Source organism: Monodelphis domestica, chromosome 1 (genome assembly GCF_027887165.1).
Source record: "Monodelphis domestica isolate mMonDom1 chromosome 1, mMonDom1.pri, whole genome shotgun sequence".
Taxonomy (NCBI): Eukaryota; Metazoa; Chordata; class Mammalia; order Didelphimorphia; family Didelphidae; genus Monodelphis; species Monodelphis domestica.
Window position 1 is genome coordinate 503771111 of NC_077227.1, and position 72089 is coordinate 503843199.

General features: G+C 39.7%; 1 protein-coding gene, 1 long non-coding RNA gene and 1 pseudogene across 4 annotated transcripts; all 3 read left to right on the plus strand.

Annotated features, from left to right (window-relative positions):
• Positions 1–9893: 9893 nt before the first annotated feature.
• On the plus strand, positions 9894–41450 carry UBE2V1 (ubiquitin conjugating enzyme E2 V1). 2 transcript variants are annotated; one of them, NM_001205091.1, is made up of 4 exons: positions 9984–10034; positions 29918–30066; positions 34736–34861; positions 37321–37902. In NM_001205091.1, exons 1-4 carry the CDS (start codon positions 10013–10015, stop codon positions 37465–37467), a joined length of 444 nt encoding a protein of 147 aa, NP_001192020.1. In that variant the 5' UTR covers positions 9984–10012; the 3' UTR covers positions 37468–37902. The 2 variants fall into 2 exon arrangements, with proteins under 2 accessions (XP_007475355.1, NP_001192020.1); XM_007475293.2 differs by lacking the exon at positions 34736–34861 and having other exon boundaries at positions 9894–10034; positions 37321–41450.
• On the plus strand, positions 10054–21211 carry LOC130456488 (RNA-binding region-containing protein 3-like; annotated as a pseudogene).
• A 6174-nt stretch (positions 41451–47624) lies between the features above and the next one.
• On the plus strand, positions 47625–67432 carry LOC103097174 (uncharacterized). Of its 2 annotated transcripts, XR_008915439.1 has the most exons (3): positions 47625–48078; positions 49702–49854; positions 61225–67432. It is a non-coding gene; the product is annotated as an uncharacterized LOC103097174 (long non-coding RNA). The 2 variants fall into 2 exon arrangements; XR_008915438.1 differs by lacking the exon at positions 61225–67432 and having other exon boundaries at positions 49702–54716.
• Positions 67433–72089: the final 4657 nt, after the last annotated feature.

A 72089-nucleotide genomic window follows, 5' to 3' on the forward strand; every position in this document is an offset into this window, starting at 1 on the left:
CTGAGTTCAAATCTGGCCTCCAACACTTACTGGCTCTGTGACTTGACCCTGTTTGCCTCTGTTTCCTAATGTATAAAATGAGCTAGAAAAAGAAAATGGCAAATCACTCCAGCATCTTTACCAAGAAAACCCCAAATAGGGTCTTGAAGAGTCAGACATGACTGAACCACAACAGACGCATGGTGCTGGAGATGTAAATAAAAAGAAAGTATCTGCCTAGTTAATGGGGAGACAATCTGTTCACAGGTGGCATGTAAGAGATGTAAATATGGGAATTATAGGACTCATGATGCAGCATGTTAACCGCTTTCTGACTAGGGTACTGGCTGAGGTGGGAATTGTTTTGCTCGATTATGCATGTATATAACAAATAGTTCCCCTGTTGGGCCATCCACCCCAAGGGAAGTCAGTGGAAGGGAGAGAAAACAGCCTTGTTCATAGAAATAAATAATTTTAAAAGCAAATATGAGAGAGAAACAAAGTAAATGCAAAGGGGCAGGACCACAACTGGGCACTCAGGAAAATTTCCTTGAAGGACGTGGATGATTGAGCTGAATCCTTAAGGAAGAGAAGAGTTTCAAGAAGGATAAGCACACCCGTCCTGGGAGTAGGCAGGACTACAATTTGTGACCACAACATTCCCACTGACCCCTTAGAGAACGCCTGACTTCCCTACTGGATGGAAAGCCCTGTTTATCTGTTTGGCCACAAGGTCAGCATCGTGTTCCCTTCCATTCCCCCAAGTTATCCCACTCTATTTTTGGCAGTTGCCTGGGGCCGGGCTTTTCTCCTTTGCTGGACAGCACAGCTATCAGCATTTCTATAAATGCAAAGTCTGCAGTTTTCATAAGCCTGCTAACTTCCCCTTGCTGCTGATCAGTTTGGTCTTCGCCTTGGAAACCGCTTCATTCACCCCTGCCCCAGCTTCTACTGGCCCTCTCTCCAAATTCTTGGAGCCTGCCCATTTTTCTATAAGATTTCGGGGCTGATGGTATCACTTGTCCCTGGCTGAGCCCTACTGAAATCCTCATTCCCAAGCCAGCCTTCAGCTGTAGCAAAAAGAATACTAGATTTGGAGTCAGAGGACCCAAGTTTAAACCTCCATCTGCTACTTGCTATTGTGTTAAATTCAGTATTTCTTGAGTATGCTGGAGATACCAAGCCAAAAAGGAAGAAGCATCTCAGGGGACAGAATCAAATACACGTAAGCTGCTATGTGCCACGTTGTGCCCCAGGAACCTCCTCATTGGGAAATCTCATTATCCAGCAAGACTGAATTAGCCTTGGTACTCTTGTCACCAAAATAACTTGCTGTGTTGTTTCTTTCTGTGTGTGTTGTGCTCATTTTTCAGCCTTTTTCCTTTTCATTTCAAACAAACTGTTAACGTTGAACCCTAACTGTGGTAAAGAGAACACTATTCGAAGCTGCCTTCAGAGCTGGCACTGGGGATCTATACTTTCACTTCTTCTAAGGTGGTATGCTGTAAGGAGAGGGAATTTAAAGAGAGAATTTCAGCCATGAGCTCCAAAATTTCCATTTTAGGAGGGGGCTCCAGAACCACCATCTCCATTTCCCACTGGCTATCCTGCTTTTGGACTTTGACATACCTGCCCCTTCCCCCCCCCCCCCCAAACTGGGTAGCTTTGCCCACACCCCTGACTTTTCAGCTTCCTTTTATTTTCTCATTAGATTGTAAACTCCTTGGGGGCAGGGATTTATATCTCCAGTGCCTGGCACATAGTAGGTGCTTAATAAATGTTTATTTGACTGATTGTACTAAATGCTGGTGCTATAAATATAAAAAAAGACTAGTCATGCCTTCAAGGAGCTATTAGAGTATCGTTCACAGATAAGCAAGTACAGAACCTCTCATAAAGTAAGTTGTTGGGGAACACTAATAGTAAGAACAAGGAAACATCTCTTGAGGGTTTAGCACAAATGATGAAGAGAGTGAGGGCTTCCAAGAGGCAGAGGTGAAGGAGGAGAGAGCACTCTAGGCATGGATGAAGCCTGGAAAAAGGCATGGAGGTGACTGATGGAATGTTGTGTCCAAGGAACAATAGGAGGCCCCATTTGGCCGGAATGTAAAGTGAATGAAGGGAAGCAATTTGTAATCAACCTAGAAAGATAGTCTGGAGATAGACTGTATAAGACTTTCATTTAAATGCCAAACACAGGAGTTTGTATTTTATCCTAGAAGCAGTTAAGAAATCACCAAAATTCCCTAAATGGGGAAGTGGCATAATTAGTTCTTCAGGAAGATCATTTGGGTATCTTTGTAGAAGAAAAATTGACATAAATAAATAAATAAATAAATAAATAAATAAATAAATAAAATGGGGGGAGGGCAGAGCCAGGATGGGAGCTTAGTAGCAGCAAAAGCCAAAATCACTCTGATTATCCTTAGAAGAGAGAGAGGTGATGAGGAGTGTCTGTTCTAGGAAAGTTGTGGCGAGGGGTGATGGTGAGAAAGATACTGATGAGATAGAATTGAAGATCTATTTATTGAGCTCTTACAATATGCTAAGCATTGTCATGGGAATATGACTAGAAAGAACCATAGGCCTTGCTCTCAAGGACCTCACACAATAATTGGAGGAGGCAACACACAGTGTTAGAGTTGCAGGGCAGATGGAAAAGGGTTGGAAATCCTAAAAGTGATGTGGAAGGAAAGCCAAGATGGTGGAGAAAGCACACAGACCCATCTGATCTCTACCAAATTGCCCTCTAAAAATCTATGATAGGGGGAAGCTGAGTAGCTCAGTGGATTGAGAACCAGACCTAGAGACGGGAGGTCCTAGGTTCAAATCTGGTCTCAGACACTTCCCAGCTCTGTGACCCTGGGCAAAAGTTACTTAATCCCACTTACCTAGCCCTTACCGATCTTCTGCCTTTGAACCAATACACAAGATGGAAGGTAAGGGTTTAAAAAATAAATAAGTAAAATAAAAACCTATGATAAAATGCCTCAAAATAAATTCAGGTCAGGGCATAGTCCACAAAATGACAAGATGAAATAATTTTTCAGCCCAAAACAACTTGGAAGGCCAGCATGAAAGACCTATTGCGCCAGGGTGGAAGCAGAGCACAAAGTGGCATGCCAAAGCAGTCCCCACCACTGCAAAAGGCCTTGAAAGCAGCTGAGTCAACAGCAAAGGCTTCTAGATCTCTTAGCCACAGAAGGTAAAAGGGCTACAGCTGCTCAGAAGGAGACTACAGAGGTCCCTTTGCTGGTTCTGAGTGTGAGACTTGTTGCATTGGCCATACACAGATCCAGATCACAGTCCTGAGTCACGATCTCAGGCTGCAAGAGGAGCACTATCATACACACCAATGCTTATGGTCACAGGGGAGCAGTAGACCCTGGTCACAGTTCCAACAGGGAAAAGAGTATTTATGGTTACTTACAGACCAGAGTATAGCCTGAGGGAGTATAAAACACCCCATCTCCTTATATCATACCACCTTAGAAGAAGTGAAAGCAGATAGATCCCCATTGCCAGCTCTGAAGGCAGCTGCACAAAGAACCTGAAACTGAGAACAATGTTCTCTTTACCACAGTTACAGAGTTCAACTTTAACAGTTTATTTTAAATTAAAAGAAAAGGACTGAAAAATGAGCACAACAACAACAAAAAAGAAATAACAGTTATTTTGGTGACATGAAAGACCAAAACACAATCTCAGAAAAAGACAGCGAAGTCAATACTGCTGTATCCAAAGCCTCCAAGAAAAACAGGAATCTCTCTCAAGCCTAAAAAGAATTAGTGGAGAAGCTCAAAAAGGATTTTAAGAAACAAATAAGAGATATAAAGGAAAAATTGGGAAAAGAAATGAGTGATATAGGAAAATCATGAAAAAAAGAGTCAACTTGGTAAAAGAGGCACCAAAAAATACTAAAGGAATGAATATCTTAAAAAACAGAACAGGCCGATTTGTAAAAGAGGCACAAAAATCCAATGAAGAGAACGTCTTTAAAAAAAACAATTGGCTATATGGGAAAAGAGGTACAAAAATTTACTGAGGAAAATAACATTTTAAAAAGTAGAAATGATTAAATGGAAAAGGAGAAACAAAAACTCATTAAAATTATTTTTTAAAAATTAGAATTGGGGAAGTGAAAACTAATGATTCCATGAGACAACAAGAAACAATCAAAGTCAAAAGAAAAAGAAAATAGAAGAAAATGTGAAATATCTCACTGGAAAAACAATAGACCTGGAAAATAAATCTAGGAGAGATAATCTAAGAATTATTGGATTACCTGAAAGTCATAATCAAAAACAAGATCTTAGATATCATCTTTCAAGAAATTGTCAAGGAAAATTGTCAGTATTCTAGAACCAGAGGATAAAATAGAAAAGAAAGAATCCACCAATCACCTCCTGGAAGAGATCCCAAAAGGAGATCTAGTGGCTTCTACATTAAAGGATTAGAGAGTCTGTAATTTGATGTACCAGTGGGCAAGGAGCTAGGACTTCCACCAAGAATCACTTACCCAGCAAAACTGAGCATAATCCTTTAGGGGAAAAAATGGGTATTCGATGAAACAGAGAACTTTCAAATATTCCTGAAATTTGACTCTCAAATATAAAACTCAAGAGAAACATAACAGGAAGAAGAAATAAAAAACTAATCAATAAGGTTAAACTGTTTACATACCCACATAGGAAAGATGATTCCTGTAACTCAAAAAAACTTACTTTATCATTAGTGGGGAAGTTAGAAAACTCATACATAATACAGAGGGAAGGGTGTGAGTTGAATGTGATGAAATAATATCTAAAAAAAAATAAAATTAGGGCATGAGAAAAAGGAATGCATTGGGAGGAAGGGGAAGGGGGAAACTGAATTGGGTAAATTATCTCACATAAAAGAGCTTTTACAATGGAGGGGAAGATGGGAGCAATGGGGAAGGGAACACTTGAACCTTATTCTCATCCGAATTGGCTCAATGAGGGAAGAAAATACACATTCAATTGGGTATAAAAAGCTATCTTACCCTACAAGAGAATAAGAGGGGAAGGAGATAAGAGAAGGTGGGGTAGGGTTAATAGAAAAGAGGACAAATTGGAGTATGTGGTGGTCAGAAACTAAACATGAGAAAATAGGATGGAGGATAATGCACAATAATCATAATGGTGCAAAATTTTTTTACAAGTCTCTCTAATGAAAGCCTCATTTCTCAACTACAGAGAAATGAGTTGTATATAAGAATGCAAGTTATTTCCCCAATTGAGAAATGGCCAAAGGAGATGAACAAGCAGTTCTAAGACAAAATAATTAAAGCTCTCTTTAGTAATGCAAAAAATGCTCTAAATCACTATTAATTAGAGAAGTACAAATTAAAACAACTCTGAGGTATCACCTCACGCCTATCAGATTGGCTATTATAACAGAAAAGGAAAATGACAAAACAAATACCCTGTTGGGGAGTTGTGAACTAATTCAACCATTTTGGAATTTAGACTTATAACCAAAGGGCTATAATATTACATACCCTTTGACCCAACAATATCATTATTAGATTTGCTTCCCAAAGAGATAAAAAACAAAAAGGGGAAGGACCTATATATACAAAAATATTTTAAGCAGCTCTTTTTGTGGGGGCAAAGAATTGGACAGTGAGGGGATATCCATCAATTAGGGGATGGCTGAGTAAGTTATAGTATATGAATAGAATGGAATACTATTGTGCTATTAAGAAATGATAAGCAGGAGGAACTCAGAAAAACTTGGAAAGACTTACAGAGTGAAGTAAGCAGAATCAGGAGAACATGGTACAACAGTGACAGGAATACTATAGGATAAACAACTGTGAATAACTTAGCTGTTCTCAGCAACACAATGATCCAAAACAAACCCAAAAGACTTCGGATAAAAAATTCCATCTGCTTCTAGAGAAAGAACTGATGGAGTCTGAATCTAGACCAAAGCAAACTTTTCATTTCTTGCTTGTTTTTTTTTTGTTTATGTCCTTCCACAAAAGAATTAATATGGAAAATTATTTTATATTATAGAAATTTAATACCAGCTTGTACCCTTTTTTTGGCACCCCCAGACAACAACAGTATCTCTCTGAAGTGATGGGTGGAGTGTGCCCAACCATGCAGGGAGAGGCTGTGTGGGTGCTTGTGGCCATTCTAAGGACCATGTGGAGACTCCTGGCATCCAGAAGATCTGCCTCTTATCCAGACTGAGGTTGGAGTCTGCCAAGTCAGAGAGGTTCCGGAAAGGGAGGTCACAAGGATCAGGGGAAGGATGTAGATCTCTTCTGCCTTAGAACATCAGACAGAGTAGGTTCTAGGGAAGCACTGGCCTGTCCATGGGCTGGCTGTACAGTTGACTTGAGGCTGGCCAGGGAAGCACTGGTGAGCCTGAAGTCTGGCTATGAAGCGGACATATTCAGCTCAGGGAACAGCCGGCTACATATGACTGGTACCTTTTTCTCTAGCCTACTTTTTATTATTTAATAAACAATTGGAAATTGCAATACAGTCTCCAGAGAATTGTAATCTTAACAATATGATTGAATGTGTAAAATCTTTATGAGACTGTTTATCATCTCAGTGGGGAGAGTGAGGGAGAGAATTTTAAATATATATATATTTTTTCCACTTGGAAGATTTTAATTAATTAATTTAAAATATTTTTTCCATGGTTACAAGACTTATGTTCTTTCCTTCTCCTCTTCCCCTTCTCGTAGCCAATACACAATTCCACTGGGTTTTACATGTGTCATTGATCAAGCCCTATTTCCATATTATTAATATTTGCACTAGAGTGATCATTTAGAGTCTACATCCCCAATCATATCCCCATTGACCCATGTGATCAAGCAGCTGTTTTTCTTACAGTTCTTTCTCTGGATGTGGATAGCTTTCTTTCTCACAGGTCCCTCAGAATTGTCCTGGATTATTGCATTGCTGCTAGTAGAGAAGTCCATTATATTTGATTGTACCATAGTGTACCAATCTGTGTATAATGCTCTCCTGGTTCTGCTCCTTTCACTCTGTATCAACTCCTGGAGGTCGTTCCAGTCCACATGGAATTCCTCCAGTTCATTATTCCTTTGAGCACAATAGTATTCCATCACCAACAGATACCACAATTTGTTCAGCCATTTCCCCAATTGGAGAGCATCCTGAGGGAGAGAATTGAGACAAAATTCTTTTTAAAGTGTTGAGAACTATTTTTACTTGTAATTGGGGAAAAAACAAAATAAAACATTTTTAAAATTAAAAAAAAGTGCTATGGTTTGTCCTTCATTTTCAAAGAAGACGAATGGCATCCCAGGGTAATGTCTTAATTTGTGCATGAATTGGATTTTGTCAGTCTCCTTCTCTCTTCCAAAGTCATCAAAATCCAGCCTAGGATGCAATGGGATGACCTTGGCTTCTTCAAATGTCTAACCAAACTGTAAATGCTCTACAATACCTGCTTCAGCTGCCTTCATGGCCTTTGGAAAAAATTATCAAATTGTTCTCATCCACTCCTTCCACCAGAAAGTCTTCATGTGCTTAGGGTAGACACCCCTCTAACTCATTAACCAGCTTGAGGCTTCTTAGGTACCCTCAACCGGTTTAGCCTGTTTGCCAAGATGGTTTTACTGGGGTTTTACCAATGCACATGCTACAGCTTCTTGGAGCCACAAATGTGAGTTGGATGAAGTAGACACCAAAGGTGGATGAGCAACCCTGAAAAGGGCTCAGCAAGCCCTGACTCCAGAGGTGCTAGTCCTCCCTGAATATCCCATAAATCCCATTCTACATCCTCCCTACCTCCCATTTCCAATACCTAAAGATATAATGATAGAGCATTTGGCAAGACCTAGAAATCCTTAAGATACATAAGTAGGTCCTATAACAGTTGGGAGCTCTAATGCATATAAAGACTGGCCAAGTGGTCAGGATTAGTGATCTGATGAGAGGTTAATGCAGCTACTCTGACATTCTGTGTTCTATACACTGAAGTTTTAATTTGGGGGGTATCTCCAAGGAGTAACCTTGCTACCTGCTTAGCAGGCTTCAGTGTGAACTTCATTTTTCCAAAATCAAACTTTGTACTTCTGTGCTTCAAGGTAGATAACAAAACAATCAGCCATGACTTTCTGTAGGGAAGTGGCACAAACATCCATAACTCATATGTGTGTGTGTGTGTAATATATATATATACATATATATGAAATATACAGTGGTACAAGCATCCTTCCTTAACTCACACACACATACATATCTATCTATCACACACGCATATATTTATATGGGGGGGTAGTATATGAAATAAGTAGAATTTTAGCCTTACCACTCAAAAGGAAAACCACTTTGCTTTCCTCCTTACTGGAAACCTAGAGGAGCATTGATTCCATGAATTTGTGTATACCTGTACAGATCCATGTGGACGTTCATGGCCTCACTTGTTATATTATGCTGAGTTAGGTCATAGAATGGTAGGATTTCAAGCTGGAAAGGGTAATACAGATCATTTAGTTCAACTCTATCATTTTGCAGATAAGGAAACTGAGGCCCAAAGTGGCCCATTCCACAAAACTTTTCCAGGTAAATTCAAGGTAGATTGCCATGATCCATTGATATCTATGGCTCCCATAGGCTAGTCCCTTGGAATATGTAAGGTTTGTGTATATGTTTTTTAATAATTTAATAATTTTGTAAATTAAATGCCTGAGTTTCTGTAATTGTAAGATGAAGGATATTTCTGATAATAAACCAGTTCTGCTCTTCTAGTCCCTGCCTCTGCAGAAGTTTCTTCTCTCTCTGTTGATTTTGTCTTTCCCTTTTTCTTTCTTCTTTCTGATTAAGTTCCCCCCCAAAAATAGAGCTGAAATGTCTCTTTCAAATACCATATTTATTAAATACAATTTTTATGCTTCCATTTCTTGATTTCTAAAACAAGTGATTTCAGACTAGAATCCTAGAATGTCAGCTAGAAGAGAACTCAGAAGACAGGGTTGGGAGGAACTTTGGAGATGTAGCCTAGTCCAACTTCTCATTTTGTAGGGATTAGGAAACAGGCCCCTCAGGGAGAAGTGACTTTGCTGAAGGTTTTACTGTGAGTTAAGGCCAGATAAATGTTTGTGGGATGGATGAATTAGGAAGGCATGAAATCTACATATCTCTATGCCCTGTTATACACGATATAACCAATAGAAGCTTAATCCATATGCAGATAAGGACCATATGGTCCTTTTCTTTTCATCTTCATGGCCTTTAAATCCTGTAGCTACATGGGAGGCAGAGAATGTGGGTTCCTGCTCTGAAAGTGGGTTCAGCCTTGCATGCTGGCTACCTGTGTGACCTTGGGTGAGTCCCTTAACCTGTCTTGGCCTTGGTTTCCTCAACTCATCCTGTAAGATGAAGAGTTTGGCCTAGGTGTTCCTTAAAATCCCTACAAGCTCCAACATTTTGAGGTAATTGTTGAGTCACGTAGAGTGCAATGGATTTGGACCCAGGAAACCTGGGTTCTAGTAGGGACTCTACCACTGCCTTGCTCGGCAAATAAATTAACCTCCCTAATCAAAAGAGGTCATAATAACACCCACAAGATTAGAGTAAGGATCAAAAGAGATAACGTATGTAAGGCATTTTGTAAAGAAGAAAAGTCCTATAGAAGTGTCAGCTAATCACCCACAAGCCCTCCTGGAGAGAGATCTTCCTTCTCTCAACTTAACTGGACCCGACCAAGCCTGTTTTCCCTCCATCATTATTACCAAGTACCTCAATAACTCACTTCTCAGAACAGGATCCTGGACATTTATTTCCGTTCTACTTTGAATTTTGAGCTTGGCGCGCCCTCCCGCATACTTTTCTTTTTTTTGTTTCCCCGCTCCTTGGTGAAGGGCTGCGTCAGTCAGCCGTGCTGGCGTCAGATTTGACGTCATGGCGCGCCGAGTCCGCGGGGCGGAGAAAGGGAACCCCGCTCGGGGAGGGGGGTAGGGGAAGAGGGAGGGGCGGACGGAGAAGAAGGGGCGGACTCCGAGCGGCAGCGACGCAAGATGGCGGCGACCACGGGCTCGGGTGAGTCTGGGCGCCGGGGCCCGAGCCAGCAGTGGGAGATGTGGGGTTCGGTCCGGCTAGGCTCTGTGCCGTGATGAACCCGACGGCCTCCTGGAGCCGCGGCTTGGGGGAGGCCTGGGCCAGGATCTGGAGCCCGAGTGGCCGAAGGGCCGGAGGCTGAGGCGGCACCCGGGCGCCGGGGCCTCGGCTTTGGTTCCTCGGGCCCCTCAGCCCAGCGAGGTTGGGGGGCCTCCCGCGCTCTGGGTCGGCCGAACCCGAGGCTGCACTCGGCCCCGGCGCGGTGGGTGTGTCGGTCCCAGCTGTGGCAGCGGCGCCTGTGGCGGGGGCCGGAAGCGAGGGGCTGGGGCGCGGGGAGGCCGCGGCGAAGGAGGACGGAAGAGGGGCCAGGGATCTGCACGATGCTGGGGGACGCAGAGCTGGGGTCGGTGTGTTGGGGAAAACTGTCCAGGGATCTACCAAGGAGAAGAAATGTGGAAGGGGGCGGAGACCATGCTGGGGTCGGTAGGTTGGGGGATAGGGGTTGTATTGGGGTCTATGTAGGGGCAGGAGCTGTATAAAGGTCTGTGTTGGGGGGGTCGGAGGTGTCTGTGTTTGGAGGGGAACCCTGAAGTGTTGTGGGATGGGGAAACCTTACTTAAATCTATGTTGGGGGGGGCATGCAGGGGCCTGTGTTTGGAGGGAAACCTGGGAGAGGTGTGCGTTTTAGGACGTAACCGAGGTCTCTGTTTGGGTGGGGGAGACTGGCCATAGGGTTCGTGTGTTGGGGCCGGGAGGAACCTTGGATGGGGTAAGGGGTCTGTGTTTTGGCAGGGGGAGGAACCAAGGCAGGATCTATTAGGGGTGGAGAGAGTGATGCCAAGGTAGGCTTGGGGAGTGTTTGGTTTCCCAGAAATGGGCTGGGAGCGTGCTAGCACTCCCGCTAGGAGCCTTCTGGGAGTTCGATATATTAGCACCAGATTTGGAAGAGATGTGGGGTTGCTGGAAATTGCTGAGGAAGTAAGAAAAGAATTCAATTCAAAAGACATTTATCAAGTACTGATTTGCAAGGCATTATATTCCAATGCAAGGCATATATACTAATATACAAAATACTATGATGAGACATTAAAAGTTCCTCAAGAGACTTTAATTGGGGGGTGGGGTGGTAAGAGTGGAATATATATGTATATATATGTGTGTGTGTGTGTGTGTTTATACACATAGATATATAAAAGTAATTTGAGGCAGAAGAGACTCGAGGTAATTAGAAAAGACTTCCAATAGGTAGCACTTGAGTTGAACCTTAGACGAAAATAAGGATTCCAAAAGGTGAGATGGAAGATGGAAGTGAGGAAGCAAGAGCAGTTAGTGTCTATAAGTCTATATATCAGATGCCAGCCTTCCCTTTCCAAGTATTATTTGTGCCCCTAAAATATATTCCTGTTATCATTCATGCTTCAGTGAATGTGGAAGATTTGATAATAGATCACATTTCCAAGTGTGCTTTATATTTTACAAAGCACTTTCCTTCCAAAGCCCTTGGGAAGTGAATCATAATAATAATAATAATAGCTGAATAACAATAAAACACTTTGAATGTCTCCAACATTCAGATGAGGTAGATAGGGCAGATATCATCTTCATCTTAAGAGATGAGAAAAATGAACCTCAGAACTGTGAAGTGTCCTGTGTGGGAAACATTGTTGGGAAGTCTGGAATATGAACTTATTTCTTTTCCAGTATCCAACCACATTAGACACAACTGAATTACCAGAGCTACAGTTGATTGATTTTAATGTTCAATACAGTAGAATTTGGCTTCTGAAAGCCTATTTTATCAGAGTGGAGAAGATGCTGTGCTGTGGTATTTTATTTTCATTTATTTTTGTGCTTGTTGCAACTTTAATAATGCTGTATTAATATGCAAACTTCTGCAACCGACACCGAGAGAAAGGATGTGTCAGGCCAAGCCACTGTGGGAAACTTCAAACTAGAATAACATCCCTGCCAGGTTACCCTGAATTGTAGAGTATTCTTGTGAACCCGGTAGTTATTGGTGTCATAGTATTACAAGTTTGCCCTGTTGGTAATTTCTTATGTCTGTCTTCTTGTATTTATTTTAACAATTGTTTAACTTAACTTTTTGAGGTGCTTTAACAAATGATGATACACCAAAATGAAACACTTTGTGACTGTTAGATGTAATAGAATAATCTTAGAGAATACTGTGAGGAATGTAACTTGAAAGCTGATTTTGATTAATTGTATTCGCACTAACATAAATATTGTTTCCAGTCTTTTATCAGTGAAAAGCAGGTCAGGCAATTTGGAATTTGGACCCATAGGTTGTTTAGTAATACATGTAAACATCATTAATGTGAAGTCCATGCTTCGAAATCTGCCCTTCCCACATCTCCCTGAAAAAATGTAGACTTCTTTTTATGGTTTATGATTCTGGCAATGGCTCCCACCTTCCTAACCTCCTTCAATTCTTAAATGCATGATCTTAGGAGAGACTAGGGATTGGACTTTTAAAGTGAATGTTAGATCCCTTTAGGAAGTCATCAGCCACTTGACTTCTTCTGGGCTATGATGATATTAGATGATATTAGTGATAGTGATGATATTAGAATAGTTCAATATGAATCATAGTGGTGCAGTGGAATGGGCCCTCCTGGACTTGGAATCAGAAATCCTAGCTAGATTTAGATCTCAGCTGTACCATTTAAAAGCTTAGGGACTCAGTTTCCTCATGTGTAATATATGGAGCTATGCTGGATCATATCATATGCTGGATCAAGTCACTTCCAGTTCTGACATCGTGTGATTATAGCTCTTCAGCTCTACTAGCTGCTTGCCTCCCCAGGCTGCCACCTTAAACATAAGTACTTAATAGATGTTTGTAGAATTAGACAACTCTGCAAGTTAGGTAGTGCATATATGATTGCTCCCAATGAGATGTAAAGTTGGACATTTCTTCCCCCCCCCCCCAATTGTGTAACAGCTTGCAAGTACTTATTAAAACTGAGTGCTGTTTACTGTAGATAGGTTTGGAATAGAAAAGGACTACAGGGCTACTAATAGATTTGAATTATACAGTGTGTTATAGATTACACACTATGCATACCTGTTGACACCATTTGCATTTTTTGTAAGCCATTAGCATAACATCTAGCTAGCCAGGATTTCTGGAAATTTAAGTTGCTTTAAAGTGATTGATTAATTGAACTATGAACTACTTAGCCAAATAATTTTTCATATCTAAAACTGAAGAATAATGCTTTATCATATTTTATCCAACTCTTAATCGTGTTCCCTAACAGGAAGGGAGTTTTCAAAGTGTTTTCATGGCCATTTTTGTTTTTTCCTTTGCTATAACCCTTCAGGTAGATTGGGGGAAGAGACGCTGTCTCTCTCTTCTTTACAGATGAGAAAACTAAGGCATATATAAACGAAGTGACTTGTCCACAGACCTTCTGATGCCTCTTCCAGGTTCTTTTCCACTAAACTGTGCTGTCTTTGGAAGGAAAAAGGGTAGAGATTGTAGTTATTAGGGCATGCCACCAGGCTTGGTGGCCCTTAAGTTAAATGTGGGTGACACACCAGTTTACTCCCTTACCTTGGGGACTGGAGGTTAATCCATAATGAGAATGTAGTAACAACACCCTCTGGAGATCAGTAGCATTATATTGAAGAATCATAATCAAAGAGCCAGAGTCCCTATAATAAAGTTAATTGACATTTTTGTGAATCTGTTATATGCAATAGGAAATAAAATGAACAAGGCCAGCCTTGGGAGGAGGAGGGGAATGTAGTCTTTTCCTCACCTATATTAATAACTCCTATTTCTATAGAACTCTAAGGTTTATAAAGTACTTTGTTCATGTGGCCCTATTTGAATTAAAATGGAAGAATTGGACTTATCATTGTCATTTATCTAGCACTTTAAGGTTTACAAAGCATTTTGTAATATCCATTTGATCCTCACAATCCTGAGAGATGGATACTATTACTAATCCCATTTTATAGACAAACTGAGAAGAATAGAGATTAAGTGACTTGCCTAGGGTCACTCATCTAAAATGTATCTGAGTCCAGTTTTGAATTTAGGTCTTCCTTTCTTCAGATCCAATGGTGTATCTGCTGTGCCCACTGCTGCCTTCCATTCATTTTACCACCTGCTGACTGTTGATCTAAGAGCACTAATTTGGAAGTAGGGGGATCCGGTTTTAAACCCAGGCTTCACTATTTGCAACCTCTAAAATGAGCGTCTAATGTTTTGTGTGTGTGTGTGTGTGTGTGTGTGTGTGTGTGTGTGTGTGTGTGTGTGTGTGTGTGTGTGTGTGTGTGTGTGTGTGTGTGTGTGTGTGTGTGTGTATACCAGGTATGCTTAGTACATTATAAGAGAATCAAATTGCCCTCAATCTCTTGTTTATCTTGGTTCCTCCTTCCACAGAGAAGTCCTAGTCCAGTGTCACACAGAACCTCAGAAACTTTATTCTGCTAACTCATAAATTTTGCCCTACAAAAAATCTGTTTGATATATTACTCTCTCATGTGTGGGAAAATAGTTTTAAGAACCAATGACATTTAATGACACTAAGAGGCTATATACTCTTCTTTTAAAAAAATTAAACCTTTACTTCCTATTTTAGAATTAATGCCAAGTATTATTAGTTCCAAAGCAGAATAGCCCATTAGCATTAAGTGGCTTGCCCAGTATCACACAGCTAGGGAGTGTCTGAGACCATATTTGAACCCCAGACCTGTATCTGGGCCAGGTTTTCTGTTCACTGAACTACCTAGTTGTCCCTGAATAAGCAGTCTTTATGAATCATGACTTCTTTGTTTCACTTATTAGGGATTCATAAGATCATGAACTCGTGCCCCCTCCCCCCGCAATTATTTTTATATAATATACTTGTTTTCTTTTGTGATCCTATGTTTTATTTTATCCATTTAAAAATATTCTGACAAGGTGATGATACAAAAAAGATTAATAACTCCTGACATAGTATTAGCATTCCCAATGAATACCATTTGATCTATCACATAACATTTTTTGTTGGGATCAGGGACTACTCTGGGCCCTTGCCATGCTGAATCAAGTATAATATGTAACTGAGATATAGAAGTTCAGGATTTCTAGATCCATTGACATTTACATAGCCTTTCCTGAATGGCCAGTTTGAAGTAATTTTTCTTAGAAATATGTGTTTCTTAGGGGGAATTTTAAATAAGTGATGGTAAAAGCAGTCTGAAGAGTTTCCCCTGCCCTCACTTTTGGCATACTCTGGTGTCTGTCTCCTGTTGAGTAGTCATCCCTTAATGATTCTCTTTTTAAAGGCACTGGTATTTGTGTTACGCCAAGGCAATTTTATACATTGCTACCTTTCTTACTGACCAACTAGATTAAATATTATTCCGTGGTATTACTATTAAAAAAACATTAAATTCTCATGATACTTCCTTGTGGCTGTAATATTTTCTCTCTATTGATTGGTAAGATTACATTTAAATATGCATTTTTTAAAGTGAATGAATCTTTCAAAAAATCAACACATCTAGAATTTAATTTACAGCATGAGTCAACAAAGAGCAAGAACCAGCACTTTCCAAGACAGAAAAATGCCTTTTGCTACTTTAACAGTCCAAAACAGAACTTCCTAATGTGTATATTATTAGGTGTAGATGCATATAACAGTTTTTAAAAACAGCTTCACATAGCGGTTTTGATACATAGCTGTAATTAATATTTTTCTTGGTGTGTTGTTTTTAGTTTCAAAAGGGGAAAAGTCCTTATTGTGCTTAACCACTCGGGCCTCATGAACTTTTAGTAATAAAGCATTCTTCAGTGAGTTTATACTTAGCCTTTGAAACCAAAATGGATTTTCGTTAAGCTCTTTTTTATCTCTACAAATCCTGAAGGTCTCATGGATTTATATAACTGACTATTATATGGTGGTTTTGGTTTAAGATGATTTTTTAAAGAGGTTAAATAGTGGTGTTTCTTTGGGGTCATTACCTCTTTGTAGAAATCAGATTTATAAATAAATAAAAGGTTTCAGATTTTTCAGTGAACCAAATGAAATATGAGGAAATAATATGTCTTAGTAAAAAAAAAATTTGTCACTTTTATAGCTAAGGGGGAAAGGGAATGAATGAGTTTTTATTTATATAGCTCTATATCTTTTGATGCTCACAACTATCTTGAAAGATCAGTGCAGACAGAAGTTTAAGTGACTTACCCAAGGTTACACAGTTAGTATGTGCCTTTAGGCAGATTTTGAACCAAAGTCCTCCTGATTCCAGGTATAGCATTATCCACTGCACTACATTATTCACAAATGCTACTACATTTCTATTTTTCTATTAGGTTGTGGGTGCCTGCCAGAACTTATTCTCCATATCATAACCTTAGAGAACCAGTGAACCTCATCATAATGAGGTAGCAGATAAGCCTTTATTTGTGCCCCTTTTTTTTTGGTTAGCAAGAAATGGGCTTTTTAAAAATTCAGGACTTTAATATAGTTATTACTGTAAATAACATTTTCATGAAGTTTTATCTTGTAGAAAAGCCTCTTTCAATTTTCTTTGGAAGAAGCAAAAGATTCTACTTCTAGAATTTGTTTTTAAAACTTCTCCAGAAAGTAGTTCAACCAAATTGAATTATATTAGAAATTCTTTTTATTTACTAAAATGCCATGCTTTGGTTGTTTGGAGATAAGAAATGTCAAAAACATTTACGTAAAGTCTGGGATAGAGGAATGCCTATTGTACTATTCTTAATGAAAACTGTCTGTTTCTCCTGTAGAATACTTTGTTCACTTTTCTTGAATTATTAAAATTTAATGCACAATACACTATCATGGTCTTTGTAATTCTTGTCTGAGATTATGTACCTTTTTAATAGCACATATACTTTCAAACTTTTGCTTTGATTTACATTTTATAAAAATTAAACTTAGAAGAGTGGAAAGAATACTGGATTTTGAATAAGAAGCCCCAGACTCCAATACTGAAACATGTATGACCTTGGAAAAGTTGCTTTACCTTCTGGATCCCAATTTCCTTATCTATATATTAAGTCAAAATTAGATGGCCTGTAAAGGCCCTTTCCAGCTCTAAAATCTTGTGTATTGCACTTGGCATATAGGTGCTTAATAAATGCTTGTTGATTGAACTTACTGCCAGTAAAGAATCATTGAAACCTGAAATGAAATGACTCCTGAGAGAGGTTATATAATTCTCTGTATAAGATATTAAGACTAACTTGTAATTGAGGTTTTGGGAAATGGTCTAAGGCTCTTAGATTCTAGGTCTCAGACACAGAAATATTTGCTAATATTTGGATGTATGCCTTAAGGAAAATGGTGTATTTCAGTAGACCTGGGTTAGCAGTGCTTTTATATATTAAACTAGATCTGCAAATTTCTATTTGTGATCTGTTTGTAATTAATTTGATTACCTGTATACAATATGAAGAGGTCTGTGCTTGATGCTACAGCTTAAAGCAAATGCTTCTATTGTCTCTTTTTAATTCCCAGTAATATTTGTTATAGTTTTTTCCTAATTATGTGTATAAACAATTTTTAAGTAACAACCTGGGGAGTAGATGGCAGCACTGGAGCAGGTCCTGCTGTTGTGGGAATACTGGGGCTTCTCAATGACCCCTCTGTGGAGAACTAACAGGACCCTCCTGTTATGGCACTTGCTAGATGATCTGACTATGGAGGAGGAGTAACGCCTAAAGCACTTTGAAACCCAGGCCATGCAGATCCTGTCCAACAAGGGCTGATTGAAACATACTACTTTTGCTACTTTCCCCAGTGAAAAGGCAGTAAAGGTATTATCAAGACTTCATGAGCTAAAAGTTTTATGTCACACTTTAGTTGTTGAATTTGCAAAAGAGCAAGACCAAGCTTCCTCCTTCTGTCAGACTAATATTCAGAGAAAAAGAAAAGGTTTGATGAACCAGTGGAAGAAGAAAGGGGGTAAGAACCAAGTTGTTTGACCATAGAAAATGGACTTGTACCAAATCAAGGGCTAACTTTTCCTTTAAATTCATGCCTCAATACCAATATCCACCACCTTCAAGCACAATACCAGCCAACATAGCAAGTACTTTGGCAAGTGTGTCTAAGTTCTACCTACAGGTTCTTCTTATGAACAAAGTGAATTTACCTATATACCATTTGGACCAGTTAGTCTCCCAACATCCCATATTTGAAGAGTATATACATGTGCCTCAGTACATGTGCCTCTTCCCTTGGTGCCTTCTTTGCCACCTGAAGAGCCTCCTGGACCTAAAGAAAGTGAAGGATCTAGTGAAGAATCAGAATTTGAAAGCAATGATGATGAAACCTGAGAGAGGATGACAAAATTGATGGGAGTAGCCAGTTTTCGTCCCAAAAGACCAACTACAAAGCGTGCCATGTAAGAAAAAGGCAAAAGATTAAGGACTTGTATCTTCTGGTATACCTGCTGCATTTATGAAACTTCAGCCTTTGCTGCTGATTCAGCTGCCCCCAAGACCTGTTCTATGGTGAGGCTTACCTTGGGGTACTGCTTTGCGCTCTGCTTCCACCCCAGTTTGATGTCTTTTGTACTGGCCCTCTAAGTTGTTTGGGGGTGAAAGATTATTTCATTCCATTATCATGGGTTATGCTACTCCAGAAGTCATTTTTGAGACATTATATCAGTTTTTTAGAGAGTAATTTGGTATAAAGATCAAGTGGGTCTCTGTACCTTCTCTGCCATCTTGGTTCCACCCTCTACCACCCCTTGTACAATTTATAAGATTCATTTCCATACATTTTGCTATCCATGTTTTCTCCTTCCTTCTAACTAGACCCCTATCTTAAGAAGGCAGGCAATATGATACTGTTGTACATAGACAGTGGGATTTTTTTTCACACACACATTCTCCCCCCCCCCCCCCCATTTAAAAATTTTTTTATAAAAACCCTTACCTTCTGTCTTGGAATCAAATATGTATTGGTTCCAAGGCAGAAGGGTGGTAAGGACTAGGCAATGGGGGTTATGTGACTTGCCCAGAGTCACATAGCTGGGAAGTGTCTGAGGTCAGATTTTTTTCTTTTTCTTTTTTTTTGAAAATTTTATTTAGTCAATTTAGAACATTATTCCCTGGTTACAAGAATCATATTCTTTCCCTCCCTCCCCTTCTCCCACCCCTTTCTGTAGCCAACCCGCAATTCCATTGGGTTTTACATTGATCTTACCTTGATTAGAATTAGATTACCTTGATCAGAACCTATTTCCATGTTGTTGATGTTTGTAATAGATAATTATTTAGAGTCTACATTCCCAATCATATTCCCATCTTGATCCATGTAATCAAGCAGTTGTTTTTCTTCTATGTTTCTACTCCCACAGTTTTTCCTCTGGATGTAGATAGTGTTCTTTCTCATAAATCCCTCCGGGTTGTTCAGGATCACTGCATTGCCACTAATGGAGAAGTCCGTTACATTCGATTGTACCACAATTTATCAGTCTCTGTATAATGTCCTCCTGGTTCTGCTCCTTTCACTCTACATCAATTCCTGGAGGTCATTCCAGTTCACATGGAGCACAATAGTATCCCATCACCAACAGATACCACAATTTGTTCAGCTATTCCCCAATTGAAGGGCATTCCCTCATTTTCCAATTTTTTGCCACCACAAAGAGTGCAGCTATGACTATTCTTGTATAGGTCTTTTTCCTTATTATCTCTTTGGGGTATAAACCCTGCTGTGCTATGGTTGGATCAAAGGGCAGACAGTCTTTTAGCACCCTTGGGGCATAGTTCCAAATTGCCCTCCAGAATGATTGGATCAACTCACAACTCCACCAGCAGTGCATTAATGTTTCTCTTCTCAGTGTGGCCAGCCAAAGCCCCCCAACTGCCCCACCTGGGGACATTCCGTTGGAATCTTCTCTTGACAGACATCTAGAGCTAGATCTCCAGCCCTGCATCTTGGTCCACAAGTCCTGCAAAAACTCTCTCATGTCTCTATCAAACAACTTTACCACATCCCCTCCAGCATTCATTACTTTCCATTGCTGTCATGTTAGCCAATCTGCTGGGTCTGAGGTAGTACTTCAGAGTTGTTTTGATTTGCATCTCTCTGATTATGTGCTTATTAATAGTTTTGATTTCTTTATCTAAAAATTACCTATTCATGTCCCTTGCCCATTTATCAATTGGAGAATGGCTTGATTTTTTTGTGCAATTGATTTAGCTCTATAAATTTGAGTAATTAGATCTTTGTCAGAGGTTTTTGTTATGAAGATTTTTTTCCCACAGTTTGTTGCTTCACTTCTAATTTTGGTTGCATTGGTTTTGTTTGTTTAAAAAAAAAAACACTTTTTACTTAGATGTAATCAAAATTATTTTACACTTTGTGATTTTTTTTCTAACTCTTGCTTGGTCTTAAAATCTTTCCTTTCCCAGAAATCTGACATGTATACTATTCTGTGTTCACCTAATTTACTTATAGTTTCCTTCTTTATATTCAAGTCACTCACCCATTCTGAGTTATCTTGGTGTAGGGTGTGAGATGTTGATCCAAACTTAATCTCTCCAATACTGTCTTCCAATTTTCCCAGAAGTTTTTATCAAATAGTGGATTTTGGTCCCAAAAGCTGGGCTGAGTTTAGATTTGAACTTAGGACCTCTTATCTCTAGGCTTGGCTCTCAATTCACTGAGCCACCCAGCTACCTCCCCATTCTTAAACATTTTGAAGGGATGAATTTAGTCTGTTTGCTCTAAGCACATGTTTCTTTTTTTTTTTTAATGTCCTAATAACCAGACTGATTTCCCTCCTGTCAATCCACCCTGAGATTATAAAGTCAATGTTTTGGATAGATGGATGTTACTTACTCCCTGTTGAAAACTTTCTGTGGCTCACCATTCTCCTCCGGATAAAGTCCTAGCTCCTCAGATTGGTTTTCACCATTTTATGTAAATTAACTCTGCCTTTGCTCTTCAATCTTGTCTTTTAGTGCTTTAAAGTAGCAATCCTTTCCTACAACTGATGTGAGACTCATTGTTGTTCCTTAAGACTCTTCTATACCTTTAGATCATTTTATTTTTTATCTAGAAACCTAGACAAAGCTGTGGAACTTGAAACTTTTTTTTTCACTTTCAGGGAAAGGAAAGCAAAAACAAGAGGAAAAACAGGGAATATATTGCCATAGAGTAAGTGTTCTTAGGGCAACTATGTGACACGTTAGATGGAATCAAGGCCTGGAATAAAAAACCAGAATTCAAATCTGGCCTCAGACATATACTAGCTGTGTCACCCTGGGCAAGTCACTTAACCCTGTTTGCATCAGTTTCCTCTTCTATAAAATGAGCTGGAGAAGGAAATGGCAAACCACTCCAGGATCTTGGCCAAGAAAACCTCAAATGGTCCATGAATAGTCAGGACTGAAGAAACAACAGTTAGTGTTCTTAACCTGTAGGCCATGGACCCCTTTTAGGGGTCTGAGAAACTTGGATGAGAGAAAAAAATATATCTTTATATTCACTAACTTCTAACGGAAAGTTACTGTTTCCTTCGATTATGAATTTAGGTACTTTATTTTACCAGACTGTCAGACACAAAGCTTTTAAAAAACACATACAATAGAGATTGGTTCTGGCTTTAGACTGGGGCCTATGGAAAATACTTGAGGGAATCTTTGGGAAAATCTCAGCTGAGCATATCTGACTGGAATATAAAATCTTTGTTGGCCAGGGGTCCATTTTCTCACCCAATCTACCAGTTCTACCTTAATATTCTGCTCTCGAGAAATGCTCTCAGGGAAGAACCAAAGCCAGAGTAGGTACTATGATGGATAAGAAACCTAGGACTACTTTTCAGATTGTCAGTAAACTATGAGCATCTTTAAATGAGAAAAATAAAGTGCATCTCTTGGTAAGACTGAGCCAAACATACTAGGCATCTTGACCTAGTTTTGTGGCACTTAGGAGTCCTGTTCTACATTCTTTCTGTTAACCTTGCTTAGAATGCCATTCTCACCCAGTTTGACCAATCCTTAATGATTTAATTCAGGTTCTACCTCCTATTAGAAGATTCCTAGACTTTTCCACTCCATATTGACCATTCCGTTATTTATTTTCTGCCAACTCATTTAACAGCAGCTAATAGCCCTGTGAGGTAATTGCTGTAGTTTTTATTCCCATTTTACAGATGAGAAAACTGAGGCATGAAGATACTAAGTTGACTTTCCCAGGGTCTTATAGCTAGTAAGTGTATCCCGTCTGCAAATCCAGCACTTTATTCACTGTTCCTCACTTCCATTCTATAATCAGGTGCTGCCTTTTTTTTTTAACATTTAAAGTGTACATATCTTGTCACTATTTTATGCTTAGTTTGTAGCCTCTGCATCTCCTGGTGTGGGACAGGAAATATAATAGGTGCTAAGTAAAAAATTTTCAAGTTGAAAGAAGAAACAGAGCATATTACTGATAAATGTGGGTATTGGTTGTGAAAATTGGTGAACAGGTGAAACATTTTTTAAAATTACCTGAAGACTGCTATGAAGATATTTATTTAACATCTTGCCTACAAAGCTGCAGGACATTGTGCTAGGTGCTGAGGATATCATCATTAAAAAAAAAAAACAACCCTCTTCTAAAATGTTCATTTTGTATTTACAAACAAAAAATATGTATGCTTTGTGAATAGCAGTCAACAAACATTTGTCAGATACTTCATGCCAGGCACTGAGCTAAATATAATACAAGGTAGGGAGAGATGAGACAAAAGAATGATATAGTATCTAGGAAAATCGGAAAATGGAGAGATACTTGGAATTCTTGGTTCTTGTATAACTGTATTTTATAAATGTATCCCCAATTGGCCCTAATACTAAGAATCTTGTTCTTGAGCACATTACAATCCAGTCTACCAGGTAACTAAGGGCACTTATCTACTTAAAACTGTTTTGACTGTAGGAAGAACTTAATTCTTAGATTCATGAATAACAAATTAACCTTTATTTGGAATTTGCAAGTTTCTGTCAGCTATTTGAACACAGATATGCTTTTAATTAGTCCTAAAATTAATATAAAACTTCTTCATGACTTAGAGAAATAAATTAAAAAGTAATAATACACTTAGAAATTCATCCACACATGATCCTTATTGTAACCATTGAAGGACCAACTTCATCTGATTGGCAATTTGTTCATTACATATTTTCCTAGCATTACAGAAAATTAGAAGGAACCTTAGAGGTGATCATTTCTTCCTTTAATTTTATAAATAAAGAAGTTGAGACCTAGGTTGGTCAAGTGGCTTGTCCAGGATCACACAGTAAGTGTTGACCAGACCTGGTACTTCAAGTCTTTTGGTTCTTTATCCCAGAGTGACTCTGGAGTCATACTTGGTTTTATAATAGGGAAATAAATCTTAGATCCTTGGAATTGATATAATAGCTAGCGCGTGTGTGTGTGTGTGTGTGTGTGTGTGTGTGTGTGTGTGTATAATTATATGTGTACATACACATATAACTTTAAGATTTACAAAGCTTTTTCAAATGTTTTCTCATTTTTATCCTTACAACTATCCTGGGACATCAGTGCCATTGTTATTCCCATTTTGCAAATGAGGCAGAGAAAGGATGACTTGCCCAGGGTCACACACATACATCTTATAAATTTCCAATATGGGATTTGAACTTGAATCTTCCTGTTTCCAGGTCCAGAATTCTTTCTGTTGCACCATATAACTCAAATCCACATAGTGCATTAAGTTTATGAAACACTTTCTTTACAATAGCCCTGTCAGTGGAGGAAGTATAGAGTAGACGTTATCCTCATTTTACATATCGGAACCTGAGGCTCAAAGAGCCCAAATAAGCACCTATGTGCCAGATACTATACTACAAGCCCTTGCCCTCAAGGAGCTTACAATCTATTGGGAAAAACTACACACAGAAGGAAGCTGAAAGGGGACGGCAGGAAGGAGAATTCACAGGTACCCCACAACAGGGGCATGGAGAGAAGTCCCAAAAGTAGTACAACTAGATGAGAAGTTTCTGAGATGAAGTACGAAGGCTGATGGGATTTTGCAGGATGACATTTTCCCTATAATGGGCTTCCCATCTGATTTTAGGATGATAAAAACATAGAATAGAAATAGAAGAGACCTCAAGGCCCATCTGGACTAACCTTTAATTTTGTAGATGAAAATACTGACATCCAAAAAGGTTGAGTCACTTACTGAGGCCTATGTAGTTAGTAAATAGTAAAACAGATTCAAATTCATATCCCTTTGACTTTGTGTCCAACACTCTTTAGTATCACATTTCCATGGTCACAAAATTAATAAATGAGAGAGCCAGTAATATTCAAATATTGTATGTTTTCCTCTGTATTAGGGTGCTTTTTATGGAATGTTTTGAGGAGGAAAATAAGAGTATCTTCTGGTTATTACATAACCTTTCAAGCCATCAGTCAGTTTCATAGTGTGCCTCCATTTCTACCTTTCTCCCTCTTTGATCTCAAACAAAACTGAATAGCAGACTAGCCAGGCCCATAAGCTGTTCTTTCCATGCCCTATACACTAATAATCCCTACTTCTATTTCGATAATGATCGTTTATGTTTTAGAAACTTGTGAAAATGGTCCAGTGGTCTTAGCTAACTAGACCTTTAACCAGTTTGCTGTGAAAGAATTAGTAAATGCTTGCCCAATCTACATAAAAGTAATCTTATTGCTGTTTTGAAGTTTTTATATCATTGAACACCTACTTGAAATTTTTCTGGCATACCAAAAAGGCAATAACAAAGCTTTTCTACTTGGTGAACCATTTCTTTTTGGTTATAAATATATGTTTCAGTTAGCCAGCAATTATTTATTAAGTGCTACCATGTGCTAGACATTTGCTAGGTGCTACAAATAAAAAACAAAAAATGAAACCAACAATCATCACTCTCCTGGAGTTTCCATTCCAATTAGGGAGACAAGTAGATCTATGTCTATAGCTATATTTAGAACTAATGTTCTAAAATTTTTAATTAGGGAAATGCAAATTAAAACAATACTATGTGGCAAAACCATGATTTAAACTGAGTTCTGACTCTGTTATCTAATGTTTTTTTTTTTCCTTATACCATACTATCCTCTGAATAGCACATTTTGGCCAATAATAAACCAGACCTACTTTTTATCTCTTTGAACAAATTTTTCTTGAGAGTTCTTAACTTGATGACCCAGAAGGTAATCAAATAGAGGCTGCATGGTGCCAACATACAAAAGTTTCTGCCCCCTAAAGTATCATTTTTCCTATTTATCACATGCCCTGAAAGACAGGATAATTCTAAAGAAGTAAATACTGTGTGTGTGTGGGTGTGGGGGGGTGTGTGTGTGTGGGTGTGTGTGTGTGTGAGAAAATAAATCAATTTTCCACTCTAGGCACTTAATTTTCACTATTCAAGATACTTTGTAACTTTAAGAGGTACTTTTTCAAAAGATATTTTTACCAATTACATGTGATAATTTGCAAAATAAGTTTTCTCGAGTTATAAGATCTAAATTGTCATCTTCCCTCACCTCTCCCAGAGATCCGGGTTATTCATGTATATGAATATGCAAAAATATGCAAAACATATTTCCATGGTCTTCATTTTTGTAAGAGGATAATCCTAAAAAACCAAACCACTCAAATTAAAACCTAAATAATTTAAAGTGAAAAATAGTGTGCTTTGATCTGCATTCCCACTTCAATAATTCTTTCTTTGGAGGCGGATAGTATTCTTAGTCATAGTTCCTCAGAATTGTCCTAGATCTTTATATTGATGAGAATAGCTAAGTTTGTTACAGTTGATATTCTTCTGATTCTGCTTATTTCATTCTGCATGAGTTCATGTAGATCTTTCTAACTCTTCCTGAAATCATCTTGTTCTTTGTTTCTTAACTGTACAATAATATATACTACAATTTGTTCAGCTATTCCCCAGTTGATGGACATTCCCTTAATTTCCAATTCTTTGTCACCACAAAAGGGGCTGCTATAAATATTTTTGTGCAAATAAGTCTTCCCCTCCCCCCCAATACCTTTTTAAAAAATCCCTTTGGGATACAGACTTGGTAGTGGTATCACTGGATCAAAAGGTATGCACTATTTTATAGCCCTTTGGGTATAATTCCAAATTGTCCTCTCCAACAATGCAGTAGTGTCCCAATTTTGCCACATCTCTCCAACATTTATCACTTTCCTTTACTGTCATATTGGCCAATCTAATTGGTGTGAGGTGGTACGTTGGAGTTGTTTTAATTTGCATTTCTAATTAAGAGTAATTTGGAACATTTTTCCATATGACTATTGATAGCTTTGATTTCTTCATCTGAAAACTGCTTGTTGACTATTTGTCAATTGGGGAATAACTTGTATTCTTATAAATTCGACATAGTTTTCTTAGCTATTTGAGAAATGAGACCTTTATCAGAGAAATTTATTATAAAAATTGTCCCAGTTATTTTCTATGTGGGTGCTTTCTAACTTTCATTTTTAAAATGGAAGGAAATGAATCCTAGAAAAGTAAAGTGCCTTGGCCAAAATCACACATCTAGTCTATGACAGAGCTAAGGCTAAGTACCCTACCTAGTCCAGTGCTTTTTTTTTTTTTAAGCACACCAAGCTTCAAATGTACAGAAGTAAAAGTCTCTGCCCTCAAAAGTATAGTCTTTCCTATTTGCCAGTCTCCTTTCCCCACCCTAAAAAAAAATGTCTAAAAGAGTAAAACAATTTAATGCCTGCGGTGGGAAAAAGACAAGAAGGTCTAAATTAAGCACTTATATGTGCCAAATGCTAGGGACACAAATAGAAAAGCAAGTATAGTCCCTGCTCTTCAGGAGCTCACTTCTGATTCGGAAAGGAGGTATAGCAATACATAAATGAGTTTTTAGGTAAAAAAGCAGATGGAAAGGTGGTGCAATAGTCAAGTAAATAACAAAACCCAGGCAACCTAGATGTATTAACTAATTAGGCAGTGTGAGGATCTAAGAGGAAAAACAGTTGGGCCTATAGATTTCCTCCCAAGTGGGTGGTTAGTATTTCTCACATGAATCCAGTTGTTAATACCCTATTTCAGGCCCTTATTATCAACTCTCCTCTAAACTGGTTACAGAATCACCGAATTTGAGGAGAGTTGGAAGGGACATGAGAGTAACCATCTAGTCTGGCTTCTTCATGAGCACATCATTCTTCTGTTCAGAAATCCTCAAGTGGCTCTCCATTGCCTTTCAAATAGATTCCTTAACTTGGTGTTCAAGGCCCTGCATAATCTAGTTTCCACCTCTATCCCGCGGTCTTGCATACTACTTTGCTCCCTGTGCTGTGCTTCAACTAGAGGATAAGATTGAGAGAGAAAGATGATGGGTTCAGTTTTGGGAAAGTTGAATTTAAGGTGTCAGTGGGATGTCCAAGTGCCTATGTTCCATAGGTTGTTGACATTTTTATTCAATTCAACACATATAGTGGTCAAGTACTGTGCTAGATCCTGGGTATACACAAATGAAAAGGTCCTTAGGGAGCTTCTAGTAGGGGGTGAAGACAAGTAACAAATACAAGTTGCAGGTGCCCAGAAAAGATCCAAAATAGCATAGGAATAAAAAAGGAAGAAATTCACAAGTTCTTGGACAAGACATTTCAATTTTCTGGGTCTCGATTTCTTCAAGAGGGAGTTTGACTAGATTTTCTCTATTTTTTTTTTATAGTACTATCCTCCCAATCACCCAGGCTCAAAACTCATCTCTCGTCTCCTTTCCACTCTCAGCACCCTAGTTATTGACCCCATTGCCTCTCACCTAGACTACTGCAGTTACTCCTAACTGCTCTCCCTACTCTGAGCCCATCATCAATGTTTGCCCAATTACCCTTGCTAATGTACCTTTTTCATCAGTCACTCCTCAGTTCAAATCCCTTTAGTGGCTCCATTATTTACAGCTAGATAAACTTTTCAGTCTCCTGGAATCCTGTGACAGGCCTATGGACCCCTTCTCACAATACTGTAGGGCCCCTGTTTTTGCAGGGGGATAAATTCCAAGATCTACCACAGATGGCTAAAACTGCAGATATAATCAGATACTTGCTTACCCTGCCTATAACATGATTTTTTTGTACATACATATAATAAAGTTTAATTGTTACAATAAACACACAGTAAGATTACCAGTATTAAGTACAGCAATAATAAAGTATGTTGTCCATTGTTTTATAGTACTATATTCTCTCAGGGTATATGGTTGTTCAAGTCTAGCACCTCTGGTGTGAGGGCTTGCCTAGCCTTTTTCGGGGCTGCTCACTCACTTTTGGTGTCTACGTGGCACTCAGCTTTCACCTGTGGCTCTTAAGAAACTGTAGTGCTGAGTGGCCTGACCCTGGTAAATCACTCATCAGAGGGCTACATCAGGCTGAAAATGACCACAAAGCCCCTGGTGAGTTAGAAAGGCTATCTGTCCCAATTGTGTGAAGGCTTCCCCCTAGAGGGAGGTGTGAGAACAGTTTGTTCCATGGGCTGTGAAGGAGGTGGAAGCAAGTGTTATGGAAGGCTTAGAGTTTGATCAAGACACTGAAGACACCAGAGTCATCCATTGCATCCCAGGCCATTACCAGTCATCCTGGCTTTTTTTTGGAATGACTATGAAAGAGACCTTGAGGTTGCTGACTTTGTACAACTCTGCTTTACTTAAATCCATTCCCCGCCCCATGGTTAACCTAAGGTAAGTGAAACAGCAGATGTAGGGACCCTACTTTGATGTTTTTAAAAAGCATAAAAATACATAGGATTACAAAGGAAGCCAATTATTGAAATAGCTGTCAAAATATTGTTTAAAAACAAATTCACCCACGCCAGGTTAAGAAACTCTTTGGCTATATAATCCACTTTAACCTTCTTTCTAGCCTTATCTCATGACGTTTATTCACATAACTGTTCCAGGCCAAAAAAAAAACAAAAAAAAAGACTGCTTATTTTCTATTTTCATGCTACCTTCTCCTAATCCCAAGATTGTTCACCTTGCTTCTCTTGCCTTCAACATGGTCTCCCTTTCCATTTCCACCCATTGATTTGTTCCCAAGAACCAACTGAGATACCTGTTCTATATGATCTTATATGACAACTCTTAACCCCCATATAAATTACTGCTAAGAACATCCTTGTGCTTTGCATGGCAATTTTATGTTTTGGCCATGGCCGACAAACATAATACTCAGATAGCAAGCATCAGTCACATTCCCTTCCATTCTAAACAAGGAATGTTTTGTTAGAACAGCAGAGTATGTTTGCAATTCTTAAATCTTTTATTTTTAGACTAGAGAAGAAGATAAAACAAAAATGCAATCACTTCTCTAATTGATTGTATTCCTATGAATTCACATTTTTATAAGTATTTCAGAGAGTATCCGCTGAAAAGGACCCTGGAATGTAGAATATCAAAGTTAGAAAAACCATTTAATGTAAAGGGACAGGAAACTTGTATTGTAGCCTTTATGCTAGAATCAGCTTTTCCTAGTGCTTTAGTGTCATCTTGTCACAAATGCAAATAGATTCAATTACAGCTTTGATTAGGTCCCTCAAATAATTTCTGTTCTACAAGTTTAATATCCTTAACTGAAGTCCCTGGTAAATTGTCTACTTTGCCTTCCTGACAGTTTAGATACATTGCTTTTAGAATTTTTTTCATGAATTAGAGTGCTCAAAAGTAACTTCCCAATTTAAACGAGAGAAAATCTTAGTGCCTTATGGGGCAATAATCTTAACACTCCAAAATATCTAAAATTCACAAACGTATTTCATTTCTTCTCTCATAGAACTCAAGAGAAACAAACATTCAGCCTCAGAATGTTGGTGGTATTGATAATATATTCTTTTTCATTCATTTTAGGAGTAAAAGTCCCTAGAAATTTCCGGCTGTTGGAAGAACTTGAAGAAGGTCAGAAAGGAGTTGGAGATGGAACAGTTAGCTGGGGTCTTGAAGATGATGAAGATATGACACTTACAAGATGGACAGGAATGATTATTGGACCTCCAAGAGTAAGCTTCAAGCTGTAATTTAAAATTTACTTTGCCTCATTATAAAACTCTTAAACTTGTTAAAGGAAAGTTCACCAATAGTGTGCTTTTCTAAGTTGGATTAAAAAAAAACCCACTTTGACTTTATATATATAATGCTATTTCAATGTGGCTAATCCTTAAGTGATAAGAAACTGTATTTATTATCAGTGCCCTTGTTTAATTGCCCAGTTTGATTTGCTTGGTAGTATAAACAGTGAAGTTCAAGGTGATTCAATCTTAGCTATATCTTAGGTTAAAATGCTTATCAGCAGATGGATATAATAGTTTTTGAAGCACCAACAAGATTTTTTTAAAGCACTTGATGTCTTTTTCCAATTATGTCTATCATTTTGTAGTGACTGGGTGTATGAGAATATTCTGTCATTTCTGAATGACTCGCATAGTTTATAGAAAACTGGCTTCATTTACATTTACTTTTTCATTTGTTACCATCAGAAAGCTACCCAAAAGAAAGAGTGCTACCCTTAGTGTAGAAGTCAACAAATGAATTAATTGAAATCTAAATAACATTTTGTTTCAAGCATCAAGTCATTTAAGTGCTATTAATTTACTAATGTGTACAAGGAACATAGGTAATAATAGAAATAAATGAGAATTTAGAATTTATTGCTAGCAATGTTTTTACTGCTTATAATGTTACATGTGTTAGTGTGATGACAAGATGTGGGCTCTAATTCTCAGTCTGTTACTAATCAGCTGTGTAACTTGAAACAAGTCCTGATCCTTATTTTTCCTAACATAAAATGGTGATAATCCCTGGTGTACCTATTTCTGTAGTTTTGGTATTACTGTCCCACTCATACAACTGTTAATGACTTAATTGCTTGATTAATGGCATACATATTGAATAGTAGTAATTTGTACATTTAATGCTTAGGAGTAAAGTAATAGCCTCTGAGTTATGAATCAGTTATAATTTTTGTAGATCTCTTGATTTCATCATGTAGGTAGTATCTATGCCTCATATCAGAAACATTAATATAATCTATTATATCTCATTCTTGCCACATTATCCTTTTCTGGTTATTATGCTACAGTTGGCTTAGTAGGTATCCACCATTAATCTTTCCATTGCCTTTTAATTTTTATTTTATATATATATATAGATATATATATAATATTTATAATTTTGATCCTTTGGTGAATATTGTATCACATTCTATATATAATCACTCGCTTTGGCTTTTGGAGATGTTACAGTCTTACGGGGAATACTTGATTGCAAGTACTTTTGTGACTTAAGAAAACTTATTTTTTTTAATGATTGACTCATGTTGCCTGCATGTAATATTAAATTAACATCACTGTTAAGGAGTAAATGTAGACCACTTGGTTACTCTCCTTTTTTCCTTAAGACACTGCCACTTATACCATTTTCATCAGAAGAAAATTCTTTCAAATCCCAAAGCAAGGAACTATTACCTTTCTAACATAGCCTGCTTACAGAATACTAGCAGGCATCTGACTGGCTCCAGCATTATATAGCATTTTTCTCATAACCCAATGACTGAAAATAATTAGCTTTCCAAAGACACCTCTGCTTGTTTCCAAACTAGTTACTAAACTTTTACCAAATGCAATAGGATGTTTTACAAATAAGTTTACTCAATAAGTTTGTTTCATCCCCAATTATTTAAATACAAATAAAAAAATTATATACATTGTTTTAAAGCAAAATGTTCCATTGGTTCATTTAGAGGAGTACTTGTATTTATTTCAAAATTTTCATTGAATTCCTGTCATGCTCATAAGAAATAAAAAAGAAAAACCCAAAACTTTCTCTAATATTGACCTTATTAATTTTGGCTTTCGTTTTATACATATAAGAGCTATTTAAAATATCTCATCCCATGATTTTTCAGACTCTTCATAAAAAATAACACTTTTATCATTTTTTTCTCAGCATTTTATTTTTGGATCAGATTGTCAATAATTCTTTTCTTTCCACCTTTTTCTCTTCTTGACTTTTAAGTCTCAGGTATTCTGTCCAGCATTAAGCAAAAGGTGGAGAATTTAACCACATTTTTGTCCAACAAAAACATGATTTCTGCACTTGATGCTGTATACACAAACACTGCTTCTGATACTGAGTAGTGGTACAACACAGCCATTTCTAAATCATGAAACTGGTTGAATTCCTAGGAAAGTGGAAACCCAGATTGCTCCTCATTTCCATTGAGAATATTGGGACCTAGTAATTTTTCCTTATAGAACTGAATACATCAGAACTTAGGCTAGATTTTCTTACTCTTTTTTTTTTTTAATTGGATTGCTGGCTTGATATTTTGATAACCTTTGTTAAATGTAGCTGGTGACAGGTTACCAGTGTTTTGTCCATATGAAGGAAGACTAGAGTCACTTTTTAAAATGTAGATGGGACTTTTAGATCATATGATCTTGTCCTTATTTGCTTTAAAAATTAATTTATTTTAGGGGCAGGTAACTGGCTCAAGGGGGTTAGAAAGCCAGACCTAGAGACAGAAGGTCTTGAGTTTAAATCTGGCCTCAAGATACTTCCTAGCTGTGTGACTTTAAGCAAGTCATATCCCTTAGTGCTCTTCTGCCTTGGAACCAATACAGTGTACTGATTTTAAGACAGAAGGTAAGGAATTTTTAAAATTTTATTTTATTCTGAATTTAAATACCAAATTAAAATTAAAAGGATGTTTCCATTAAAAAATAGATCTGAAAAAAAGACAACATCTGTACATGAAATTGTACATCTCTTTTATGTACAGCTTGGTTTTCTTTTAAATTATTTAATAAATTCAGTATGTGGCTCAAAGCTTCCCTATTTTTCTGTGACTTCCCCTCTCCCCTTCTTTTTTGTAGATTAAAAAAAATAGTTCAATAACTTCTTTTAGGGGGGAAGTAGTACCTTATTCCTAGTCTCCCCACTCAGTCGCCTCCCATATTAGCCATGTCCCAAAATGTATATTTTTGTAACTTGGGTCTGTTACTTTTCTGTCCAAGGGTATGAGGTCACATGCTTCATCATCAGTCCTCTGGAATCATGGTTGGTCACTGCATTGGTCTTTCAGAATTTTTTCACTTCATAATGTTCTTATTGGATAAATTATACTGGTTCTCTCTGTATTAGTTCATACAATTTGGCCCAGGTTTCTTTGAGGCCATGCCTTTTTCATTTCTTGCAGCACAAAAGTATTCCATGATATTCATATACCATTCTCTTATTTAAAAAAGAGGAAACTGAGGGTCCAGAGACATGAATGGACTTGGCCAAGTTCTCTCAGAAAGTTGACAAGCTGGGGGACTAGACTTAGGTCTCCTGATTCCTGGATCAGACAATCTGGTTTGCCTTGTACTTACACAAACTGGAGTTGCTTTTTTTCCTTAGTTTTGTTGTCTTGAGTGATTGTCTCCCTACTCACCCACCCTCCCTTTTTTTTTTTTTAATTATAGGGGGCAGCTGGATAGCTCAGTGGATTGAGAGCCAGGCCTGGAGATGGGAGGTCCTGGTTTCAAATATGACCTCAGATATTTCCTAGCTGTGTGACCCTGGGCAAGTCACTTGACCCCCATTGCCTAGCCCTTACCACTCTTCTGCCTTGGAACCAATACACAGTATTGATTCCAAGACAGAAGGTAAGGGTTCAAAAAAAAATTATAATTCTCTATTATCTAACTTCTTGATATAGGTCAGGTTTTTGTACATACTTAAGAATGCATACTAAATTTTAAGTCACCTATTTTCATTGGTAGACAAATATTAACATTTTAAGAGGCTTTCATATGTCTTGTCCTCTATTTCAAAGATTCTGAAGTGTATTGTTCTTACCTAGGCAAAGTATGTATTTGGTTTGGGTTGTGTTCTATGTAGTTGATTGCTTAATCTGTCTGGCCACTAGGTGTCACTGTTGCAACGGAAGCTGCCAGATAACTAAAGCTATTAACCAGACATTATTAGGATTTAGAAGCTGGAAGTGAACTTAGTTTTTAAGTCCAGATCCTTCATTTTACAGATGAGGAAACTGAGGCTGAGAGAGATGCTTTCCCACCCACCCACAGTCACATAGAGCCCAAATTTGAACTGTTTTTCCAACTCTACATCTAGTACTCAATTCAACTGTTAAATGTTTGTCTCCTCTTAGTGGAGAATATAGATGATTATCCCTAGGAAAGGACCTCAAACCTTAGAGAGCATTAGTGAATAAATGAATCAAGTCCAACTCCCACTCCCCCTGCTCCCCACTCCCTTGTTTTACAGATAACTAAGCTGAAAGCCAGAGAAGGGAAGATCTGCCCAAGGTCACACAGTGAGGTAGTTATCAGGTCTTTAGAATGGAAGTACTAAAAGACCTACCTTACCTGGTTGGTACATACATGATTGAATAGCTCTTCCTTTTTCTGAAATTTGTTTAGTAAAAGTTCTAGGATTCATGTACATGAGGTCAAGGACTAGTTACTTCTATCATGTCAAATGGGGAATTATTTTTCTGGTGCTAAAATAGTGATACCTAATTAATTTGAAACACGTATACTTGATTCACAATCAAAAGTATTATTTCAAGTGCTGTGTTCACTGAATGTGTTATGTTTTTAAGATATTTACTATCGTGATCCAAAGTTGATTGTTGACTGTCTATATGCCCCTTTCTTTTTCTAGACAATTTATGAAAACCGAATATACAGCCTTAAAATAGAGTGTGGACCTAAATATCCAGAAGCCCCCCCATTTGTAAGATTTGTAACAAAAATTAATATGAATGGAGTAAATAGTTCTAATGGAGTGGTAAGTTGTGTTTTTCCCTCTTCAATTGTATTCTCCTACAATAAGAGTTATATAGTATTAATTTGAAAAGATAATTTTAATCAGGATTTAAAAAAAAATCTTTGAGGGTATTTTTTAATTGTAAAGATAGTTTAATAAGAAAAACTATGTTGATTATCCACATTGGGAGGAATCATTCAAACATTACTTAACTGAAAGAGATACAAAGGTAAATAACATAATGGCTATTTTCTATCTCAACTGTCTACCCTATGCTTCCAGGGTACATGCATTTGGAGAAGAGCGATGATATTAGAGTTTGTAACCATTCCTTTGTGTCTCTTGTGTTCTTTCTGTGCAGTAGCCCTTTGGGTATTAATATGAGAGGCAAAGTATAGTGGAAAGGATACTGAACCAGGAGTCAGAAGACCTTGATTCAAACTCCATCCTGACAACACTTAATTTTTTTGTTCTTGCCTTTGGATCCAGGATGCTTTACACATAGTAAATACTTGATAAATGTTTATTATTGTTGTGACATTGGACAAGTTGCTTTCCTTCTCTAAGCCTCAGTTCCTAAAGCTTGTGCAATTTTTCTATGTGTGAAATAAGGAGGTTGGACTAAGTAATCTCAAAAGTTCCTTCCAATCCTAAATCTGTGGTCTAATGCTCTGTTACACTGAGCAATGCTACTTGTGCTAACTCCCACAGATTTGTTATTCATGGCTCTTATATAGATATAAGCTGTTGTCTCTTAAGTTTAAGCAATAATATTTTAAAATCATGTTTTATAACTATCTTGATAGCCCCAGGCTCTGGCATTTATCCTCGTTTGATTATAAGTTTCATGAGGGTCAGTACTGTTTTTTACTTATCTTGGTATGTTTCCTAGCATTGAACATAACAGTAATGAATGAACCTGGACAGATAGATACACATAACAGCTAGAAGACCAGAAGGGCTTTTTAAAAGGCATTGTTAGGGGCAGCTAAGAAGCATAGTAGATAGAGTGCCAGGCCTGGAGTTGGGAGGACCTAGGTTAAAATCTGGCCTCAGACACTTCCTAGCTATGTGACCCTGAGCAAGTCACTTAATTCAAATTGTCTAGCCCTTATTGCTTTTTTTACTTCAAATTGATATTTAGTATCTAAGACAAGATAAGGATTTTATTAAAGTCATTGTTAAAAATTGCCACAGGCAAAAAGGACCAGTGGCATTGATTGAAAGAAAGGGACCACGAACCCAGTAGTTCTAAAGTGTAGGTCTGTTGGGGAAAAAATAGTAGCTCATGTAGTTTGGTCAGAAGGTTTGGCTTTGAAAACCCCTGTCCTTCCCACCTTGGATCATTTCCTTACATTGCCAATTATAACTGATTTATAAGAGTTAAGAACCTTTCCAGCTGAGAACCCTATCTCCAGTTGAAGCAAAAATAAGAGGCAACTCAGAGGTTCCCTTACTGTTTTCTTCTCCTTGGCAACATCAATTTCAGGAGCAGTAAGGTGAAAACTGAAGAAAATAATAGGGCCAAGGCTACTACCTTCTTTCAGAGTAGAATTTCTGAGACAGAAAAGGCCTTAAAAGGTCCAGCTGGTCATCCTGTTTCTGCAGGAACTCCTTCCTTTATAGCATCTCTGCAAATAATCATTCAAACTCTTCTTGAAAAGACCAGCAGAGAAAGTGAACTCTCCCTCTTGAGGTGGTCCATTCCACTTTGGGATAGCTCTATTGTTGGGAAAATTTTCTTATCTAAAATCTACTTCCTTGTATCTTCTAACTTATTGGTCCTGGTTCTGTCCTCTGAGGCCAAGAAAAATCTAATCTTTTTTCTTTCACTTGGCAACCCTTCATATATTTGGAGACAGGTATATATCAATACATTTCAATAAATAGACTTAATTAGCTCTTAACAAATGCTTTTACTAAAAAGGCAAGAACGTTAGTTTACAAGAGCATTACTCCATGAATCTGTGATTTTCTCTCCCTCAAATATATATAGCATGGCAACCATATCTTATCTCACCTGTCTATCCATATTCTCATCCCCAAATCGCCACTCCAGGATAAATACATCCATAGTTCCTTCGAACAGATATCTTGTGACTTCGTTTCTAGTCTGTTTTCTGGCTCCCCTCTTCTGGACAGATTCCAATTTGTCAGTGACCTTCCTAAAATCTAGCCACCCACATTGAGCATAATATTCAAGATGTGATTGGGCCAGGACGAAATATAAAAAGAACTACTACCTACATTGTCCCAGACCCAGTACCCTAAAATCTGTTGAGTTTTTTTGCCTGTCATATTAAATTGTATGAGGGTTAAAATTAGTGATTGTGGTATCATAAGATACATTTGGAAAAGAAAGGTGAAAAGTGTATTTTTCTTAGAATTATTGTTCATGGCATCTGAAATCCTAAACACTGACATACATGAGAGTTCCAGAACTCAATAAATTGATTAATTTTTTTGAACTCTTTTTTTAGGTGGACCCAAGAGCCATATCCGTGCTAGCAAAATGGCAGAATTCATATAGCATCAAAGTGGTTCTGCAAGAGCTTCGACGTCTAATGATGTCTAAAGAAAATATGAAGCTTCCTCAGCCGCCTGAAGGACAATGTTACAGCAATTAATCAAAAAAAAAAATCTTCCCCCTTTATTCAGTTTTAAGCTGTCTTCATTTTCCACAGTAGTAAATTTTCTAGATGCATCTTGTAGACCTCAAAGTACTGGAAAGGAAGTTCCCATTCAAAAGCGATTTATCTTAAGATACTGTAAATGATACTAATTTTTTCATTTGAAATATAAGTTGTGCTATAACAAATAATCTTGTCATGTGTAACCACTGTCCACTTAGTTGAACTTCTGGTATCAAGAAAGTCTATTTAAATTTATTACTGTCATAACCAGTGTGGCACATCTAACTCAACTGTGAAAAAATATATCACACAATCACCTTGCTGCTTATATGGCCAAGGATTCCCACCACCCTACTCCTATGCCTTCCCCTGCCCTTTGTAATAGTGTTCCAGCACTGAGCCATTTATTAAAGTAGACACAAAGGTTTTAACTTCCAGTATGATGCAGGAAGTTTAATGGACTACTATTGAGGGTGTGTGCTAACTTGTCACCCCTCCCTTTGTGCTAGCTCTAGTAAAGGCTGAGAATGCTGGTGTCTTTATTTTTATTATTAAATCCCTTCCATTTTAAATGGTGCCCCAGCAAGCCATTTTACTTCCCCACAACCTTTGGCCAACAAATAGATTGTATCCCTCTCCCACCCACTCATCCACCCTCTCTTACATGGGCCTTTGGTGAGGGATTCAGGGTTCTTTCAGTGTCTTCTCTTCCCCCACCTTCATCACGGGGTGCTGCTTTTCCCTCCTTCCTAAAACTAATCTCCCCATTTCAATGATACTTCTTCGCTTCTGGCCAGTAGCCAACCCAGGTAGGGTTGGAAGAAATCCCTGACTCCCTTTGCTTCTTATTTTCGGAACTGCATTTAATCTTCACCAGCCTGGGAAATGAATATCTAAACTGTTTGCAAACCTAGATCACCCCCTCTACGAGCCCTGCCTTGCCAGGGCGCTGGCAATGGGCAGTGTTTTTAGCTCAGCTTTTGATACAGTGACAAGAGCAGTAATTTCCCAGGATTGCTCAGATCTGCCAGCTTAGCAAAGGTTTTAGTAGTTAAAAGGAAGGGCTGCCTAAAGACTCCCTAAGCACACACTCCAGTTGAAAGAATTGGACTTGTCTTTGAAAATTGAAGAAATGTGACTTGACAAGCATTGCACTCACTTGGTTGCTCTTTTTGCCATAGCTTAATAACAGGTTTGGAATTCAATAGCGGGAACAAAACCTTCGATTTATATTTGGTACAGATTTAGGTTTTGGCACTTCCTTCTTTCAAGCTCTTCAACAAAGATTGAAAGGGGAAAAACCTGGGTGCGTTGTAGATCCCAGAATTTGGCTGGCAGAACTCCCTGGCAAATCACTGCCTTTTCTGATTCACTGTCTTGGACCACTAGCTGCTGCAATGTGGATGCAAGCTTAAATAAAAACAATTTATTGTGTCCTGAGGGCTTTTTTTTCTTCTAATTCAGTATTTGTGTAAAATCCACATTTTAAAGCAGCAGCTGTCAAGTCAGAAAATAGAATTGTTTCCATTAAAATTTTTGGGGAAAATATTCGTTGTAAGGATTTCATATCCTCTGTAATTAAAGTTTAACATAACAGTATTCCATAAGCAGCCTTTTTATTGTCAGACCATTGCCTGGTTTTAATATAATAAAGTGTGCGTTAATATTAAGAGGCTGCAGTCTTATTCCTCTTAGCTTATTGATTTAAGAGCAGAACTGCTCTGAGCTGTGGCCTTTAATGTCCTGGATGCTAGAAAGAGAGCCTTCTGTGCCTAGCTAGTCCATAACTCTTTTGTCATTTGTTCAGTTGATGTAGGTTTTCCAAATAAGTTCTCTAACCAGTGCATTTTCTGCCCTGATAAAACTCGTGGCCAAACAAATCAAACCCTAGGATAATGGGAAAGGACCCTTTCTCTCCTTGTCTCAGCAACCCCGGTACTGTTATGATTTGTCTGTGATAATCATGCATTTCTCTCTGTTTAAAGTTGCTAACCACAGCTTCCCTCATGAAGTTGTTCATCTCTTGCTGAAAGTAATTGATAGCTTTGCTGATTTAAGCTCCAAAGGCGTTTACCTTGTTGGATTTTAATTGTTTGAAATGAAATCATTTTGATTTTGAAGAACTGAAAATTTGGGTGACCAAATAAAGTTTACTTGAATAGTTGAGTGAGGTGATGGGTAGTCAAGATGATACTGAGAATGTACAGACTGGACCCTTTTACTATTAGGGAAGACTACCCTTATCATGTCTGGAAAGTGTTTTTTTGCCCTTATCCTCTTGCAAGTGTCTTCTTTGGTTTGTTAGCTTACCAAAGATTAGAGAGCGGTCTCATTGAGTGCCTTCCTCTAAGAAGCAAGCTCCTGGGCCATCCTTAGCCTTGCAGTACCTATCTTTATACTGAGTTAAGAAACTACCACTGAAGAAGAGGGATGGGATGGGTTTCCAAAACAAGTCCCCACAGGAAGAGAAACTTGGATTTTTGCAAAATAACCCTTATTTGGGCCAGCAATGTGAGTTGCTTTTAAGATAAGAATTAACAGTAACACCCCAAAAACTATTGAATTTTAACACTTCCAAATGAAATAAAATGTGGCTTTGGCTCCTTTTTTAAGACTTTAAAATTCTTCCTCTTGGTACTTTGTTCAGCCTTACTATAGGGGCTTTGATATCTCTCTTCTTTCATATGTAGCCCAAGCCAGCTAGATGAAAGAAGACAGGTCAACCCTTGGAAACGATTTTTACTATCAGCACAGTTTGAAAGGTTCAGCTGTCAGAAAAATAAGACAGTACAGAAGAGGTGGTGAACTTCATTCTTATAGTCCATGATATCCAAAAGCAGAGGCTGACAGTCCATATTTCATGTCCTATAGTGCACATCCCTTCTTCTTGGTAGCATTTACCCAACCCAACTGTAATGAGTATTTTTGAAAATACCCTCGTTTAAACTTAAAATGTGACTGGGTTGATTTCCCTGTCTGTCCCTCCCTCCCCTTTTAGGAAGAGAGGATGGGGAATGGGGGTGGTGAGCAGTGCTCTGCTTATTATTGAACTTTAGATTGGTGTACCCAGTGGGAAGGATCCAAAAGATGTATGAAGGCCTAAGCCCAGCTTAGAGTAGAAATGTTATTTCTGCTATCCTAGCATCAAAGAAAGCCTTCTTGTGCCTGGCAATGACATAGCCTTCTTTGTCCCATATTTGCTTATTAGGGTCCTCTCTGATCCCTATATTTTCTATCTTTTCTCCTCATGCAAAGAGATTGCCATGTAAAATGTCACTGTATTTGAATCAAGTGTGATGCAAAAGTGACTTGGGAAATATAATTGCTGGGGGTTTTGAGGGTGGGAGAAATCTTAGGAAATTGATTCCCTTTGGTTGCTAGATCTGCTTTCAATCTGTTACCGTATTGGTCCAGATATAGGCTATACTCTTAAATTGACATCTCTTTGGAAGGGAGTAGGGGGAGAATATCTACACTGAAAAATAATATTAAAGTTCCTTAAAAATCCATTTACTGTGAAAGGCTTTTAAATTTCTTTCAGTTCAAATAAACTTTTTTTTTTAATTCACTTTATCCTCACTTCTCTTTGTCACTTTCACTGTCATCCTCTTCCTGATTTCTGTAATGTATGACTTTAGGTGGTATTAAGGTTTCCTACAAACCAAATTTTTTAGTGGGGAGAGAAGTAGAAGAAGGGCAGAGTTAAGCCAATATTGGTACCAATACGGTAAATTTGCAAAATCAGGAAATAAGACATGAGCAATGTGTTAGAACTGCCCTGTGACCTTTGCTGCATTCTTGAAACTTGAGTGAGGGCAGGTATATAGGGTTTTCAAAGCAATATCTGTATGGATTGTTTCTGAGGCTTTAGACCTGTGGGTTGATTGGTATGTGTGCCACATCAGGCAAGGTTTAGTGTTGTCTAGCATTGTGAATGGTATAAAAATAAACAGTTATGCTATTTTTTCATTGCCCTATGGAGTGTCTTCAGTGATCTTGTTTATGTTGTCCTGATTGGATACATGCTTAGAATTTCATCTTTGGAGGACATGAGGGTGGAAGGGAGAATTTCAATGTTCTCCCAAGTTTAACAGAGAGAACCTTGTGGTTTGGGCTGGACTTAGTATGTAACTTATGCATATGGATTTGAAATGGCCTTCTGAAGAAAATTATAACTTTGGCAACAGAGCCTTGGTCCCTTGGAATTATAATCAGTAAATCCCAAAGGACCAATCATAGGTTTTTGGTTAAAATATTTTACCATACACTACTTGAATAAAGAATATAAACCATCAGCAATAGTCTAGGATTTTGTCACAAAGATTTTTATCAAAATAGTATTTATTATAGTGGAATTCAGCCTCTGGGGGATTTGAAGACTGTTCTTAGCTGTTTTATGATGTCCTATGTGATCATGTCTAAATGAATGGCTAGCACTGTTTTACTCTCTTTGAGAATAGTGGCACCTTGTGACCTTATTGATTGCAAAGGTTTCGGATGAAAGATTCCTAAGGCCCAGAATAACACTTGAGTTGTGTCACCATTGTCTTAGGTAGAAATAGATATTTAATGAGAATATTTATTATCCATTATAAAGATCACAGAACAGAGAAGACATTTCAGGTCACATCTAATTTCTCTGGACTTTGGTTTCCTTCAGAGTCCTCATTCTAGGATGAATTATCCTGTCTCTATGAAAGCTTTTCTGAGCCATGTTAGCAAGCACTAAATTTGCACTAGGAAAATCTGAGTTCAAACCTTGACTGTATGTTCATTTCTATGTGACCTTTTAGTCATTAACCTCCCTAGATCCGAATTTCCTCATCTATGAAGTCAGGGAATTGGACAAGAGGAAATCAAATGTTTTACCTCCAAACCCTATAATCTCACAGTTGCACCAGGTCCATGGAAGAGACCTATTTTGAGGTATGAGAAATGACTTTCATTTGAATTGGTCATGACTAATATAGCTCTACATGACTAAAGTAAAAACAAAAGCCACCAGTAGCACTTGAAATTAAAATACAAGAAGTCTTACAATTTAGAGTTGGAAGAGATCTAAGGGATTCATCTAGTATAATCTTCTAATTTTACAGGTAAAAAATGGAGGCCTCGGGTGGTTATGATTCACCCAAAGTAGAAAGCAGCAGAGCCATAACTTAAACCTTGACTTACTCTAGTGTTCCTGCCACTTCACACTAATTATGACTTCACTATGATCAGCCATGTAGGCTGTCAGAGCTGGAAGAATTCTTAGAAATCATTTAACTGTTTCAGTATAATTGTAATTCTGTCTTGTTTTATGCATTTAAAAACATTATTTTGAGAAGAGATTTCATAGATTTTTCTGGACTTCGGAAAAGGACCATGACCAAAAAAAGGTTAAGAAGCTCTGAATCTAATTTGAACCCCTCTCATTTTGGAAAGGAAATGGGCCCAGATGTCAAACATAGTAAATATTGGAATTTGGATCTTATGACAGTACTTTGTAAACCATAAAGATAACATAAAGTAAAGCTTCCTTGGGGGATTAGGCTTTAGATCTTTCCTTCCACTTCTCAGACCAGTAGTAATATTCAGCAAGGTGTATCTGCCAATAATCTCTGATTGGTCTCTATTTTCATTTTCTTACTATTCTGTGGGGGAAATAACCAGATATTGGAGGAGGAGGAGGAGGAGGGTAGGAAAGCCTTTGATAAAGATTGAATGGGGGAGCAGGGAGAAATGTGCCACAGAGAAGAGATTAACCGTCCCTTCAGGTCAGAACATTGTAAAACTAGGATGATGCAGGAGGAAAAGACTTTCTTTTTAATTTCCCACCTCCCCCTGCATTACCGTGACTTTCACACAGCTTGTCCACATCAGAATGATCTCGCAAATGAAGCAGTAATTGTTTTTCCTTTCCATGGTGCCCCAAGGATAAGAAAGCCCAAGCTCTTGATCAGCTCTAGATAGACATGTTACAGGAAGATAAGGAGGAAGGTAGATATTCTAACTGCCCCCAAGTGCCAGTATTTCTGGAATTTCATTTCAATATGTGACTGATAAATTATCTTTTTTTTTTTCCCTAAAACCCTTACCTTCTGTCTTAGAATCAATACCGTGTACTGGTTCCAAGATAGAAAAGCAATAAGGGCTAGGCAGTAGGGATTAAGTGACTTGCCTAGGGACACACAGCTAGGAAGTGTCTGAATTTGAACCCAGGACTCTCATCTCTGGGCCTGGCTCTCAATCCACTGAGCCACCCAGCTGCCCCAGAGAAATTATAATTTTTTCAACAAAAAGCCCCATCACTGGGAACATGACTGGTCAAGAGAGAATCAGAATAGTTAAGCTAGAAGAGGCCTTACAATATGATATGTTATAGCAAGAATGGATTCTGCCTTCTAGTCCAGAGGTTCTTGACCTTTTTTCTATCATGGACTCCTCTGGAGGTCCAGTGAAACCTATGGACCAATGCCCAAAGTACATAAAGTAAAATACATCAGATTAGAAAGGAAACCAATTATTTTATTGAAGTGCAGTTATCAAAAAAAAGTTTTAAAACAAATGTGCAGATGACAAGAACGCCTCATCTAGTCCAACCAGTTTTATGAATGAAGAAACCCAACCTGGGAAGAGAGGAAACAACTCAAAACCACAAAGCAAGTTAATGTCAGAAAGACATTAATGTCAGAAAGAAGGCTCTTTTGGTTTATTATTTTAACGCCTTCCCCTATTTTAGAAAAGGGGATGCTTCCTTCAGAAGATCTTTCTGCTTATCTCCTGCAAATTGGGATCCGTTTTTTCACTTTTTACCCTAGTAGATGTAGGAAGCAAACTCGCCTGTTTCACTGAGATCGGAGGCAATGATCCAAGCTAGCTCTTTGAAGAGGGGAACCCAACAACCCCACTTCCACCCCACCCCTGGAGTCAGCTTCAATGGTACAAGGATTCCTTAGCCCAAGGTCTCTGCATTTGTCCATCCATCTATCCTCACTCATATGTTCATACTTAACATCCATGCATCCAGGAGCTCAGTAGAGGGAGCCAATGAGCTTTGGCAGGGACCTGAGGCCTCTCAAAATGACAGATACACTTTGCGGCTCCTCCCTACCACTTAAGCACCTTGGCCTTCTTGGGGGCCACTTGTCTTCTCCCTCTAGGGCCCCCATCTCTTTGATCTGCCGCCCCCTTTCTTCTATCAGGTGACATCCCACCCAGACAGAAGCAGATGTTGCCGAGTCTCCAGCTGACAGGATGTTGCAGCCACCTCTGGGTACATCTCTCCTAGCCCCAGAAGAATCAGGTTCTTAAGTGCCAGAGCCAGAAGACCTTAGAGACCATAGAGTTCCCTCGTTTCACCTATGGAAAAACAGGCCTAGAGAAAGGAATGACTTTTAAGGTTATTCACTGACCAAACAATGACAGAGACAAGACTAACTGGGATTTGTCTGTTCCCAGACTTGTACCCACATGCTCTTTAGTCAAAGAAAAGAGAAAGGAAGAGAGGGAGAGGGAGGCAGCCGTCTCACCCGTGTCACAGACCCCTTAAAGCTTCTGGCCAAAGAGTTAACTCACATTGTCAGACTGGGCTCAGGGAAGCTAATGAGACCCAATGTAGTATGGTGGAAGAGCCCTGGCTTGAGTCTCAGACTCAGTGACTAATGAGAAAGTCATTTCTCTCCAATCCTTAAGTTTCCTCCCTCATAAAATGTAGATAACGTCTCAATTTAGAGCTGCAAGAGGCCACTAGATTCATCTCCCTCCTTTTACTAAGAAGACAAATGAGAGTTGAAGACATTAAATAATTTACCCAGCCTAAGTAGTTTTGTGGTAAGATCTGAATTCAGGCCTAGCTGTGATGCATTGATTAAGCATTTGCTATACGCTGGGCACTGAGTATGCAAAGACAAGTGATACAGCTGCTCCTCTCAAGGAGCTTACATTCTACAGGGACAGACTGCTCGAGCATCTAAGTGTGTACAAAACAAAGCAGATGCAAGGTAACTGCGGGGGCAGACAAGGCTTCCTAAAGAAGGGCCCCTAACCTGACTCCTTTCTGAAGGAGACTAGCTATCCCAAGAGTCAGGCGAGGAGGAAGGATATTCCAGACACGGAGGAGAGACCGTGGCTCAGATGGAAGATGGAGCATGGTTGGTGCGAGGATCAGCTCGAAGGCCAGTTGGGCTGTCCACAAAATGTGTGTATGGGAGTAAATAAGATGGCTGGAAAAGTAGGAAAGTGGAAGGTTTTGAAGACTTTTCAATGAGTGCCCTACCTGTCTCACGGGGCTATTGTGAAGAAAGCCTTTTGTAGCCCTTAGAGTGCTATAGAAAGATGCCCTATTTTTATTAATACTACCCAGCACCACGCTGCTGGGATGGCCTTGTTTTTTATGCCCCAATTCAGTGATTTCACTACAAGATCCAGCCTTTCCCCTCCTTTATTTGGAGCCCTGGCAAATCTGGGAACAATTTTCCAATTCTGCATATTGTTGGAAGGTGTCTTGTTCAGGAGGCCCTGTGTTTGGACTAGGACAACTTGCCACTGTGAGTTCAAGCTCTCTTGGCTTTTCCATTTGTTGGGCAAACTGCTTGGCAACCAGTGAGGGAAATTTTGGAACTTCTTTTTGGTTTGGGTTAGGGGAGCCAAATCTGGGGTTTCCCTTGGGGATGGGAAACAAATACACTTTGGGGCTGGGAGGCAGTGGACCTGACCCCCAACCCAGCACCCCAACAAAGCCCCATTTCACTGACTCCTGGCAACCCTCCATTGCCTATCAGCAAGACCCAAGCAGTTCTTCAGATATCTGCCAAAGCTGGCAGGTATAACGACCTGTTTGGTATACTGGCAGAAACATTGGATTTGGAGTTAGGGTACCCAGAAGGACATTATAGCTCTGCTATTTACTACCTTTTTTTTTTAAACCCTTACCTTCTGGCTTAGAATCCAAGTCGTAAGGGCTAGGTGTTGGGGGTTAAGTGACTTGCCCAGGGCCATACAGCTAGTGTTCGGTCAAATTTTAACTCAGGAACTCCCATCTTCAGGTCTGACTCTCCATCTTCTAATCTACCTAGCTGCCCCTACTTACTACCTATTGTCCTTAAGCAGGGAAATTTCTCTCCCTCTAGGCCTCCGCTTCATCTTTAAAATGAGTGTTGAGGGAGATAACACCTAGTCTTCCAACTCTAAAACTCTGGTCCTCTAAGTTTGTCTTCACATGCTCTCACATCTTTGGCAAGGAGAAGACCAAGAGTAGTATGCCCAGCATAGGTTCCAGGAACTGTAGGTTCTGCTACAAGCAAAGTCAAGAGAAATTGTTCCTATGAAGCCTTTCGAGGCCCCACTCTTCTTCCCCCTCTAGGGAGCCTTCCTTTTTTTTTAAATTCTTACTTTCTGTCTTGGAATCAATCCTGTGTGTTGGTTCTAAGGCAGAAGAATGGTAAGGGCTGGGCAATGGGGGTCAAGTGACTTGCCCAGGGTTACACAGCTGGGAAGTGTCTGAGGTCAGATTTGAACCCAGGACCTTCTAGGGAGCCTTTCTTGACCATTTTCAACCTCTGATGTTGATTCCTTCCCCTTCTCAGCTACCCTCTATCACTGACTGATACTCAAAGGGGTCTTGGGGGCTGCTGAATGTTGCTCAGGGAGCAAACAGCTGAACCAGGATCAGAGCCCAGCTTTTCTGAGTGTTCAGCCTGCTTTCTGCTCCACTGCTGTTAGGCCCCCTAAACCATCATCCTTTCCAATGCCCATGACGAGTCTGGCTGGGAAGCAGTCCTACCCATGATCCATCCCTCCTTATGTCTGCGTCAGGCCCTTGCACATGGTATCACTTAACACATCGGAGGGATTGTTTAGTGAAATGGGAAGAAGGTTGGACACAGAAAAGCCGGCTTTAGCTCTTGGCCACTCAAAAGCTCTGCATTCTTTTCCTGCTCGAAGCGTCCATTTCTCCATCTGTAAAGTAAGGATAACAGGATTTGCACAAACTCTTTCACTGGGGTGTTGCAGGGATCAAATAGAGACCTAAAAACTTTGTATGTTCAATGCTATATAAATGTGAGTTATTATTAGCTATTTGCAGCTCACTGAAGTGTATCCCAAGATCCTGAACCTCTCTTAGGGGAGAGGCTGGGGGGGGGGGGAACCAAGGGGGAGGAAGCAAATGGAGAGAAGAAAATGGAGCTACAAAAATTCGTCCTGTCCTTGCCTGCCAACCTCCACCCCAACGGCACAATCTCCCTGCCTCCATCGGCACTAAGGCTCCTTTCCATGCTGCCCCTAGCACGCACCCCCCTGCCCAGAGATCCTGAAAAATCGGACTAGGCCAAGACAGAGTGGGTACAGGCAAGGGGCGATTATAAAGGAAGGTTTGGGTTATGATGTCAAGATCTGTGGCGCCCAGAAACCTGAGCAGCTGCTGGGGGCAGGGGAAACCTCAGCCCGGAGAGCTGCCAAAACTGCATTTCCTGCCCCTCACCCCCACCCCCACCGCCCAGAAGCTGAAATCCTGAGGCACTTTGGAGTTCTGGTGGCTGCGGGTGGGTTAAGCCGCCAGATGTTTCCCAGCTGTTGGACCTGGGCCTCCAGCTGAGCCTGAATGCGCAGACCCTGTAGCTTGTAAGTATTCCTATAAACAGTTTGGGGGTTGATGAAGCCCTCACCTGGGGTGGCCACAGAAAAACTTCCCACGGTCCAGGCAGGGAGGTGGGCTTCCTCTGAGATGGTGGTGCATGTTGGGGGACATGGGGGGAGGGCATCCTGCCTGGGTCAGGCCTGGGCCGCCACCTGCTAAAGCAGTGCCTGCCCAACCCTGCCCCCCTCCTGGTCTTCTGGCGCCAGAACCGTGTGGTCCCTGGAATTTGATTATTTGTCTTAGCAGATAATTCAGGCCAGAAGGCTCAGCCTGCCCCTTTCCCTCCTCATTGCTGCTCAGCACTATTCTAGCTCCTATGACCCTCTTCCCACTTACAAAAACCTCTTTTTACTCAGCTTTGTAAAGCCCTGAAATAATAGTGCCTCTCCTGGGTGCTAAATTTATGAACCCTGAGTTCAGTACCCCCTGCTGCATTTTGCTATCTAATAATGATGTGACCCTAGAGAACCTCTTAACCTCGGTTTCCCCATCTGAAAAATAAGGGTGTTGGATTAAATGAGTTCCACATTTGGTCTCTAATATCTTGTGTTCTGTGGTCCCTTCCAGCTAGGACATTTTGGGTCCTAAGATCACTTCTACTTGAATTCTGTCCCACTTTAGCCATTCTCGAAGTCTTTTTCCTCCTCCCCACTCCAGTTCAGGGACCTACCTGAGGACTCTAAGCAGTGGACTTCCCCTGCCTTAGATTAAAAAGACAGAGGGATCATCAGAGTAGGCTCTGGGAATAAATCCAGATCATAAACCTGCCGTGGCCCCACTGCCCCAGCTCCTGGTACCAAAGCGACGTGGACGTGGCAGAAGCCTTCCTCGGTCAGATGAGTAGGAAGTAGACATGGCTATTTTCTCTACTAGAGATGAGGTTCTAATGATAAAAGGCAAATGGGAGTGGAAAGACATCCCCATTCCCAGTAGGAAATCCTAGTTGTAGATCTTTTGTTGGCCCAGTTGGCCTTTGTGCTTTGTCACTAAATTTTAACCTGTTGAACCAAATGTTGTTCAGTCTAGTTGTTTCTGACTCTTCATGACTCCATTTCTGGGGTTTTCTTGGCAAAGACTGTAGTGATTTGCCATTTTCTTCTCTAGCTCATTTTATGAGATGGGGAAACTGAGACAAACAAGGTTAAGTGACTCGTCCAAAGCCCCGCAGCTAGAAAGTGGCTACTGCCAGATTTGAACTAGGGAAAATATCATTATTAATAGTTCGTACTTCTATGGTGCTTTCAGGATGACAAAGCCCTCCTTTTTCCTCACCGGTGGTTAGCCTTTTATAGATGCCAGCACCGAAATTCAGAGAGATTCCTTTCTGCCCAAGGTCATACTAGCAAAGTCAGAGCAAGGACTGAAACCCAAGACCTCTGGCTCCAAGGCTACTGCTCTTTCCGCTATGCTGCTCCTGTCCCACATGCCCAGGCATTTTCCACCTTTCTTCTTGAGATCCCTGCCTTGCTCAGCGCTTTCCAGTCATCTCAGCCTACTATTCATCCCCCAGAACACTTGCCCCCAACGCGGATCCCTTTTCTCTGGGCCTCTTCTGTAGCCTTTGACCTTATACTGTAGTGATTTGTGTATTTATTTCTTCCTCCTAGATATCTTTATATCGATTGAATCCTACTAGATTTGAAAACACAAGGACTGCCTCTCATTCACCTTGGTGTCCCCGACATCTACAAACTGAAGAGAACAATCCATTTCAGTCCATTTCTTTAGCATGTGTACTGCCCTCAGAGCCACATCATCGGGTAGGTAGTACAAAAGATGGTTGTCTCTTTTTTTAATGAATGAGGCCCAAGGAGACGAAGATATTTACTGCATTTCGGAGAGCCAGTCGGTACCGAAGTGAGGATTTGCACCAAGGTCTTCAGACTCTAACTACAGTTAGTGCTCATGTAGTAGTCACTTAAGGAATGGCCATTGAATAAATACATTTTCAGTTCAGTTTAGTGGAATTGACACAGGGTTTGGGGGAAGGAGAAGACTTTGTCTACAGAGTTTTGATATTTACTTGGCTACTCTTAATTTTTAAAAAATAGACCTGATGATCTAGTCACTGTGCTACCTAGATACCTCACTGTGTAGCCTTAAACAAGGCATTTGGGGTACAGTTAGGTGGCTCAGTGAATTGAGAGCCAGGCCTAGAGACGGGAGGTCCCTGGTTCAAATCTTGCCTCACACCCTGGGCAAGTCACGTGACCCCCATTACCTAGCTAGCCCTTCCTTCTCTTCTGCCTTGGAACCAATACACAGAATTGATTCCAAGCTGAAAGGCAAGAGTTTAGAAAAATCCTTTGTCTCCTTTCAACCTCAGTTTCCACATTTGTAGACTGATGATGATAATATTTCATACTCCCACCTCACTGGATTGTCATGAAGAAACCACTTAAAAAACTTTACAGCCACGAGCCAATATAATAAAAATGACCATCCTACCCAAACTTATTTATCTATTTAGTGCCATACCCATTGAACTTCCAAAAATTTTTTTTACTGATTTAGAAAAAACCATAACAAAAAACTTTACAGCCCTTGATGTAAAGCTGCTCACTAACCACTGTGTACTAGAAGCCACTCTGGTTCAGTAATGCCTTCCAACAGCCCAGGGTTCCTTCCATACCGCGGAAGTCTTTCTTCCATGATTCTAGCAACTGGCAGTAAGTGGTATGGAAATGAAGTGAAGGTGGAAGACACTGAAGCGTGAAGGAAAGGCTTAAAGAGAAAGACAAGGAAACAGGAAAGGAAAGAACAAGAAAGGGGAAAGAAGGAAGTTATTGGAACCCTTTCTTCAGTTCTCTCTTATAAACTTGAGAGTTACCAGTTGATTCCTAAGGCGCCTTCTAGTTTTCAATCCTGTGATCAAGCTGGTCCAGCATGACAAAGAAAAGACCAGACAGAATGTGGCAGAAGCCAGTAGGAAGCATCTTGATCAAGCCCGGCAAACCAAGGCATGATCTTGGCCTCCAAGCTTAGCGACATAACCGGTGTGACTACCCTTCTAGCACACACAGGTATTAGGATACTCAGAACGTCCCATCTAGGAAGAACCGCAGCCTATGCTTATCTCTCGGATATTCAGCAAACATTCATTGGGTCTCCATCTATATTCATCCTCCCAGGGTTTACAGAAATCCTAAAATAGCGGGAGTGACCCGGGACCTGAGATATTGTCTGGCCTGATCCTCTTATACAGAGAAGAAAATCGAGGCTTTGTAGAAGGAAGGGACTGAGCCAGGGTCACACAATGAGTAAGTGACAGAATGGAGTCTCGATTCCAGCTCTTCTGATTCCTAGTATAATATTCTTTCCACCACCCCACATTCTTACCTTCTAATAATCTTTTTTTTAACCCTTATCTTCTGTCCTAGAATCAATGCTAAGTATTAGTTCCAAGGCAAAAAAGTGGTAAAAGGTAGACAATCCGGGTGATTTGTCTGGCTAGTCTGGTCCAGATTTGAACCCAGGACCCTCTGTCTCTGGGCCAGGCTTTCTGTCCACTGAACCACCCAACTGCCCCTGGATATGCATTCTCTATGAACCATGACTTACATAGTTTCGCCTAATAGGGATTCTTTATTTGAGATTCATGAACTCACTCCCCCTCAGTTATTTTGATATAAATGTTTTCTTTGGGGATCCTGCGTTTTATTTTATCTATTTTAAAATATTCTGAAGTTGGGACCCCTCTTTGCCAGGACTGGTGCTCCTGCCCTTCCTTCAATCACCTTATAAAACAACCAGGGACATAAAAGACAAACAATGCTGACGATGCCGTGGAATCTGCTGAGGGTACAGACTATGTTGCAAATAAATGCTTATTGAATTTGCATGGCTTTCTGGAAGATAGGGGCCTTGAACAATAGGTTGATTTTGGGGACGTGGAAAGGATTGGAGAGGAGAAGAGTGCTTTAGGCAAGGAACTGAGAATAGGAGAAGAAACGCTTGATGTTTTGTTTGGGGGATGATGAACAAAGCAAGTCGCGTAGAATGAAGATGACCCGTGGAGAAACTGTGAAATAGCTCTGGAAAGACAGAACCAGAATGCTGAGGTCTAAAGACAGGCGTTTGGACTTTGCGCACACGTGGTGGGAGCCACTTCGTGATGTTGGTGGCCATCGTCCTCACTGAATGCCATATAAAGAGCAGCGAGGGCCGGCGGGTGACAACCCAGCATCCCAAGGGGTTGGTTTCAACCAGACCTCGTCCTTCTAGAGGAGACAGAGCAGAAGAGAAAGGGATACAGAAATGGAAGAGAAAAACCTTATAGTCCAAAAGAACAAAAAGCAGAGAACTGTTCATTGCCTTGGGATGATGAAGTGGGAACTGGGGAAGGCCCGGGCTTCCTCCCTGTGACGACCCCTATCTCATCACCTCTTACAGTTCTCTGGAGGGGAAGAAAACAACCGTTCCTAGTCACCCCTCCCCCTCCTGTGGGGCCGTGAGGAAAGCTGTTTGTACAGGATGGGCCCGTTTCTCCCCCCGGAACCATATCTGCAGTGAGACGATTCTCTGGGCCGCTGCAACTCCCCATCGCCATGGTCAGGCTGTCCTTTGAGCTACTCGCCCTGGCACCGTTGCCCTTGGGCCTGCCGTCATCCTTCCGATGGATTTGCCGCGGGTGGAGTTTCCATTAGTCATGCCTGGATGGGACTGTAGAGGCCGGTGTTGCTGGACTGCATGAAGAGGCAGAATGCCAAGAATAAGGGAGAAGAAAGTCCTGTTGCATTCAGAACCCATCTGAAGTACTGGATTCGAGTGTGAACGCCCCACTTCAGGAAGAACATTGACACACGGAGGCACGTTGGAAGATGGCAGCCAGCCCCATGAAGACCCTTGAAGTTGTGCCCCATATTGGAGGGACTGAGAGATAGAGTCGCTGGGTTCAGACCGGTGGGAGATTCCACTTGTTCTGCTCCACCCCACCCCTAAGGCAACTTCCAGGGGGTGAAAGCTCCTGAGGAGCTAGTGTGGAAAACTGAGCGGCCACCAGCTCTTCAGCAATGGAATGGGGTGGCTCCCAAGGGAATGAGTTCCTCACCCCTGGAGATCTTCAGACAAAGGCTGGAAGCTCGCAGAGGGATTCCAGATCGGGTACCCCTTCTGAGGTTCCTTCCAACGCAGACCCCGTCAAGTTCAGGCAGAATATTCTGAGCACTTTCCGATGGTTCTGCTTTCCTTGCAGGACCTGACTGGAGCCAAGATCAGAGTTGTGAAGAATTCATGAATTCTTACACTAAGTCAGATATGTTTTTGCCCAGCAGGCAAGCATTCGTCCTCATCACTCTCTGCCTCGCTTTGGACACAAGGACTGGGTGTCTGACGGGGTGCAATGTTGACACGGAATGGGCTCCCACCCAGCTCCATCAGCGTCTTTGTCCAAAGGGGTCGTGCCTTTAAAATCGTAACCATTCGAACCTAAAAAAAATCAACTGAGTTTAAGAAAAGGGACCCCTCCCCGCCCCCCACCCCCGCCCCCAATTTGGGGAACTTAGAAGAAGGAAGAAGACTGGGTGAGGGAGAAAAAGAGATTTCCTTTGGTTTCAGGGACTCTGAAAGCCTCTCAAGGAAGACAATGAATGGAACCTAAGAATTTGGGGAGGAGAAGCCCAGGCCGTGGACCCACTATAATCACCTGCCCAAGGACTTTTCCTGCAGAACAAATAACCAGGATAGAAGATGGCTCTGGCTTTCAGTTCTGGCTCTGCCACTAAGTCACTTGGTGACCTCAGGCAAATCCCTCCCCCTCTCCAGCTCAAGGAAAAATCAGACAGACAGCTGAAGTCCGATCCAGTTCCAGTTCAAGCATTCTATAATATTTTTCATCCTGAGCCTAGCCCTGACATCTCATTCCTCTGGGCCATTCTTGGGTCTCCTTGCCATTTACAAGGCCCAAGTCCCGTCCTGAGGCTCTGCCTCTTCGGTAAAACCAACATTTACTGTTTTAGTTTTTCCCTCATATTTTTCCCCAGCTCTCCCAAGCAAGTGATTGATGAATGTTTGCTAGATTTTCTTAGTACCTTCCCCAGAAATGTGGTCTTAAAAACTTGAGTGTTAGGGCAGCTAGCTGCATGGCTCAGTGGACAGAGCCAGGCCTAGAGATGGGAGGCCCTAGGTTCCAATCTGGCGTCAGACCCTTCCTAGCTGTGTGACCCTGGGCAAGTCACTTAACCCCCATTGCCTAGCCCTTACTGCTCTTCTGCCTTAGAACTAATACACAGTATTGATTCTAAAATAGAAGGTAAGGGTTAAAAAACAAACAAACAAACTGAGTGTTCAGGAAAAGCTACCCAGGATAGTCCACATAGGGCCATACTTCCACTATTTTTTTTAAGTTTTATCTTCTGTTTTAGAATCCATATTGCATAAAGGTTCTAAGGCAGAAGCTCAATCAAGGCTAGGCAATGGGGATAAAGTGACTTGCCCAGGGTCACACAGCTAGGAAGTGTGAGTTCAGATTTGAACCCAGGACCCTCCATCTCTAGGCCTGGTTCTCCATCCACTGAGCCCCCTAACTGCCCCCCTCAGCCTCTTCTAAATAAGGATGTGTGTGTATACATATGTGGCTGTATCCCTGATTGTTACTGCTTATAAACATTCATATCTGTATAAACATGGGCAACTGCGTGTGTGTTTGTATTCGTCCCCTGATACAAAATGAATCCCTTTGTCACCTCCCAGCAGATGATCGGAGCCCAGCAATCTGGAGAGCAGATGGAGGCGTCCAGGAATCTCTTTATCTCTCGGGCCAGTGTTTAGCTCCAGCCAGGCCTTCCCCAAGGCGAGCACCTCCTCCCCCACTTCCTTCGTTCTCTCTGTTCCTGGGTGGGAGGAGGCTTTAGAGCACTGCTCACCCTCTGGAGGGCAAGGGTCAGTGCCCTCCCTGCTGGGCTTAGAGCTCGGGGCTACCTCCCAGAACTGGAGACGCCCCGCTGATAAGGCTGCCGAGCACCTTTTCCCCTGAGAACGTTTGGATAAGCTGAGTCAGAGGTACCTGCTCCAGGAAGCCATCCTTGACCCCGGCAGCCCTCATGATTTCTTCCCTCTCTAATTCCCTACAGCCGTTATTATTGCTGTTGATGATATGGATAATAACAACCATATGAGCTTAGCAATGTATTGTTAGTTATAATAATAGCTCCCATTTCTATGGTGCTTTAAGGTTTTGTTATTTAGTCAATTAGTTGCGTACAATTCTTCATGACCCCATTTGGGATTTTCTTGGGCAAAGATACTAGAGTGGTTTGCCATTGCCTTCTCCAGCTCATTTTACAGATGAGAAAATGGAGGCAAACAGGGTAAAGGGACTTACCCAAGATCACACAGCTAGGACGTGTCTGAGGTCCTCCTATCTTCAGGGCTGGCTCTTTACCCACTACAATACCTAGCTGCCCCACTTTGGTTTACAAAGTGCTTTAATCAGTACACTTGTGAGAGAATCCAAATATTTTCATCCCCATTTTACAGATGAAGACATTAAGGCCCTGAGGGATTGTGTGACTGACTTAAAGTTCCATAGTAAGTAAATGCTGGATCATTCATCTGAACCCAAGTTTCTATACCACTAATCAGGCCATAAGTATGTGTGGTCCAGAATTGTTCATTTCCTTTCTGGGTGTATCTGGTCTCCCAAATAGATTGTGAGCCCAAGAAGGAAATTTTATGCCAGTTTCATCTTCCCCCAAAACAAATAGCATAGGTCTGGACATATAATATGTTCCAAAAGTCTTGATGTGATTTTAAGCTTTATTGGTTTATATACCAAAAGTCTTCGTGTCTTCAGCTTTAATAGATGTACTCTTTATTTCCTCCTGAAGCTCATTGAATTTCTCCTTTAAAAATGTGGAGGCTATACAATTTGGTGCAAGATATGTTTAGTATTGGTATTACTTTATTGTCTATAGCAAGATGGAATTTCCTTCCTTTTCTAATTATCTCTTTTAATTAGATCTATTTGTGCTTTAGCTTTGTCCAAGATGACTACTGCTGCTTTTTTTACTTCAGATGATGCAAATAAATCCTGCCCTAGCCCCTTACCTTTATATGTGTGTCTCCCTGCCTCATATGTGTTTCTTGTAAACAACACATCACAGCCTTCTGGTTTTTAATCCACTCTGCTATCTGCTTCCATTTTATGAGTGAATTCACCCATTCACATTCACAGTTATGATTACCTGCTGTGTACTCCCCTTCATCTTATTTTGCCCTTTGGATCCTGTTCTTTCTCCTTTCACTTTGTCCCTTCCCACCAATGTTTTGCTATTAATAACCCCCCCCCATTTCCCTCTCCCTTCCATTATACTCCCCTCTTGTCTTATTTACCTCCTACTTCTCTGGAGGGTAAAGTAGGATTCTATACCCAAATGAGTATGGTTGTTATTCCGTCTTTGAGCTACTTATGATGAGAGTAAGCTTTAAGTATTGCCCATCACCACCCTCATCCTCCCCTCCACTGAATGGTTTTTCACACCTCTTTAGGTGAGATAATTTGCCCCATTCTACCTCTCCCTCCCCCTTCTCAGGGCCTCCAGAAAGGTGGGGTCATTAAGTCAGCTTTTCACTCACCAACATGACAGTCTTAAAGAAGTCTGGATGTTGGTCTTCCAGTCGCTCCTCTGAGTCAGTGCTCAAAATGTCTGAACGAATGTATATTCTCAAAATGAATGTCCCAATCTGAACTTTTCGTCCTCTTTTATAGATCTTTTACTCTTGTGTCCCCTCCTCTAAATGTTCATGACTACCAATCACATCAAACGCTTTTCTCCAGGACTGCCCATTCTTTAGTTCTCATCTTCTTTGGTTAGATTATATCTTTTTTAAGTTACTTAACATTTCTTTAAGTTCACCTTTTGTTAGTTACTTAACTTTTTTGTCATTAATTTACCTTTTATAGTTACTTAACACCTTTTTGTAGTAAGATCTAAAAATAAATTGTAGCTTAAAGTTCTAGCTTCACTATAAAGTAAGAGCTAAGTACCTTCATTGTTACAATCAGATTACAATTTTATCTTCACCATAAAGTAAGATCTAAGTATCTTCATTGATACAATCAGGAGATAGCTAAATCCAGGCTTCACACCCCAATTCTAATTTGTAAGGAATGCTTTTCTTCTGTGAGCTCCTTTGAAACTCCTTTTCCATTTAGTCAATTCTATTTTAAAAACTATTTTCTTCTTATATTGTTTTCCTTTCTCTTTCTCATTTTTCCTCTGCTTCTCTTAATTGATTTTTAAAATTCTCTTTAAGTTCTTTTAGAACCTGAGACGAATCCTCTGGCACATATAAACCACTCCTGGTATGGAAATGAGAGGAAATATACCACTAAGAAAGGTTTACTGAACAGCATTGAGGGCATCTATGAACAATGTTGAGGGCATAACTGAGAGAATGTTCTAAGTCACCATGAGATCTTTGGTGTAATGTAAGGTACTAGAATGTATTCCGAAGGAAAGACAATGCCACTGCTACATTGGGTAGAATTCCTGAAAATATGGAATTTTCCCAGGTCTCTGGAGAGATAGGCAAAATTAGGGCCACAGTTTGGTGAGCAGAAAGGCATCTCCATGTAATTTTCAGGGCCTGAACTTTTTTAACTTTTTAAAATGTTTTTCTGTAGTTACATGATTCTTGTTGTCTCCCTCCTTTCTTCCCTCTCCCCTCCCAGAGTTGACAAGCAATTTCACTCAAATCCTATTTCCATATTATTAATTTTTATAACTAAATATTTTTTAACTCACAGTAGAGTGTATACTCAATTATGCTTCAGAACAAGTTCCATCTCCCTCTACTTTCTGCTGAACAAGGCTGATTTTTTTTTAACTTTTATTTTCCATTTTAGAATCAATACTGTGTATTGGTTCCAAAGCAGTAGATCAGTAAGGACCAGGAAATGGGCAACTTGCTCGGGATTACACAGCTAGGAAGAATCTGAGTCCTGATTTGAACCCTGGACTTCCTATCTCTAGACCTGGCTCTCTATTCCCTGAGCCACCTAGCCATCCCTAATTTTTTTCTCAGTGTGTGAATTTGCTTTGGTATAAGTATTTGTTATACTACCCATACTCCACATATCATTGTGGAATTAATATCTAGTTCATACACCTGTGCTACTAGCCTTTGCAAGAAGTTTGGAGAGTAACCAAAAAAAAAAGAGGAAGAAAGGTCAGACAAAGCAGAGAGTGGGACTGAGTAAAAACATGGGCTCCGTTCCCTGCTGAGATGCCTATATGACCACTTGACCTATAGATTGCAATAAGTGGAGGCATCAGTGGAACAGTGAGTAGTGATAAGAGCTTGAAACAAGGAGCAGTAAGGCATAATCAAATCCATACCACCTCTGCCACTAGAAAGGGATTCTCAATCAACTCCCACATCCTTCACCCATTCTTTCTATAACTTCCTATTGACAACTCACTTGGTTTTGCCCTGGTGAGGGGTGGCCACCCATGGTACTACTGTAAGTCCTAAGTTAGTCTGAAGATCCATTTCCCAATAGATAAATGATAAAAGAATGTAAACAAATTGTTTTCAAGGGGGAAAATGCTAACTATTGGTAACCTCATGGAAAGCCATAAGACAGGGATTTGGGAAGAATTCCTGTAGAAAGTCAACTGAATCTTGAAGGAAATAGGGAAGCCAAGCAATAGAGGTGAGGAGCGAGAGCATTCCAGGTGTGGGGGCAGCCAATGAAAAGGCAGTCAGGAAAAAACCCTAATTCACATCTTCTTCACTGGCCCTGTCCATGCTTCACATTCCTCCCCTGCCCTTCTCTTGCCATCCACCTTGCCTTTTTCTGTCCTCTTTCCCCTCCTCTTCCAGTCCCACTTTCTACCTTTTCCAAAAACCACAATCAAATCAATACAGTTATCACCATTGGAAAGGGAAAAGGGGCTTCACTCACTATCAGTCTGACTCCCTAGAAAATAAACTCCTGGAAGGCAAGGATTATCTTTTGAATTTGTATCTCCAATAAATGCATTTCCATTCATTTATTCAGAGACAATCAACCAACAAGCATTTATTGTTATCACTCTAGAACAGGAAAACGGTCCCATTCTCAAAAAAACTTATATTCTAATGAAGGAGAATATATATATATATATATATATATATATATATATATATATATATATATATATATATATATACATATATACATATATATATGTATATATATATAAAACCTCTTCTTACAAGATAAAGTCAGGCTATAAGGAAGTTTACCTTAAAAGAGAAAGCATTTGCACCTGAGGGGATAGGAAAGGCATCCAGAGGGGGAAAGGGCTTGAGCTGACTCTTAAAGCACTGGAGTGGAAGATGGATGTAATTGGGGAAGAACAGCAAGAGGAAGAATGTGTTACTGTGAGACTGGAAAGAAAAGAAGAGGCCAGATTGTAAATAACCTGAGTTTAATGTCACGTGAGATTGATATTTGTTCTGAGATATAATAGAAAGCTACGCCAATTTATTGAGTGGCAGGTTGACATGATCAGACATATTATTTTAGGAAAATCACTAGGATCTAAAGATAGGATGGATAGGAATAGAAAAAGATTTAAGATAGAAAGTCCAATTAAAAACTACTGCAAAAATTTGGAACTACATCTAGAGAGCTGTAAAATTGTGTGTACTCTTAGACCTCGCAATACCATTTTTGGTATTCCCTAGGAAATCAGGGAAAAGGAAAAGGGCCCTTGTGTTCCAAAATATTTATAGCAGCTCTCTTTGTGGTGGCAAAGAACTGGAAATTGAGGGGATGCCTATCATTTGGGGAATGCCCAAATAAATTGTGGTATATAATTGTGATGGAATATAACTGCACTATAAGAAATGATGAATAGACTGATTATTTTTAATTCAGAAAGAACTATACAAGATAGCGAATAGTGAAATGAGTAGAACCAGGAGGACATTATACACAGCCTCAGAACTAATACTGAAAGAATAAACTGAGAATGTTACCTCCAAGACGTGAGCAGAAAGATCAAACATGAAAGATTTAATTTAGATGAGACATTTTGGCCTCCATGACAATTTCCTATGTGATGCAGGGAGGGTGGGTAGGGGTCAGAACACTAGTGGATGGAATCTATGGTGGAGATATGAAGAAAAGTAGGTTAAAGATATAAGAGACTGGGATTTCATTTATGTAATAACTTCTTTTTCTTTATATATGAAAATACCTATTTTGTTTGGATTTTTAAATACTTGGAATAAAAAAAGCTACTGTAAATTCATTTGGAGGGACAAAAGAAGGAAATAATGAAGAAAGATAAGAATGAGGGAGGGATAACACTTCCAAACTTCAGACTATACTGTTAAGTAGCAGTCATCAAAACCCTTTGGTATTAATGGAGCAGACTAGATTAAGGAAGAATCAGAAATAATGAGACTCAATTACCCAGTTTTTGTTAAATCCAAAAACATAAATTACTTAGGCAAGAACTCTCAACATACAACTGTTAATGACTTAATTGTTTGATTAATGGCATACATATTAAATAGCAGTAATTTGTACATTTAATGCTTGGGAGTAAAGTAATAGCCTCTGAGTTGTGAGTCATTTTTAACTTGTGTAGATCTTTGATTTGGGAAAACTGAAAAGCAGTGTGACAGAAATTAGATCAATGATACCATATTCCACAATAAATTCAAAATAGATTACAATCTGATTATTAAAGGTCAAACTACAAAAAAATTAGAAACAGATTCTCCACCTTTTACAGCGATGGAGAAAAGATGTATTTTTTTTTCTGGTGATATTAGCCAATTATTAAAGAAAGGTGAACTTTTTTTTCTTTTACCCTTACCTTCTTAGAATTGATAGCATTGGTTCCAAGGCAGATGATTGGTAGGGCTAAGCAATTAGGGTTAAGCGTTACCCAGAATCACACAGTTAGGAAGTATCTGAGATCACACTTGAACCCAGGACCTCTCTTATCCCATCCTGGCTCTCTATCCACTGAGCCACCTTGCTGCCCCAAGGTGAACTTTTTAAAAACAAGGGTGACTGTTATAGCTTCAAGTACTATGTAATCAGTTGAACAAACTAAAGATAACACCTTCCTCATCCATTTTATTGCGGGTTCAGGGGTCCTGATGCTAGAATCGTCTTCTTACAGATGGATATTCTTTTGCTTGGAAGCCTTTCTCCAACCGGATGTAATACTATACAGAAAATTCCACAAACCCCTTCTCTCTACTTTTACACCACTTATAAGATGCTGAAGACTCCACCGGGCTAGGCTACTCTCGGAGTGTATCCTGCTGGCAGCTTAGCTCTACCATGCAGAACAAAGTAAGTACAATCCAGAACTGGCGTAAGCTTGAAGATGCTTCGCATGGCAGGTGAATCTAATTCCTGCAGATGGTCTTCTCACTCTGTTCGAGCTTCAGTTCTGAACATTTCATAAAGGAATCCTGGCATTGCACTTGAGAAAAGCAGGTTGGAAGAGAGCGTCGTCTTTATTTTACCTTCCGCCCCTCCCCACGATGAGTCTGGGCATGAAATTTAGTGACCTGAATTCAAATGTGGAACAACAATCCAAAACATAAAAATAGTCCCTTAGATTTGGGTGTTATCAAGAAGGTAACTAACTGGAGGAATGCCAAGAAGTGAAGAAGCAACTCTCTTAACTTTAAAAAAGATGAACAAGGCAAAAGAAAATGCTAAACTTTACTTGAAAGGTACCAGAAGCCTGGGAAAATTGACCATGACTAGTGGCCCCCTAAATAACAAAGGGAGATTGTGTTGCTGGCATAAACCCATTTAGTTCCTCCTCACCTTTGACATGGAAAGAGAAAAGAGAAGGAATTCTCTTTCTTTTTTCTTTTTCTTTAAAAAAAAAAAACCCTTACCTTCTGTCTTAGAATAGATAGTATCAATTCCAAAGCAGAAGAGTGCTAAGGACTAGGCAATTGGGTTTAAGTGACTTGCCCAGGGTCACTCAACTAGGACACATCAGAGTCCAAATTTGAACCCAAGACCTTCTATCTCCAAACCTGGCTCTCCATCCACTGAGCCACCTCGCTGCCCCAAGAATTCTCTTTCAAAAGAGTAGATATTAACTCTCAGATGCTCAGCCCTTTCCTCTAGGAGTCAAGGGAACGTGCTCCTAAGTATGATTAGATGCAATCTAGACTTTGGATGGATACTCCTGGTTCTATGGACCAGAGTACTGGTCCTGCAACTGCTGCTGCCTCAGGAAATTTCTGGTTGAATCCTCCTAGATTCTGTGTGTGTGCACACATGTGGGCATGTATGTATTGCATGTATATATGTGTATCCATACATGTGTGTAACCACCTCCTGGTCTTGGTACTGTCCCTCCTCCTCTCTTTCTTCCTCTTCTTCAGCCTCTTTCTCCTTACCTGTATCCCCATCCCTTGTGATCTCTCCCACATGAGGAAGCACTTTGGGCCTCGGTGCTTCTTTCACCCTCTTTCTCACCTACTGTTTCCTGATGGTCTCTTCATCGTTCATCGCTGATAAATGCTTTGCAAAGTGGTTGGGAGGCATTAAGTCACTCCATAGGCTTCTTCCCCACAGCTGCTGAGAGGTGCCCAGCCAAGAACGTCGGGCTGGCATGCAGAGAAAACTGGTGATGGCACTGAGAACAGTTTCATTGATGCAGCCTGATGTGATGACTTGTCAATCTTTAAGAAGATCCATTGTTTTCAAAAGCTTTTCTGCAGAGTCGATGGCATTCAATCCACTTGGGGGATCTCTAATTGGATATATGGATGAGCAAGAGAAAACCATCAAGAGGTAGCATTGAGTTTATGAACATTTTCTCTTCAGATACTCCTCCAGTTAAATGGAACTGAGAAAAAGAGGACTTCCTACAACTGAGGAAACCCTATTGATGGGGGCTGAAGTCAGTGGAGTGTATAATTGAAAATCTGTGACTCTAAAAAAAGCTACATTTCCCAGGAGCCCACTGACTTCCTGTCATTACGTACTTCCTGTAGACAGGGGATAAATATTGAGTGGGAGGTCCTGCCCCGTTCTTTTTGGCATGATGACATCGAGCTTTGTGGCCATGGTAAGCTAAGCATGGGAATTTTAAAATGGCTGATCAGCCTTGGACACATGGTCTTTATTTTGTATCCTCTTTATTCCTTGATTTCTAATGATCATTAATAAATCTTTAAAATATAATATTTCATTATTTGAGATTAACTTTAATTTTTACAGGAGGAATGGTAAAATGTAACATACCTGGCCTTCAGGTGGTGGGAGTCAGAGTAGACACTATAACAAATGTAATGAAGGCACCAGAAGAAAAAAGTGGAAAAGCATTGAGAATTGTGGAAGAAAGAGTTGGAAAGAGAATTAATAGCTTGGCACAAAAGATACAAAGCCTTTGCCAAGCCACAGACTCCTTGAAAATTAGAATGGATCAAGTAGAAGTTAATGACTCCAAGAGACGACATATAGTAAAACAAAGTTAAAATACTGAGAGAGAGAGAGAGAAAGAGAGAGAGCAAAAGTGAAAGAGCAAGAGTGAGAGAGTGAGGGAGAGAGCAAGAGCGAGAGAGTGAGGGGGAGAGAGAGAGAGAGAGAAAGAGTGAGAGAGAGAGAGAGAGAGACCTTGTATCAAAATAACTGACCTAGAAAACAGATTGTGAAGAAATAGTTCAAGAAGTTTTGGACTACCTGAAAACCATGACCAAAAAAATAATAATAATAACCCAGATATCATATTTTAAGAAATCATAATAGAAAACTGTCAGATCTCTTGGAACCAGAAGGCAAAATGAAAATAGAAAGAATTCGTTGGTAAGTTCCTGAGAGAAACCCCAAATAAAAACTGCCAAGAACATTCTAGTCAAGATTCAGAGCTTCCAGATCAAAGGGAAAATAGTGCAAGCAGCCAGAAAGAAATTAAAGTATGGAAAAGCAATAGTTAGAATCACACAAGATTGAGTAGCCATCATCATAAGAGTGGAAGGAGCAACAAGGTAGCTCTACAGATAGAGAGCCAGGCCTAGAGACTGATGGTCCAGGATTTAAATTTGGCCTCAGACACTTTCTAGCTGTGTGACCCTGGGCAAGTCACTTAGCCCCAAATGCCTATCCCTTAGTGCCCTTCTTCTTTGTATCAATTCTAAGGCAGAAGGTAAGAGTTTTTTAAAAGATGTAAAAACAATGCAGGTAAAATGAGAAGAAAAGCAGGAAATTGGGAGTGGGGGGTGGTGTCTTTGCAGCAAATTTGAGAAAGGTCTCATTCTTAAACTATATATAGAACTGAATCAGAACAAAAGCTATTCTTCAAATGACAAATGGTTAAACTATATGAATAGGCAGTTTTCAGAGGAAGAAATTAGAACTATCAATAGTTATATGAAAATATTATTCTAATTACTAATAATTAGAAAAATTAAAATTAAAACAATTCTAAAGCACTACTTCATACTTATCAGATTGGCTACGTTGACCAAAAAAAGAAAAGAAAAGAAAATGACAAATGAAGGAGAGGATATGGGAAAATACATACACTAATGCACAGAAGAGTGGTAAGTGCTGGGCAACTAGGGGTAAATGACTTACCAAAGATCACACAGTTAGGAAGTATCTGAGGCCAGATTTGAGCCCAGGACCTCCTGTCTAATGCATTGTTGATAGAACTGTGAACTATTCCAGCCATTCTGAAAAGCATTTTGGAACTATACTCAAAACCTATTATACTATGCTTACTGTTTGACCCAGGATACCACTTCTAAGTCTATACTCCCAAAGAGATCACAGAAAGAAGAAAAGGACCCATGAGTACAAAAATATTTATAGCCACTCATTGTGGTAGCAAAGAATTAGAAGCTAAGGGAATGCTCATCTTTTGGGAAATGGCTGAACAGGTTATGCTATTTGAATGCAATGGAATACTATTGTTTTATTTTTTCCTTAATAATGAAAGGGATGATGTGAGAAAAACCTGAGAAGATTTGTATGAATTGATACAGAGTAAAGGGAACAGAGCCAGGAGAAAATGTATTTAGCAATAGCAATAATCAACTCTGAAAGCCTTACTAACTTTGATCAAAACAACGATCAACTGCAATTCCAAAGGACTCATGATGAAATATGCTTTTCATCTCCAGAGAGAGAAGTGATGGATTCACAGAACATATCAAAGTATATTTTCTTATTTTTGTTCTTTTTCTTCTCATATTCCTCCTCTTCCTTCTTCTCTCTCATGGTTAATGTGGAAATTTGTTTTGCATGACTATACACGTTTGTAATGGGTTTTATTATTCTTGCCTTCCCAACATGTCAAGGATGGGAGAAAGGTTGGAAAGAATTTAGAACTGAAGATAACACATTTAAAAAAAAAATAAAAAGAAACGAGTAATCAATCAAAATAAAGAAAAATTAAGGAAAGATGAGGAGGGGAAAAAATAAATAGATTAAGGAAGGATCTGTCCTAAGCAAAACAAATTTGAACTAAGAAAGGTGGATTTGAAAGGGAGGATTAAAAGAAAAGAAAGGATAAGAGCCTATTATTGACTTTGAGTTAGGAAAGAGAAGAGGAACAGAAAAGCAGAAGCAGACTGCATCAACCTAGAGCCAGGATGGTGAACCTATGGCACACAGAATGTTCTTTGTAGGCATACACCACCACCCCCCCCAATTTGTTACTAGAAAGGCAGAGAAATTCAGGCAGAGCTGATCCCCTCCCACTCTCCACCATGCCTAACAACATTTTTCACCCCACCCACTCCCCACAGCAGCCAATGGGAGTGCATAGGGGATAAGGTGGGTGACTCACAGGCAGCAGAGCTGGAGGGGAGAGGAAGGGAGCACTTGGACCACTCCCCCTCCCCCACTTTACACTCACTGAGGACACTCCTCACTTCACCCACCGCTCCACCCAGAAGCCAAATGGAAATGCTTCCTCCCACCCCTATGTGGGGTAAGGGGAAGAGGGGCATTGTAAATTTCAAAAGTCTCCATCTTGGTATAGCACCCAAAAATTGTGCATACCCACACTACACGGGCATGTGCTAGTCAATGACAAATCAGAAATAACTAACTGCCCACCTGGGCTGTCCTAAGCCAAGCTAGAGCCAACCATTGGCACTTGTGAGGCACAGGAAGTGAGGTAGGGAACAGCCTCTGGAATTCGCTCACTTCCTGTGGAGAGAGCGAGATGCCAGTTGGTGTTAGAAGCTTGGACAGGGAGGACGCCCGCAGACAGCTTTCCTTCAGATCGGTCACGTGAGTTAAGGACTGATTCTTTCCACCTTGGCCTTGGGCCTAAAACTCCCTCTGCCTTGGTCAGAGGTTGAGTAGCCCCTTTCCCCTTTCTCCTCTCTCCTTCTCTCCCTCTCCTTTCCCTACTCCCATTGTGATTAAAACCTCCATAAACTCCATTCTGACTTGAGTGTTTCATTTTAGGAATTTCATAAGTAAATTCCTTGGCGGCCATTGTTCAATATTACAACAATCTTAAAAAGGTGAAATTTTCACCATTACAGCATGGCATTTGGTCTCTAAAAGGTTTGCCATCACTGACCTAGAGCACTAGTGCTAAGCATACTCCTCTCTCACCACCCTTTTTCCCTTTGTAGAGGGAACAAGAAACAAAGAGAAGGAAAATATAAGAGGATAAGATGTGGGGAAATAGATAATTTCTTCTTTTTTCCAGCATTGATTTTGTTTGAGCAAAAACTTTTGAATTTCATATAATCAAAATTGTCACTTTTATCTTTTAGATAATCTCCTTATTTGGTTAAGAATTCCCTCCCTCATTAACGCATTGGTGGTGGAGTTGTGAATTAATCCAACCATTCTGGAGGGCAATTTGGAATTATGCCCAAAGGGAGCTAAAAGACTGTCTGCTCTTTGATCCAGCCATAGCACTGCTGGGTTTGTACCCCAGAGAGATAATAAGGAAAAAGACTTGTACAAGAATATTCATAGCTGTGCTCTTTGTAGTGGCAAAAAATGGGAAAATGAGGGGGATGCCCTTCAATTGGGGAATGGCTGAATAAATGGTAGTATATGTTGGTGATGGAATACTATTGTGCTCAAGGAATAATAAACTGGAGTAATTCCATGTGAACTGGAATGACCTCCAGGAATTGCTGCATAGTGAGAGGATCAGAACCAGGAGAATGCTTTACACAGAGGCTGATACACTGTGGAACAATCAAATGTAATGGACTTGGGGGCAGCTGGGTAGCTCAGTGGATTGAGAGCTAGCCCTAGAGATGGGAGATCCTAGGTTCAAATCTGGCCTCAGACACTTCCCAGCTGTGTGACCCTGGGCAAGTCATTTGACCCCCATTGCCTAGCCCTTACCACTCTTCTGCCTTGGAGCCAATACACAGTATTGACTCCAAGACGGAAGGTAAGGGTTTTTTTTTTTTTTTAATTAAAAAAAAATGTAATGGACTTCTCCATTAGTGGCAATGCAGTGATCCTGAACAACCCGGAGGGATCAATGAGAAAGAACACTATCCACATTCAGAGGAAAAACTGTGGGAGTAGAAACACAGAAGAAAAACAACTGCTTGATTACATGGATCAATGGGGATATGATTGTGGTTGTAGACTCTAAATGATCACCCTAGTGCAAACAACAACAACATGGAAATAGATTTTGATCAAGGACATATGTAAAACCCAGTGGAACTGCGCTTTGGCTATGGGAAGGGGTGGGGGGAGAAGAGGGAAAGAATATGATTCTTGTAACCAAGGAAAAATGTCAATTTAGACTAATTAAATAAAATTTTCAAAAAAAAAAAAGTCCCTCCCTAGGATATGGGAAAATTGGGACCCTGATGCACTGTTGGTAGAGTTGCAATTTGATCTAAATATTCTGAGAGCAATTTGGAACTATTCCCAAAGGGCTTTAAAACTGTAACTACCCTTTGATCTAGGAATACAACTATTAGTCTATATCCCAAAGAGATTAAAAAAAATAAGGAAAAAGATTTATTTGTATATAAAAATATTCATAGCAGCTCTTTTTGTGGTAGCAAAGAATTGGAAATTGAGGGGATGTCCATCAATTGGGGAATTCCTCAACAAGTTGTGGTATATGATTGTGATGGAATACTATTATGTTGTAAGAAATGACAGGCAGTATGATTTCAGAAAAATCTGGAAAGATTTACATGAACTGATGCTAAGTAAAGTGAGCTGAACCAGAAGAACACTGTACACGATGACAGCAATATTTTTTGATGAGCAACCATGTATGACCTAGTTATTCTCAGCAATGCAGTGTTCCAAGACAATCCCGGTAATTCATGATGAAAAATGCCATCTGCCATCATAGAAAGAACTGATGGAGTCTGAATACAGAATACTATATTTTCCTTTCTTCTTTGTTTTTTTTATCTGACATCTCTTCCACAATATGACTAATAAGGAAAAATGTTTTACATGATTGCACATGTAAAATCTATATCAGATTGCTTACTATCTTGGGGGAGAGGCAGAGTTAAGGAAGGAACTGAGGAGGGAGAGAATTTGGAACTCAAAAAAATTTTTAAAGAATTTTTTTATTTAATATTTTATATTTTCCTCAATTACATGAAAAATGAATGTTAAAATAGTTTTTGCATGTAACTGGAAAAAAATAAAATATTTCCTTAAAAAAGAGTTGCCTCCCTAGAAATTGTTGTGAAAGGTACTTTATTCCATTCTCTAATTGTTTTTTAATGATATAATAAAATCAAGGCTATCATTCATTTCAATCTTATTATGGTACTTAGAATAAGAGGTTGGTTCTGCCAAAATCATTTCCAATTTCCTAGAAGTTCTTATTATGCATTTCACTAGAGTGTGGCATCCATTATTGAGTAAGTCATAGCATTGTCCCAGCATTCAAGCTTACTTAATACATTAAGCAATGTCACTTTCTCACTGGAACAAGGTAGTACTACATGGTGTGAAAACTCAATTCAAACCTAGTATTTCTAATCTAGGAAGAGCCATAAAGACCTAAAACCAATCTCAGATATTTGACAAATATCCACTGAGACCCTGCTATTAACTGAGCTTCCTGAGGCATATTGGATAAATTCTTTAAAAAATTTCAGAGTAGGAAGTGTTAGATTTAAAATAGTTTTGAGTGTTAAATAGTTGTAGATAAGAGAGTGGGAGCCATAAACTGTGATAATTAAAATGTTTTGGGAGCAAGGGAAATATATAACAATTATGACCGCTGAAATATGTTTTCTACTGTGTCTTGGTTTTATATAAATATAAGATGGTCGCCAGGGAATATATTCCCAATTTATGAATATGCCCAAGCCAACTGGGTTTTATAGAGAAATTTAATTTGTAATACACTGATTAATCAATAGAAAAATAGAGAAAGTAAGAAAGGAATAAGAATGAATAAATCAGTCAGTTGGCTTTATCACTCACCCAAGATCTCTCTAGGTAAGGCTTCTCATGCCAACCTCAGGCTCCACCTTCAAGAGAGCCTCCTTTCAAGAAATGTTTCCAGAGAATTCTCCTCCTGACTCCTCCTGAATTCTCCTTCCACAGCCTCCTTCAAGACCTCTCCAGGAGCTCTCCCTCCAGGACCTCTCTCCTCTCAGACCTCCTTCAGAGCATCCTCCTCAGAGCAAAACCTCCTCCTCCACTCTGTCCTCAGACCCCGCTATCTTTAAGGAAACCATCTCAGTTCCCTCCCCTCAGTTCTCACATCTACCAATCACTGTCGATGTCTCCCCTGTGCCAATGGTGGCTCTAGCTTAACCCAGGACCGCCCAGAGGTCTGTTTCCTTTGCACATGTCTGTTGAAGGTCATATTCTCAAATAATTAAATCTTGATCTTTGCTGCAGCCCTTCCTAAATCCTGTTACTCTGAGTAGGGTGGAGATTGTAGTTTTCAAGACCTGGTTCTGTCATTCCAAGTATCTCTATTGTATCAATTCTAAAATCAATCATGACTCAAAGAACTTCCTGTTCTATGTTTAAGCATAGGTCAAAGCCCTTTCCATTGTTTAGCAAAAGGTTTCTGTCCTAAAGTAGTCTTAAGTAAGGAGGAGAAGGATCCTCCCATGCCAAGGGGTTTCACATTCCAATAGAGTTGTTACTATCAGTAGGAAATTTTTTCAAGTATGAAATTTCCCAATGGTGAAATTTCCAACATTCATAAGTCTAAGAAATTTTAAGGTTTACAGAAGGGACCTTGGAGACATCTGATCCAATCCCCTCGATATTACTTGTAATTAGTGGACCTTGACTCAATTCTGGGCTTACTAACTAGGTATGTGGCCTTATCCAAGTTATTTCCCTTCTTTGAACTTCCGTGTCCTCACCTGTGAAATGAGATTGTACGAGATCATCTCTAAAGTCCCTTTTTCTAACTCTACAGAAATAATCTTACTAATCTTCAATCAGTGTTGAAGAAAAGAAGTTGCTTAGCTTGGTGGGAAAGTAGGTAACCTCAAGAATATTTAGGACCAATTTAAAAGGAGACTGAACCCCAAATACTACTTGGAACCTCTGAACTATCCAAGAAAATGGGGCTGGCAGACTCAGAGACAGGAAATCCGGAAGTTACTGATAATACTGCTCCGAGTTTCCTTCTCAGGGAATATGAAGTGAAGGGGCCAAAGTCATTTCAGCTCTAACACAACTCTCAATTTCAAGACCAGGATAGGATCAACACATTTCTGGAATAGCCCAGGATTGGAGGGCAAGGGCAAAGTAATAGAGTGATAAGAGTAGCATATGGGGGGGGCAGCTGGGTAGCTCAGTGGATTGAGAACCAGGCCTAGAGATGGGAGGTGCTACGTTCAAATCTGGCCTCAGACACTTCCCAGTTGTGTGACCCTGGGCAAGTCACTTAACCCCCATTGCCTAGCCCTTACCACTCTTCTGCCTTGGAGCTAATACATAGTATTGACTCCAAGATGGAAGGTAAGGGTTTAAAAAAAATAAAATAAATTTAAAAAAAAAGAGTAGCATATCGGTATAAAGAAAGGAACACTTATAAGGAAACATGAGTTTGAGTAACAGTTCTGCAACTGATTCCTTTATGTAATCTTGAACAAGGCAACTCTCCAGTTGAGCCTCAGTGTCCTCCTCTATGTGATTTAATGAGATATAAAGGTAATAGAGGGAAATGATGAAGACTGAAAGAAATGGTTTCAGAAAAACTGGAAAAAATAGGTATATGTATGTGTCTCATAAACTGTTCAGTCATTCCCTAGTTTATGGGCACCCCCTCAGGTTCTCATTTGCCATCTCAAAAAGAACTTTTGCACTTCCTTAGTTGTTTTGCTTAATGCTAATCCTTCCCTTAAACTACCCTCCTGCTAATTCCTCCTTCTCCTTTCTTCCATTTCCCTGTTTAAAAAAAAAATATCTATTTTTTTAAACAGGGAAATGGAATATATATATATTTTAAACCTGTACATTCATTTTAGAATCAATACTGTGTATTGGTTCCAACACAGAAGAGAGGTAAGGGATAGGCAATGGGGGTTAAGTGACTTGCCTAGAGTTCATATAACTTGAAAAATTTGAACCCAGGACCTCCAGTTTCTAGATCTGACTCAATCCACTAAGCCACCAAGCTGTCCCAGTAAAACATATTTTTGTACCCAACTCTGTGTGTGTATTTATATTCTTCCCTTCTTTGACCAATTCAGATGAGAGTAAGGCTCAAGTGTCAGCAGTCCTGCCCCACCACCTCTTCTTTTCCTTTTCTATATAAATATCTACCTGCATAACCTGATAATATGGTATCATTTTCTTCACCTTCCTTTTCTTCCCAACCCCATTATTGTTGTTTTTTTTTCTTCTTTCTTTCCATTCTTCTCTTAAGAGCAAGACATGGGGGGGTGGGGGAGGGGAAGGGGACAGCTGGGTGGTTCAGTGGATTGAGAACCAGGCCTAGAGATGGGAGGTCCTGGGTTCAGATCTGGCCTCAGATACTTCCTGGCTGTGTGACCCTGGGCAAGTCACTTAACCCCCATTGCCTAGCCCTTACCACTCTTCTGCCTTGGAACCAAT

Coding starts and splice junctions, on each gene's coding strand:
- UBE2V1 (NM_001205091.1), top strand. CDS start 10,013: ATGGCGGCGACCACGGGCTCGG. Junction 30,067..34,735: donor TGATTATTGGACCTCCAAGA/GTAAGCTTCAAG, acceptor TTCTTTTTCTAG/ACAATTTATGAAAACCGAAT. Junction 34,862..37,320: donor TAAATAGTTCTAATGGAGTG/GTAAGTTGTGTT, acceptor CTCTTTTTTTAG/GTGGACCCAAGAGCCATATC.